At 41.1% G+C, this 72,089-nt stretch overlaps 2 protein-coding genes across 3 annotated transcripts; both read left to right on the top strand.

Annotated features, from left to right (window-relative positions):
- Positions 1 to 14,288: 14,288 nt before the first annotated feature.
- On the top strand, positions 14,289 to 26,826 carry LOC105038189 (DDT domain-containing protein PTM). Its single transcript, XM_010913907.4, is given in 10 exon segments — positions 14,289 to 15,622; positions 15,736 to 16,428; positions 16,917 to 18,285; positions 23,371 to 23,665; positions 23,759 to 23,883; positions 23,979 to 24,448; positions 24,579 to 24,607; positions 24,715 to 25,203; positions 25,289 to 26,140; positions 26,143 to 26,826. Coding segments are annotated over 10 exon segments (5,361 nt in total). The 5' UTR covers positions 14,289 to 14,828; the 3' UTR covers positions 26,388 to 26,826.
- Positions 26,827 to 31,648: 4,822 nt separating this feature from the next.
- Positions 31,649 to 54,333, top strand: LOC105038188 (phosphatidylinositol-3-phosphatase myotubularin-1). 2 transcript variants are annotated; one of them, XM_010913904.4, is made up of 20 exons: positions 31,649 to 31,813; positions 31,906 to 32,079; positions 32,185 to 32,253; positions 33,260 to 33,334; positions 35,309 to 35,380; positions 36,725 to 36,794; positions 38,255 to 38,304; positions 39,794 to 40,083; positions 40,254 to 40,327; positions 40,527 to 40,590; positions 40,708 to 40,773; positions 41,059 to 41,158; positions 41,284 to 41,397; positions 44,462 to 44,631; positions 46,287 to 46,371; positions 49,611 to 49,829; positions 51,719 to 51,778; positions 51,902 to 51,966; positions 52,920 to 53,199; positions 53,380 to 54,333. In XM_010913904.4, exons 2-20 carry the CDS (start codon positions 32,032 to 32,034, stop codon positions 53,893 to 53,895), a joined length of 2,487 nt encoding a protein of 828 aa, XP_010912206.1. In that variant the 5' UTR covers positions 31,649 to 31,813; positions 31,906 to 32,031; the 3' UTR covers positions 53,896 to 54,333. The 2 variants fall into 2 exon arrangements, with proteins under 2 accessions (XP_010912206.1, XP_010912207.1); XM_010913905.4 differs by having other exon boundaries at positions 31,676 to 31,813; positions 31,986 to 32,079; positions 53,380 to 54,057.
- The last annotated feature ends 17,756 nt before the right edge of the window (positions 54,334 to 72,089 follow it).

Here is a 72,089-nt window from a genome sequence, read left to right as displayed (position 1 = left end):
TCATCATTTTTATGTCATATTGCAGAAATGATATGAATACATAGTATACCTGTCAAATTTCATTCATTGCAAGCATAACTCCTACCCAATAAACTAACTTCATAAGACTGTCCCCTCTATGTCACCTCATACTTTCTATCTCCATTATCAATAGCCTTACACCACTTACTTTCAATTTTATTTTTCTCTATCTTTTCTAGAATCTAAGAGCATAGTTTTCTGTGCTACTTATCAATTTCCTCCATCTTTTTTGCTATCCTTACCATTATTGTCCTCCTTATATTTTTAAGCATGTCAATAACTGGCTTCTCCGTTGCCCTAATTATATATGAGTTGAATGTCTCCGCTATATTATTGTCAACCACATCATACTATAGGAATGAACTGACAAAAGTCTTCACAAATCTTCTTGAGTTACTCTCTGTGAAGTCTCTCCATGCCTCCTCAGATACTCCCTTTATTTTATCCAGCACATCAAGAAAATCTCCTTCTACGATGTACTTTGATGTCCTAAAGAAAGTAGATTTCAGAACCCCACCCTTATATTTTTTTCTCTAATTTTTATAAATATACCTTGCACAATGTTTATACTCGGCATGTGGCAGTAAATCAGCAACTGCTTGAACTAAATCTTGCTTAGAAGCATATAATAAAAGTTAGACATCAAAATAAGAAAAGCAAAAGTTATAAAAGAATGTAAACTTTTAGCTTTTGTTGATCACTGATAAATGTCCAATCCAATCCATCTCCAAGTTGTAAATCCTCAGCTAAAAGATTAATGAACCAAGATCAAGAATCTCTGCATTCTACCTCAACCAAAGCCCATGCAATTGGAAATATTTGATTGTTGGCATCTCTTCTAATGGCAGCTAATAATTCACCTTTACAAAATCATTTTAGGAAACATCCATCAACCCCAATAATAGGCCTGCAAGTTGACAAGAAACCCTTTCAAGAGCTTCAAATCTTATGTACAACCTCTAGAAGTGGACCCCATCATCAATCCTATTAACTTTCAAAATGATTGTGGTCCCCTTGTTGCTCTTTTTAAGCTCCTTACAGTAATCATATAACCTTACATAGTGCTTGTGATGGGATCCTCTAATCTTCTCCAATGTCATTTGTCTTACCCTTCAGCATTTGGTGACTATCATATTAACTTCATATTTTGTCCTGATATCATGCTTCATATCTCTTAGCTTATATAAAGGACATAACCTCAGCTTCTCAAAAAATTTTATTGCAATCCATCTAGTAGTTATTTGTCTGTTCTTATGGGTCCTCACACATCTGTGCTCTTCTACATAAGTTTTAATTTATTTTTTCTATAGTATTTTCAAATGAACACCATACTCTAAAAGGATAATTATTGAAAGTATATTTAATCTCAGCTCTATTGGCCTCATTTTTGCTAAACCTTAGATCATATCTTTGAGCAACGCTGTACTTGACCACAATATCTTTGAATTCTTTAATTGCACTGAATGTCATTCTTTTACAAAACTTCATATCTCGCATGTTAGCTTCTGGGTTGAAATATGCCCATTTCTTCTTTCTTATAATCTCATCAGTCTCATTTTTAGAGCATGACACAGGAGTCTCAAATTCTGAAGAATCAAGATACCCGCTAGAGTACCCAGTGTCTTTTTCTACTTCACTACACCAGCACTCTGATTGGTTGGTCCTGTAGTGACATCCATAAGTAGTGGCTGCTCTTTTTAAAACCCATGAACAATATCATTTTTCTTACTTCTTGCTTCCTTAGCTACTCTCCTTGCATTCCTCAGCTCTTCATCATCAGTTAGTAGATCAATAGTTAAACTATCTTCACTGCTTGTTGATTCACTATCATTATCTGGGCTATAGTCAACATCTAAAGAAGCTTCAACCCTTCGAGGCTTAAATGTCTTTGTTACGTTCTTGTTCCTTTTTCTTTGAGCCCCAGTCATAGGTCTCTCTGCTACTATATTTTTTTCTTTGCTTTGAGCTCTAGCCCTGGGTCTCTCAACTACCTACTTTTTTCCTTTGCTTTGAGATCTAGTTGTAGGTCTTCTAGCTACTTGCTTGATTCCTTTACTCTGAACCCCTTTTTCAGTTCCTTTTTCTACTATGCCTTTTTATCCTCCATCTTTGAGTACTTCACTAACTGGTACATTGGCTTCAATAACTGTAGCAATGGCTACTTAACTAATTAGAATATTAGGGACTTCAATGACTGGAATATTGATAGCTTCATCAGCATGGATATCTTTATCAACTAACTTTTCATATTTTACATAAACATTTAGATACTTCATTGTATCCAATGCCAATTCTATCATCTGTTTAAGCTGATTATCTTCAAACAACATCCTCATTCCTTGGATATCATCGGAATGGACATCCTACAGAACAATCTTAAGACTTTATCTAGACATAATTCCCCTATCATATCAGTTGACTGCTTACAAGACATATTTTCTATATCCTGGATGTTATAAAATGTCATATTCTCTCCAAAATAGTAAATGTGTTCACCTTTGTTCACAAATTTTCCACCATGATGTATAGCTACAACAAGACTGCCTATTCTACATGACATAAGAGACAATAATCTCAAAACATATAAAAAATTAGGTTTTAATTAAACAAAAAAATTAATTTAACTTCACTTGTATAGTTAGGTTTAGAAAAGGGGAAACACTTTGGGACCATTTTTTCTAAAATAACAATATCTTCAACGTCCCACAAGATGATAATAGAGTCCTGGGATCATTTTCTGCTAAAAGCTAAAAACCTACTTGATGATACAATTTTAGGATCACTTTCTCAAGTCAAATAAGTGATGCGATCTCATTAAACTAACAGGTCATAGAAAAAAAAAACCTAAGAGATATGTGGGGCACGTAAGAGGAATGTTGGGTATAAAATACCCACAGCCGAAACCCCCGACGGAATCGGGACAGCTCCGCCCGGACTCCTACGGGAGCCGGGCTCCGCCTCCGACACCAACCGCAGCTCCGCCCGGACACCTACGGGAGCCGGGCTCCGCCTCCGACACCAACCGCAGCTCCGCCCGGACTCCTACGGGAGCCGGGCTCCACCTCCGACACCAACCGCAGCTCCGCCCGGACTCCTACGGGAGCCGGGCTTCGCCTCCGACACCAACCGCAGCTCCGCCCAGACTCCTACGGGAGCCGGGCTCTGCCTTCGACATTAACTACAAAGCAGCTCCGCCCGGACTCCTACTGGAGTCGGGCTCCGCCTCCGACACCAACCGCAGCTCCGCCCGGACTCCTACGGGAGCCGGGCTCCGCCTCCGACATCGACTACAGCGCAGCTCCGCCCGGACTCCTACGGGAGCCAGGCTCCGCTCTCAGTATCACCTGCTGGTAAGCTCCGTCCGGACTCTTACGGGAGCCGGACTTCACCTCTAACTTTGATTGCAGAGGACTCCGCCCGGACTCCTACGGGAGCCGGGCTCCGCCTCCGACATCGACTACAGCACAGCTCCGCCCGGACTCCAACGGGAGCCAGGCTCCGCTCTCAGTATCACCTGCTGGTAAGCTCCGTCCGGACTCCTACGGGAGCCGGACTTCACCTCTAACTTTGATTGCAGAGGACTCCGCCCGGACTCCTACGGGAGCCGAGCTCCGCCTCCGACATCGACTACAGCGCAGCTCCGCCCGGACTCCTACGGGAGCCAGGCTCCGCTCTCAGTATCACCTGCTGGTAAGCTCCGTCCGGACTCCTACAGGAGCCGGACTTCACCTCTAACTTTGATTGCAGAGGACTCCGCCCGGACTCCTACGGGAGCCGGGCTCCGCCTCCGACATCGACTACAGCACAGCTCCGCCCGGACTCCAACGGGAGCCAGGCCCCGCTCTCAGTATCACCTGCTGGTAAGCTCTGTCCGGACTCCTACGGGAGCCGGACTTCACCTCTAACTTTGATTGCAGAGGACTCCGCCTGGACTCCTACGGGAGCCGGGCTCCGCCTTCGACATCAACTACAGAGCAGCTCCGCCCGGACTCCTACGGGAGCTGGGCTCCGCCTTCGACATCAACTACAGAGCAGCTCCGCCCGGACTCCTATGGGAGCCGGGCTCCGCCTCCGATATCGACTACAGCGCAGCTCCGCCCGGACTCCTACGGGAGCCAGGCTCCGACCGTCGCCGAACCTCAATCAACAGATCTGCGCCCCCTGGCAGGCCACCAAAACGGCTACGACCCTGCTCCACTTCCTGTGACGGATTCCGCGCAGCTCCATCATTCCCTGACAAGCCGCAGTAACCGTCGCCGCCCTGCCCCCACTTCCTGTGGCGGATTTCGCACAGCTCCACTACCCCCTGGCAGGCCACGATAACAGCCACGAACCTGCTCCACCTCCTGCGACGGATACCGGGCGATTCTCCCATCCGCTGGCAAGTCACGACAACGGGCACTGCTCCACTCCCTGCATCTGATTCCACGTGGCGAGCTGCGGTAACAGCCACGATTCCGCTCCACTACCTCTCGCAATAAATTCCCCTGACCACGGGCGGCCCACTACCAGACGATTACAGGTGTCACCATCAATCCGTTGCCCCCTCCGCCTATAAAAGGGGGACTCAGATACGTTATTCTCTAAGCTCATTTCTTATCTCAAAACTCTGCTAAATTCTCCGTTCGAGCACTCCATTCTTGTTGAGGCAGAGAACTGACTTGAGCGTCGGAGGGTCTTGCCGGAGTAACCCCACCTCCGATTTAGACTTCCCTTGCAGGTCCCGACGGCGACCGCGGCTTCCCCGACTCCAGCTTCTCCAGCGCAAGCAGACTTTTGCACCAACAGGATTGACGCTAGAGGAAGGGGCTGTGTCTTCGCAGCACCCTTGTTCTTGAAGGAGTGTTCAACGGAGCCGCCTCCGACCGTCTCTCCGTCACCCACTCCTAATCTTCCCCCGCGAGATCAGCACTCGATGCCTCCACGCAAGGCGTCCACCCGACGGTCTACGGCCTCTGCGGCCAGATCTCAGGCTCCGGCCTCCCCTCCAGTTTCTCAGCCTCCTCCTCCTCCCCCTCCGGCGGCGGCGGTCGGCGTGGAGCAATTTGACTTGCTGGCGCAGCAGGTCAAGGGCCTCGTCGAAGCCGTACAAGCGATGTAGCAGCAGCAACCGCAGGCGTCGGCGCATCCGGAGGGGGCATCTCCGGAATGCCAGAACCCGATGGCGGGGCGGGCCACCTGGGCCAGCCGCCCCGTCCTTCCCGGGAAGGCGAATTCGAGGGTAGAGAGCCCTCAGTCGGATCACGACTCCACCCCTGGAAGATTCCTACCCCCGTTCTGCCAAAGGACCCTCGAGACTCGAAGTCGAGAGGATTTTCTGGATCGGAGGCTCCAGGAGATGAACCGGCGGATCGAAGAACTCCGCCACGCGCCTCCTGCTTATGGTGAGGATATTTGCACTGACCCTCCCTTCTCCCAAATGATTATGCAGGAACCGATCCCGCCGAACTTCAAGCTTTCCCAGTTTGAAAGCTACGATGGGACGTCGGATCCGGTTGATCATCTGGAGGCCTTCCAAACGATGATGCTGCTTCACGGCGCTCCTGACGCCATCTTGTGCCGGGCTTTCCCGTCTACTTTGAAGGGAGCAGCAAGGAACTGGTACTCGGCTTTGAAGCCGGGTACCATATTTTTCTTCGATCAAATGAGCCACCAATTTGTGGCCCATTTTGTCAGCAGCCGGCGTCCCCGGAAGGGTTCGGAGTCCCTCATCAACATCAAGCAGAGGGAGGGGGAGTCCATACGGGCCTACGTCAACCGCTTCAACATCGCGGCGTTGGAGGTCCGGAACTTGGACCAGTCAGTTGCCATGGCCGTCCTGAAAGGTGGCCTTCAGAAGAATGATCTTTTGTACTCCCTGGAAAAGAAGTACCCCAGGGATTTTGCCGATTTACTGGCTCGGGCTGAAGGATACGCCCGAGCGGAAGAGGCCTTCAAAATGAAGGACGAAGAGACAGCAAGGGAGCGTCAGGCGGGAGATTCGAGTAAGCCCGCAGTTGAGAAGAGGCCAAAGGAAATCCGGCCTCGCTCCCGATCCCCTCCTGGACATAAGCGCGCCCATACTCTGCCCCGGGCACGCAGGCAGAGAAGCCCGGACAACAGGTTTCGACAGGGTTCCCCACCAGGAAAATTCCGCAACTACGCCCCCCTCAACGCCTCGAAGGCCAAGGTACTGATGGAGGTCAGAGAGCAGCTCCCTAGGCCGGAGAGGATGCGCACACACCCCGGGAAGCGCAACCCCAACAAGTTCTGCCTCTACCACCGCGACCACGGCCACGACATGGAGGAATGCATCCAGCTCCAGGACGAGATCGAGGAGCTCATTCGGCGAGGTCGACTCGACAGATTCATCCGCCGTAGGCCTGAGGGTAGAGGAGACCGGCCAAGAGCCCTCCCACCGCCTGAACCGCAGAAAAGGAAGGAGCAACCCGGGGACCGACCTCCCATTGGAACCATCGACTCCATCACCGGAGGGCCTCAAGGAGGAGCGAGAAAACTGTAAATCCCTGCCAGGAACAGGAGGAGAACCTCGTCCTGGCATGAGCAAAGTCAAAGGCCCGGTTCTTTTAGACCGGATGGGGGGAGAGGCCTTACAACGTCCTAATGTGCCCCCACAGCCCTGTTAGGGACAGGAGGAAAACCTCGTCCTAACTTGAGCAAAGTCAAAGGCCCGGTTCTTTTAGACCGGATGGGGGGAGAGGCCTTACAACGCCCTAATGTGCCCCCACAGCCCTGTTAGGGACCGGAGAAAAACCTCGCCCTAACTTGAGCAAAGTCAAAGGCCCGATTCTTTTAGACCGGATGGGGGGAGAGGCCTTACAACGCCCTAATGTGCCCCCACAGCCCTGTTAGGGACAGGAGGAAAACCTCGCCCTAACTTGAGCAAAGTCAAAGGCCCGGTTCTTTTAGACCGGATGGGGGGAGAGGCCTTACAACACCCTAATGTGCCCCCACAGCCCTGTTAGGGACAGGAGGAAAACCTCGCCCTAACTTGAGCAAAGTCAAAGGTCCGGTTCTTTTAGATCGGATGGGGGGAGAGGCCTTACAACGCCCTAATGTGCCCCCATAGCCCGTTAGGGACAGGAGAAAAACTTCGCCCTAACTTGAGCAAAGTCAAAGGCCCGGTTCTTTTAGACCGGATGGGGGGAGAGGCCTTGCAACGCCCTAATGTGCCCCCACGGCCATGTCAGGAACAGGAGGAGAACCTCGTCCTGACATGAGCAAGGTCGAAGGCCCGGTTCTTTTAGACCGGAGGGGAGAGGCCTTACAGCGCCCTAACGAGCCCCCACAAGCAAGGCTGGTAAGGGGAGGAGAACCTCGCGCCGGCTCGAGCAAAATGGAAGGTCCGGACTCCTACGGGAGCCGGGTTCTGCCGCCAAGGAAGACTTCATCCGGACTCCTACGGGAGCCGGGTTCCGCCGCCAAGGAAGTCTTCACCCGGACTCCTACGGGAGCCGGGTTCCGCCGCCAAGGGAGACTTCACCCGGACTCCTACGGAATTCAGGTTCCGCCGCCAAGGGAGACTTCACCCGGACTCCTACGGGAGCCGGGTTCCGCCGCCAAGGAAGACTTCGCCCGGACTCCTACGGAAGCCGGGCTCCATCCGCCACTTCTGCAGCAAGGGTCAATAATGGTGGCGAAACTCGGCCGCGTAACAAGATCGGATGAGAGGAAAGAGCCCCCCCCACGGCGACATCTACGTCAAACAAGCCAAACGACAAGAAAGGTTCAACAGACGACAATATCAGTGCTACGCGTGGACAAGGTAACACAAAGCACTTTCTTTTTTTTCCATTTCCGATATACGTACTACAGGGCCAGGACGGCCAGGGAAAGAAGGACAAAATGACAAAAAGAAAGTAACTACATAAATACAAAAGAGCTCTAAGGAAGCCCTGCTCCCTCCGACCTAGGGTTGTCACCTCCATCCCTAAACCAGGACTGCCTCAGGTTCTCCATTGCTTCTTCTAGTTCTTCCTTCTTCCGCAGCGTATCCTGGAGTGCCTGACGAAGTCGCCGGCTCTCAGCCTCCGCTTCTCGATGCCACTTCCGCAAAACTTCATACTCTGCCTCTGCGTCCGCGACGGCCTTCCGCTCGAGCGCCAGTTGGATTTTCACTTGTTGCAGCTCGGCTGTCTTCTCCCCAAGGGAGACAGAAATCTCTTCGATGGTGCCTCTCAGGGCTTGGAGCTCTTCGGTATCTTGGGCGGAAGTAAGCTGCACCCCAGTAACTAGCTGCCTCTGGAGACGAACGACCTCGTCCGCCGCCTTTCGGAACCTCTCTTTGTACTCTTCCACTTGCCGGCGCCAGCTGGCCCGCTGCACATCATGGCTCATCTCAGCGTCTTGAAGCTGCTTCTGGAGGTCGGAGACCCTCTGCGACCACTTCTGTTCATCATCAACCCGTGCCAGGAGCCGGGATGAGTTCCCTTCCAGCTGGTCGATCTTCCTCTTCGCAGCTGATAGCTCCACCTTGAGGGCGCTGATCCTGGCTTCTTGAGCCCAAGTTCGGTCGCTGGCGCTTTTCTTACATTCCTCGAGCTCCTTTGTGAAGTTTGCCTTCCTCCGGCTGTAATCCATGATGGCCTTCACTTGGAGACTCCTAAAGTGGGCGGCCTCGGCGGCGGCCTCGGAATGACCTTCTCTCGACTTGCGGAGCTCGCCCTCCAACTTCTTCAACTTCTTCGTCAGGTGGAGGACCTCCTTTTTCAGCCGCTGGATAGTTGACTTCAGCGGAACCCCCAGGGGCAAGGGAAGTGCTTCAGCGGGGCACTGCCATCAGAAGGTGCAAGCATCAAAGACCGACTCATTACAAGAAGAAAGGCAGAAAGGAGGAGGAGGGGGAAGGAGAGACCATCCACAATAAGAAATTCGATTTTATTGATTAATTTTGAAGACAAACAGGAAGGAAATATGGCGACAAAATAAAGGTACAAGATCGGAGGTCTCAGACCTCAGGGGCAGGAGGTGGAGGACTCGGCGCGGGGGGTGCGACTGCGGTGGCAGCGGACGAAGGGCCGGCCTCGTCTTCAGATTCCTCAAGAAAGCCAAGATCGAGGTCCGGGTATCTGCCGGCCATCTTCTCTTGGCAGAGCTCGAACCCCTTGGTGAACGCCTCCTGGCCGAACTGAACGTTCAGTTCCCTCATCTCCGCGGAAGCCTTGAACTCCTCCACCGCAAGGGCCCTGGCCTCCGAGACCAGAACTGGAGTCTGCTCGACCAAATGGACGACCTCGGCCTCCGCCTTCCTCGCCGACTCCTCCAAGATCCGTCTCTCCTCCTCCCGGGCCTGTCTCTCCTCTTCCCGGGCCTGTCTCTCTCTCTCCAGGGCCTCCTGGAGGGCGGCTACTTCGGCCGTCTTCGCTTGGAGGCGGGCAACCTCGGCCTGGCAGCGTTCCTCCGCCTGAAGGAGGTCCCTTCTCATGCGGCTCGTCGCCTCGACATAGGCGAAGAGCTGGTGCCCAATCTGCAAAGACGGATAAAGAATTACAACAAAGGCCGAGTGACCATGCAAATAAACATCTGCTTACCTCAAGGAAGGACCCCAAAGAATCTCAAGCCCGCTGCTCGGGATCGGCGCGGTCGATCCTCTCCACGACGTCGGACAGAATGCAGCCATCAAGCAGCCGCCTGATCAGGTCCTTGTCGCTGAAGGGGTTCTCCGATCCCCCCTCGGAGCAGACGGACTCGTCTGCAGCAGCTCGGTGGCTGCTCGCCCTGCGAGCCACCGATTTCCTCCTCCTCCCCGCGGCGGGCGCCTCCGTGGGGCGAGCCCCCGGAACGGGGGCCCCAGTCGGCGGGCTCCTTGAGGAAGCCCGGGGGGCCACTGGCTCGGCATCCGAGGGAATATCGATGGTCGGGGTCGCCTGGACGGGCGCAGCCAAGCTCGTCTCCTCCGCCCTGGCCCTCTTCGCCGATCCGGAGGCCGTCGCGCCCTTCCTCTTCTGAGCTCTCATGCCCTTGGCGAGCATCCGCGTGGCTTCGGCGTCCATTGCTAAAAAAAAAAAAAAAAAAAAAGAGAAGAAGAGAAAGAAAAAGAAAAAAGAAAGAAGAAGTGACACCGATCAGTCCAGAGTCAAAAAAAAAAAAAGAAGAGAAAAGAAGAGAGAAAGAAAGGGAAAGAAAAGAGCGGGAAGGAAAAAATAGAGAGAAGAAGAAGGAGGCAAGAAAAGAAAAGATAAGTACTTGCTGGATCCTGAGGGCTCAGGCCGATGTTGAAAAGAAGCTGCTCCTTCAGAAGATTAGGAAGGGAAGGAGCGGGATAACTTAGAAGCTTCTGGGCGGTCTGGAGGTCGTCCTCTCCCAGGTTGGGAGCCCGGCGGGCGGAATCCCTCAGAGACCCCCAAGGGGGCAGACCCAGTTCCAGGGTCGGGCAGTAGACAAAGAGAAATTTCTCCTTCCAATTGTGAATCGAAGAAGGGGCGCCCTTCAGCAACCCCTTCTTACCAAACTGGGGGGAGAAGTACCACCAGTCCTTCGCCGAAGGATGGCGTTTGAAGGTGTAAAAATGCCTGAACAAGGAGAGGGATGGCTGGACCTCGGCTATGTGGCAGAGAGAGAGAAACCCTATCAAAAACCTAAAAGAATTCGGGGCCACGGAGGCGAGAGAAATGTCCAAGAAGCGGAAGAAGGCGGCAACGAAGACAGGAAGCGGAAGCCGGAGTCCGGCACGGAACGCCTCCTGATACAAACAGAAACGACCAGGAGGAGGAGCGCTGGCTCGGTCAGAGGGGCCAGGTAGCTCCAGGTCGTACTCCGAAGGAACCCCATACCGAACCCTTATCAGAAGGAGTTCATCCGGAGTCGACGAACATGGAATGGCGCCCGGTGCAAAAATCGGGTGAGGCCCTGCCCCGGACGTGGGTTCGTCCGCAGAGACAGGGACCTGGGGGTTCGAAGCAGAAGAACTCTCAGAACTGACGGGGGCAGAAGAGTCGGAAGACATTTTGAGCAGTTTTGGAGGGAGAACCTAAAGGATCCTAAAAAGGCAGACCGAAAGGGGAACGAAACGCCGAAGGCTAACTCGGAAGGAGACACAAAAGTAATGAAGAGAGGAGAAGCCCCTAGGCGGTGAGAAGAAGATGGGCACTAACCTATATTGCTCTGAGGACCTGGGGAATGAGAAACGGGAGGCGCCTACGGCTCGAGAAGACGTTCACTAGAGCAGGCTCTCGAAGAGAAGACGGACACCAGCGAAAACTCAGGAATGGAGTAGGACGCCTGAAGGGGGGAGGACGGGTTTAAATAGACCCTGGGATCCGACGCCATAATGATCGCGAATCCCCCTGGCCAGACCGCATCCGGCACGTGTCCCACTCCCCCTGGCAGACGGCTAAAAGCGGCTGACGGTTGGCAGGGTCATAATTGCGCCGTACCTAGGCCAGTGTACCTACGAGATTTTCGAAGCGTCCTCTCGTACCGCTCCAATTCGAAAAGACTCCGGCACGCGCTCATTTAATGCCAAAATTTTTGGAGGCGGCAGTGCGCGGGATTCGAAGGGACGGTTCCGGCTGTGCCCATCTCTCTCTCTGTGTACTTCCTTCGCTTGAAATTCAAACTCGGAAGTAGGGGGACTGGTGTTGGGTATAAAATACCCACAGCCGAAACCCCCGACGGAATCGGGACAGCTCCGCCCGGACTCCTACGGGAGCCGGGCTCCGCCTCCGACACCAACCGCAGCTCCGCCCGGACTCCTACGGGAGCCGGGCTCCGCCTCCGACACCAACCGCAGCTCCGCCCGGACTCCTACGGGAGCCGGGCTCCGCCTTCGACATCAACTACAAAGCAGCTCCGCCCGGACTCCTACGGGAGCCGGGCTCCGCCTCCGACACCAACCGCAGCTCCGCCCGGACTCCTACGGGAGCCGGGCTCCGCCTCCGACATCGACTACAGCGTAGCTCCACCCGGACTCCTACGGGAGCCAGGCTCCGCTCTCAGTATCACCTGCTGGTAAGCTCCGTCCGGACTCCTACGGGAGCCGGACTTCATCTCTAACTTTGATTGCAGAGGACTCCGCCCGGACTCCTACGGGAGCCGGGCTCCGCCTCCGATATCGACTACAGCACAGCTCCGCCCGGACTCCAACGGGAGCCAGGCTCCGCTCTCAGTATCACCTGCTGGTAAGCTCCGTCCGGACTCCTACGGGAGCCGGACTTCACCTTTAACTTTGATTGCAGAGGACTCCGCCCGGACTCCTACGGGAGCCGGGCTCCGCCTCCGACATCGACTACAGCGCAGCTCCGCCCGGACTCCTACGGGAGCCAGGCTCCGCTCTCAGTATCACCTGCTGGTAAGCTCCGTCCGGACTCCTACAGGAGCCGGACTTCACCTCTAACTTTGATTGCAGAGGACTCCGCCCAGACTCCTACGGGAGCCGGGCTCCGCCTCCGACATCGACTATAGCACAGCTCCGCCCGGACTCCAATGGGAGCCAGGCTCCGCTCTCAGTATCACCTGCTGGTAAGCTTCGTCTGGACTCCTACGGGAGCCGGACTTCCCCTCTAACTTTGATTGCAGAGGACTCCGCCCGGACTCCTACGGGAGCCGGGCTCCGCCTTCGACATCAACTACAGAGCAGCTCCGCCCGGACTCCAACGGGAGCCGGGCTCCGCCTTCGACATCAACTACAGAGCAGCTCCGTCCGGACTCCTACGGGAGCCGGGCTCCGCCTCCGATATCGACTACAGCGCAGCTCCGCCCGGACTCCTACGGGAGCCAGGCTCCGACCGTCGTCGAACCTCAATCAACAGATCCGCGCCCCCTGGCAGGCCACCAAAATGGCCACGACCCTGCTCCACTTCCTGTGACGGATTCCGCGCAGCTCCATCATTCCCTGACAAGCCGCAGTAACCGTCGCCGCCCTGCCCCCACTTCCTGTGGCGGATTTCGCACAGCTCCACTACCCCCTGGCAGGCCACGATAACGGCCACGAACCTGCTCCACCTCCTGCGACGGATACCGGGCGATTCTCCCATCCGCTGGCAAGTCACGACAACGGGCACTGCTCCACTCTCTGCATCTGATTCCACGTGGCGAGCTGCGGTAACAACCACGATTCCGCTCCACTACCTCTCGCAATAAATTTCTCTGACCACGGGCGGCCCACTACCAGATGATTACAGGTGTCACCATCAATCCGTTGCCCCCTCCGCCTATAAAAGGGGGACTCAGATACGTTATTCTCTAAGCTCATTTCTTATCTCAAAACTCTGCTAAATTCTCCGTTCGAGCACTCCATTCTTGTTGAGGCAGAGAACTGACTTGAGCGTCGGAGGGTCTTGCCGGAGCAACCCCACCTCCGGTTTAGACTTTCCTTGCAGGTCCCGGCGGCGACCGCGGCTTCCCCGACTCCAGCTTCTCCGGCGCAAGCAGACTTTTGCACCAACAAGGAATATTTTATCTTAGTGGTCAAAATAGAGAAGGGATCGAATCAATCACTACTGCTCCTCAAAATGTATATCAAACATAAAAGCTCGCTGGTCGAAATAGAGAAGGGATCGAATCAATTACCACTGCTTCTCAAAATGTATATCAAATATAAAAGCTCGTCAATTTCAATCGTCAGACGGAAAAAAAGTAACTGAAAGAAAAAAAACTAAAAGCTCAGCTGGAGAAAAGCTGTAAAAAAAAACTCACTTGTCATGTAAGCAGTCTCCACACATCATCTTTCATTAATCATCATGTGATGGCACGTCACCACATCCAATCATTTCCATTACGATTATTAGATGAAAGTAATAATCAAAAAAAAAAATTGAAACGTCTTGAAAATTGTAAGATCTAGTTGCAACAAATAGAAATCTAGAATAAATATAAAAATCTCAAAAAAATAAAATTTTTTTAAAATAATTAAGTCTACTATTTTTAATTTTAAAGAGTATTAGATTGGAAAAAATAGAGATCTGGAATCATAATTGGAATGGGTGACTCCCATTCCAACTGTTTGGTTGGGAGGAGTCCCATTTTGATTCTGATTCTAAGATGGAAAGAGAATGGATCAATCTATATAGAGCTCAATCCCTATTCCCTTCTATGAATTTAATTTTTTATTTTAATTTTAATTCTGATTACAATTCTGAATATAAATTAAATATTTTAAAAAATTTAATCATTTTAATTTTAATTTTAAATTATTTTTATTTTAATCTTAATTACGAACCAAACACCCCTTGGAGGATGGCGGGGGCATGAGTAAGTCACCGGGTCGGGCGATGGGTTTCGAACCGACGCTGCTGCTGTTATGGCGGTAACGTTCCCACCCCCTACACTCCGACTCGGCTCATATGGAGGAGTGCACCCTCCACCCCAGACGCCCTTTCGCATCTCTCTATCGTCCTGCGCGGACGCCACCACTCCCACCAAGTGCTAGGGCAAAACCATCCAGACGCTCTCCCCTCTCGATCCATCATGATCCATTGCTCCTCTCTCCTTTTCCTCTCTCCCATCGCTCCCGAATCGCCGCCTGCTCTTGCTGGCCATTTTGTCACACAGGATTAGGGGCCAGCGTAGATTGTCGGCGCCCAATTGGATACGGATCCCCCCCCCCTCTCTTCCCTCTTTCTTTCTTCCGTTCGTTCGTTTCTAGGAGGAAATCTTAGTGCAAAATCGGAACGTTTAAAGTTTCTTTTCTTTCTTCCTTCTTTTTCGGATCTCCGTCTCCATTCTCATCCATCCCGTCCCAGGTTCTCTTTCTTTCTTTGACGGATTCGAAGCCCCTCCCCCTCTCCTCTTGCATGGAATCCTAGAAGGATGCTTTCGGTTCTGAAGGCAAAGGGAGCACTTTGTAGGGTCTCTTTTGCTCACGCTGTATGGAATCGGAGGGGAACATGTCTGGTAACCGAGGGAGCATGAAGGAGAGTAGCATTGGGGAAGAGAGGGCGGATCGGGGATCTGAAGAGGCCTCGACAAGAGATGGCGATGCGCTGGTCGGTAGTTATGTGGGCAGTAATGTATCTCGAGCCACGAGGTTCCTCCTGGGGAAGGTCTCATCCTACGACGGCGGCAGAAGAAAGTATGGCGTCGTGTACGAGGATGGGCATCGCGAAGATTTGGAGCACCAGCAGGTGTACAAGATCCTCATGGTCGATGATGGGGGATCGAGTGTGAAGCTGAGCTGTAGGAAGAGGAAGCTGGACCAGTTGGCCTCCTCAGGGTCTGGAGACTTGAAGACGCCGCCAAGCGCAAGGTCGAGGAACAATGCTTCAGATGTCTCGGATGGAGCTGAAACCTCTTCGGTTAGCAGGTTGGGTTCCAACCTTTCCGATGATGCCGACTCTTCCAGTGATTCCTGTGACTGTGCCCGTCCTCCGGTTTCTGTGCCATCCATGGAGATCCAGATGTTGCCGCTGCCTTCGTCATCCGGTGACATTGCTGTTCCAGAGGAAGCGATCAGTTATCTATTTTCCGTGTACAATTTCTTAAGATCGTTCAGCGTCCGGTTGTTTCTGAGCCCCTTTGGACTTGATGATTTTGTGGGGTCTCTCAACTTCAATGCCCAGAATTCCTTATTGGATGCCATCCACGTCTCCCTCATGCGGGCTCTGAGGCGGCAACTTCAAATGCTTTCCTCAGAGGGCTCGGAACTAGCCTCAAAATGCTTAAGGTGAGTATGCACTTCCTTCATCTCCTTATTTTTGAATACCTGTTAATCAATTTTCGAGTGCTTTGGACGTTAAAAGGTTTATCTTTTCCTTCTCTTTTACACATTATTCATAGACATCAAGATTGGACTTTGCTCGATGCATTAACTTGGCCAGCTTTCTTAGTGGAGTACCTCTACATAATGGGATACATGAAAGGCCTTGGTGGGAATGGATTCGGTAATACCCTTTCGGACAGTGAATATTACAGGCTTCCCGTGGCCGTGAAACTCAAAGTTCTGCAAATATTGTGCGATGATGCCATAGATTCTGCAGAGCTAAAAACTGAACTAGAAACGCGGGAAAATGTGGAAGAAGAGAGAGAATATGGTGTAGGTGTCAGCCTTCCTCCAGAGAGCGGGACAAGGAGGGTGCATCCCAGATATTCCAAGACTTCGACTTGCAAGAGTGTGGAAGCTTTGCAGAAGTCTGTTGAACCAAATAAACCAATTCCAGGTTCTAAAGTTAAAGTGGAACCAGATTCGGATGCATCAGATGCCTCTCCTGATGGGAATAGCGATGAATGCAGGCTTTGTGGAATGGATGGGACTTTGATTTGTTGTGATGGGTGCCCCTCAGCATATCATTCGAGATGCATTGGTCTGAACAGAGCATTTCTTCCTGAAGGCATGTGGTATTGTCCAGAATGCACGGTGGACAATCTTGGCCCAACATCTTCCAGAATAGGAAGGGGTGTAAGAGGGGCTGAGATCTTTGGTGTTGATGTATATGGGCGGATGTTTCTGGGAACTTGCAATTATTTACTTGTGTAAGGCTTCTTTTGTCAGATAGAGTTACTTAGCCTGATAATTTCATTAATTTTCATATCCTAATAAAATTTCGTTAGAGCTGCCATCGCTAGCTTAGCCTTTTTATGTTGCTCATCAGAAAAAGGGTTGTGAGTTCATAATAATTGGACCTGTTGCTGTGGTTTCCTCCGCTATTATTGCCGATCCTTTCATCTTCCTGGTTGAATTGCGCCTTTATATGTTTTAGGTCCATGGACTTAAGTATTATTCGTACTCGATTTGTAATACCACATCTGGATACCTACATGATGCAGGTGTTTTTCTTCCACCTAATATACTATCTGTTAGCATGTTTATATACATTTATACATGACATTTGGATTCTTTTTATCTGTATTTGCTTTATAGTTCCTTTTTCTTTTTTGCTAATTTCTTTCTTGAAGTTTTATTTCATCAATCTAATAGTTCATTTCTTTCATTTTGTGATCTCATAAAATCAATACCACAGGACTGGGACGTCATTGGATTCGGAGCCATTTTCTAGATACTACAATCATTGCGACATCATCAAGGTCCTAAGTTTGATTTGCTCAACAAGAGAAATCGCATCACTGTATTCTGATATCTGCAGGGGCATATTAAAATATTGGGAGTTTCCACTGTCCAGCATGCAGATTGGAAAAACTGAACCCATCAGTAATCAACTGATTGACAAGGAACCTGCCACATGCCACATTCCACTCTCCAACAGCTCAGTTAACAAAACTGTTAATTTCATTAATAACGCAGAAGGGGAGAACTCTGCTATTAACATAAAGGATAGCAATGCAGACAATAAGACAAACTTAAGTCAAAAGAATGACTGCAATGAAGCTGAGGTCAATGGCTCTGCATTGGACTTTGTGGAGCAGCCCAACTTTCCAGAGATGCAAAAATATGATTTGGCAAACACTGAAGTATCTGCCGAGAAGACACCAGATGTTTCTGATAAATTATTGGTACCTCCAAAAGATGAAGAATTTACTTCCAGAAAAGCTTCTTTGCCAAACCAAAAGGGTCTCCCAGTTATCCAGACAAAGACCACCGAGCAATTTTGTGATGCATTTATTCTAACTGATGTGTCTTACTCAAACCAACCAATTTCTGCTGAAAGATCAGCTGTGCAAGACACTGCAACTTGTGTGTCAGGAAATGAGAATGGAATATGCAAGGAAGATGCAGGTAGCTCTATTTTTTCAACAAAGAATGATTCTCTAAGTATATCTTATAAAGGCAAACATCAGACCCAAAGTTATGGTGAGAAATGCAGAATTCTAAGTGACAAGAGCTCAAGTAATTTAGCTCCCTTCAAGCCCCAGGCTTATGTGAACCAGTATACTCAGGGTGATATTGCTGCATCAGCAGCTGCTAATCTGGCTGTTCTGACATCTGAAGAGAGTAGGGTTCTGGAAGCTCATTTTTTTTCTAACCCTAGGAAAACGGTGAGTGCAAACATTACATTGCAAATGAAAGCATTTTCTGTAGCAACCATGCAGTTTCTCTGGCCAAATCCAGAGAAAAAGCTCGTGGAGGTCCCAAGAGAAAGATGTGGTTGGTGCATTGCATGCAAAGGTGCAAGCACAAATAAAAAGGGGTGCTTGCTAAATTTAGCTGCCACCAATGCCATTAAAGGATCAACAAGAAATGTTAGTGGCTTTCGTCCAGTTAAGCATGATGACAGCCACTTTTCTATAATTGCTTCACGTGTTGCAAACATGGAGGAGAGTTTGCATGGTTTATTAGTTGGTCGGTTGTCAGATGCACAGTATAACCAACATTGGCATAAACAGCTAAGAGAAGCTTCCAGCTGCAGGATCCTAAAACTCTTGCTACTTGAGGTCAGCTTTTTTTTTTTTTTTTTTCTTTTTAATCTTTTTTTTTTCCCTGTATTGATTCCATTACTTCTCATGGTTGACCTGTTTGAGCTAAACCTGCATAGCTGGTTTTGTTTGTTGGAAGATACTGCTAATTTCTTCTTTTGTTTCAACATCATGATCTACATGTTAGTGCTGTAGACTTGGAAGGGAATTAGCTAAAATACACAAAGTATGCACTTTGCAGGCTAGTTAATATGCTGTTGCTGTTTATTTCATCTGCCTATTCCTGACTTTGTCTAAATTTGGATGATATTTGATTTTTTTTGTTTTCATCTTCAACTGCAGATATAGATGCTCAAGCCATAATTTTCATGAGATGCATTTGCATATCATGTAGCTATTCTGTCTGGACACACTTCCCATCTGAGCAGTGCTTGATGATAGACACATTTGGATATCCTGCTCAATGAGGTTTTCGTTAAATTGATAAATGATGAAAATGTATGGATGAAAAAAATGAAAATTTCTGGAAAATGATTGGAAACAATACTCCTTTTGTACTGAATGAGGGATAAGGAAAGCCTCTTTAAATTGGACTTCTGTGCCTTTTGCAGTAGTTTCTCTTGCACTAGAAATGCATAACAATGTTTCTCATTCCCTACCATGGTACATTATGTTCATCTTGTTCCAGCTTGCTGTGTACCATTTCTCATGCACAATCCTTTATGATAGCTATAATTCAAATTATCACTTCAGGTATGCCTTATAAATTATAATGCGTAACCTTTGCTTGGTGAGCTGTTTCCTTTTCTTTCTTTTCTTCTTTCCAATATAGTGATCATATTGCATCTTGATTTTAAATGTATGATTAATGAATATTTATATCTTAAATAAAATGATTGGAAGATTTACTTGCGAACTGACTATTTATTTGTGATGTTTTCTTCCTTAAAAAGTAACGAATTCGATTATGATAAAGAAGTTGATGGAGTTTAAATCACGTAGTGATGAATTATAATTTTGTTGGGTCTCTTTGGTTGCTTGCTTGATTGTATCCTGCAATGCAGGCTATGAAGGCATTATCTTTCCTTGCAAGAACTACTATTGTTGTAGTTTCCTTTGGTTTGATACAATTGCTATAATTGTTGATATGGCGTTTGATATGAGGAAGGCACAACTATTTGAAGGAAAGCAAACTAAAAGGGCTTCAGATCATGGTTTGAATTTATCTGAATACGGAAAATTAATGTCTATGGCAATAAAATGATACTATATTAAAATGGAAACTTAAATTTTAGACATAAAATTGCCAATTTTTGTTTCTAAAATACCCGAGAATGTGTCAAACAATAAATCTTCTGTAATATTATCCTTTTTTTTTTTCTGTGTACACTATTTCTCTCCCTTAAAACTCATAACGCCTTATCTATCTCAGGAGTTCAAATTAAATTCACCTTAGGACATCTTTCCAACAAATATTTTCTTTCTCAAGAGAACAGACTTTAAATGAAATTCAAAATCTGTCTCTGTCGTGCACATCTCTCTCTTTCTCATATCTAACAAATTGGACAACTAATTTACTTCTTTCCTATAAAATCTGTTCTGTAAGTGTTATCCATTTAGAATGTATTTCATGCATATATCCTCATGCATCATAAAAAAACAGTGCCTCATCAATTAGATTGATTGTGTAAATACAACAATTTTAATATCTCTGTTTCCTAATAAAAACAAGACCTTTTTTTTAACTCCTATTTTGATCTGACTTTCTTTCCTTTTTTCTTTAATTGTCATGTCACCATCCATTTGGCTAGAAAAAAATGTTATCCACTCACAAGTTTCTCAATCACAAGCTGCTGCATCCAACATCTTTTTTCATGTTTACTTACATTTATCATACCTTGATTATTTGTTTCCCTTCTTTTCATACTCCTTTAACTCATCTTGCGACTATTCCTCTGTAGATATTTTAGTCTGGCTACCACACTGTCCATGTATAAATTGCCTGTCCATGGTGTTTGAGTGCTCCCTTTATCACTCACATGGTAAGGGAAAATGCAACCTAAGTAGAATGACTAAATGCTGCTACCTCCTCACAAATACAGCAAGCTAAGTATGTGTTGCCTTCGACTGCTGATTTGTTTGTGTTAAAATTAAGAAACTATCAATAATTAGTAGCCTACCAGTCAACTAAATGGAGGCATTTCATTTCAAAATGAGTGAAATATGGGGGGAGGGGGGGGGGAAAGCATCATGATAGTGTTAGTTGGATAGTATCCAAAGGTCACCCATGTGCCACTGAGTGATTAGAAGCGATTTATGTGCACCCTCCTGAACATTGACTGTCAAGTTAGTGAAGGAGCATAGACTTCTGTGCAAAATCTTCAAATAGTATTTTATTTAATCCTTGACCCTTGCATTCCCATTTTAAAATTATTTTATAGTGTATAAATCTATTTTTTTTAAAAATTCATGTTATTGGAGCAAGGTTCGCTAGATAGGTATTGGAGGCTGTACTGACTGATGACCAATTCGGCATGAGATAGGTTCATACCATGCAATTTTAGGGTGTACCGAAAACAAGGAGGGGGAGGGGGAGAAAGGAGGAGAGAGGGAGGACGGGGAAGGGGCCCTCTAAACCCTTACCCAACCTAGAGAGAGAGAGAGGGGGGGTGGCTTTAAACCCTAACCATAACTCTAAGTGATATAGAGGGAGGGAGAGGGAGGGACGAAGGGGGCCTCTTATCAGAGATGCTTGAGGCTCCATTGAAACCCTGGAGGTTGTGAGTTTTGGGGGGGGCGTGGAGGACAGGGGGTGGCGTGCTTCTTAAATGCCATCGCAACCATCGGAGATACTCGTTTGAGATCGTGAGGGGAGGAGGCTCGAACCATTGCTGGGGGTGGGAGGAGGGGGTTTAAAACTGAATTCAGGGGTTGGGTACCTTTTGAGTGAATTGGCACAAGAGGGGGAGAGGGGGGGGGGGGGGTTGCAGAGAAATCGAATTGGAGAGGTTTTATTGTACTGAAACAGGTGGGAGAGGTTTTATAACCGAACCAACTCGACTCAGCTGAACCGTTCCAACTAGGTGTTGGTTCGGTTTGGTTCTGCAAACCATGGATCTGATAGTCTCATATATTTAGATGGGGGGGCATCAAATGAGCATACATAAAGCTGACCTCTAGTTGGTTGGATAAGGCTTGATGATTTTTGGACCTGTGCATATAACTCCTATTTTACAAAAGGTAAGTTTGTTGCTGTATGGTGGAGGGTCAGCTATTGGGAATGCTGGGATGGGATTCACAAGCCTTTGATCATGGAAGACTAGCTCTAATTAAAAAGATTTTTACACCAACAATAATTCTAGTTAAAGAAGCAAAATAGCACAAAGAGAAGACATGAGTCAGTTGAGACTTATTTTCCCCTTACCAGATTCAGAGAGAGGGAGAGAGAGAGGGAGGGAGCCATCATGTACATGGAACTATAGCTTCGGAAAGTGCAGAGGATCTAGCAGTGAACACAACCAACGTGCCAAATGGTGGCTATCATGTTTCCTGATTATAATACCTAGAGATAGCAACTTAGAGCAAGGATGTCAGCATGTCACATTGAGGCCTCACAAGGCTTCACCAGTAAAAGGCTCAATGAAGTTAGCATTATACCAGTAGAGATAAGCTATCAAGACCCATCATGGCTTATGCTTTATATTAGTCAAGTTTGTAGCATCTGTTCGTATTTTGGACTTCTCTAATCGAGCGGCTATTTTTTTCCCTTGTCTGTAACTCATTTATGTGCCCTGTGAATCAAACAAAGGAGTGAATTTAGGTGAGAGAGCAGGATATACCTAAAAAAGAAAACAAAGCTCGAGCACCTTGGAAGCATTGCATAATTTTATTTGAAACAATCTAAGTCCACTTATTATTTGATTCTTGTTTTATTTGGTTTTAACTTTTTGTTCTGAATAATTTGACAGGTGTACTTCCAGTAGCGACACTATATAGGGGCTTTGAAGAAATGGTGAAGTAGCAACCAGATAACTTTGTTAGGATTATGTTGATTTTCTTAAAGATGTGGGACAAAGGAGTGATATAGAGTTGGTATATGAGAGCAAGAATAGGATTCTGGAGTTGGTGTGATGCTAGAAAAAGATCCTGGCCTATGTTACACAAACTTAGGTTTGTGTGTCAGATGCAGGTTGTTTCTAAGTGTTGGATCCTTTTGATATCTAGGATTTCGTCTGGTGGAGCTATGTTTGAGTGTCATACCAATGTCCTAAGTGTTGCATGTGGATACTTTAGGCTAAATCGAAGGGTCTGGGTAAACCGGGCTATCAAGTTCATGTGTGGGAAATTTGGTCTAGAGTGTTCACAAGTTCATGTGCATTTTTGGAACTTAATTTGCACTATATGGACATAGACTCTCAACATGGGTGGATAACCAAATTTGGGTTAAGACCATGCTTATGTTCATGTATGTATGAAAGTACAAAAATAATCCAGAGAACAGGCCACATACTTAAATTATTGGAAAGTTTCATGAGTATTCATCATAAATAAGTTCTAGACAAAAATGGGTATGAGTTTATATTGGAAGTTGCAAATTCAACCAAACCTCGTAAGCTGTTGTATTTTCTGTTGTTATGCCATTGTAATTTTCATCACTTGAATAGTCTGAGTGTGATTTATGATCTGTGTTGCTTATCAAAGATGAATGGATGAAAAATAGTAATGCTATGAATGTAATATGTACCGGTCATGCTTCCCTTAAAAAAAATGGGGGTTCATGTACAAAACACAGAAAATCCTGAAACTTGGGAATGCACTTACATTTTTTCCCTTCTAAAAAAAATCATTGATAGTGCTTTTTTGGCTAGTGTACAGAGATTAAAAAACCATATTTTTGAATTATCTCCTGCCATGTTCCATTGATTACATTAGTTGCTATTATGGCATATAGTTGCTTGTGACTGTAAATGGTGATGTTGTGTATAAAATATGTGAAGTTTATTATTTTGTGCGAACTAATTTACTAGTGGAAGTGTGAAAGAAGAATTGTCATTCAACCTTATAGTCTTCACTATTGAAAACTGACCCTGACTTTTTTGGCAGCTTGAAAAGAGTATTCGTGGGATTGCTTTTCATGGAAGCTGGTTTAAACTGGTGGATGATTGGTCGATTGAATTATGCACAGAATCTGCTGGTATATTCCGCATGGGATTAAATCAAAAACGTGGGCCCAGTGGGAAGCGAAATAAGCGACAATCTGTCGCATCTGATTCTGCACTATTCTCTTCTGATGATAACTGGAAGGATGTGCAGTGGTGGCGGGGAGGAAAGCTTTCAAAGATTGTTTTCCAGAAGGGGGCTCTTCTGAGTGCCCTAGTCAGGAAAGCAGCCCGTCAAGGTAAATGTTGCCCTGTCGAGTTTTTTATGTTTCATTGTCCTTCTAGTTTCAGACATAAAGCTGATGATTGCTCATATGCATCTTTTATGCCAGGTGGTATAAGAAGGATATCCTGTATTTCTTATCCTGAAAGTTCTGAGCTTCCTAGAAGAAACAGGCAATCTGCTTGGAGAGCTTGTGTAGAAATGAGTAAGAATGCATCTCGGCTCGCTCTTCAGGTTTGTTCTCTATGCTATTATCCTGTCAGATTTTGTCATTTCTTTGGGATCATTTCAGTAACCCTTTCCTTTAACAAAATTTGATTTCCAATCAGGTGAGGTATCTTGATGCTCATATAAGGTGGAAGGACCTTGTACGTCCGGAGCAAATCCCTTTGGGTGGGAAAAGTTCAGATGTTGATAGTGCTGTTTTTAGAAATGCAGTCATATGCAATAAAAAGATTGTTGAAAATAGGATGATATATGCAGTTAAATTTCCCAATCAGAAGCATCTTCCCTTGCATGTAACAAAGAATATTCTAGAAGCAGGGAATATCCAGGGTGAAAATGGCAACTGGTGGTTCTCTGAAAATCATATTCCATTATACTTGATAAAGGACTTCGAAGAGAGAGTTGGTGTGAAATCCTCACCTTGTTCAACAATCTTAAACTCGCATTATTTGCTGAAGTTTCAGAAAAAACAATCGGAAACACGTCGTAGAGATATTTTCTTATATCTTTTGCACAAGGGAGAGAAGCCCAGCAAGTGTTCATGTGCATCATGTAAACGTGATGTTCTTCTAAGGTAATTCGTTGTTTTATAGTGTTTATAATTCTTGTCAATCGTCTAAAAAGGAATTTACAGTATTGTTCTCCCCCTTGCTAACTGTTATTTTGCTGTTGCATGTTTCTTGTATATTTTTAATGTGATTTAGGGATGCTGTCAGATGTAGTTCTTGTCAAGGTATGGTCATGCTTGCCATTCCATTTCTTCTGTTTACATTTTAGGAACAAAGTGGTGGGTAATTTAAAACTGGGATCAGATTAAAACATTTTTTCCCTGAATTCCAGGTAATTGCCACACATATTGCTCAATATCTTCGGTTGCTGACAAGATTACTGATCCAGGCTCCAATATCACATGCAAATTATGTTATCATACTAAATCTGCTGCACTCAATGCAAGTCGAAGAGAGATTCTAAACAGTCAGTTGCCTTCTCAAAGGCAAGATCGGTTGGTGGCAGGTCCCACATTCATGCTAAAGATTGGGTATCCTCACACTGCACGATCAGTTGGTAAGGCAGAAGCTCATCTAGAAATGAGGCCTTTAGCTTCTGGTCCTAACTCAGGACGCAAAGCTAAACGTAGTGGAGCATGTCAGTCATTTGGTCTTATTTGGAAGCGGAACAAAGGTGATGAGTCTGGCCAGGATTTTAGGGTTGAAAATATCATTCTCAAAAGCAATGAGGGTATTAGTTCTCCGAGAAGACCAATTTGTTGCCTCTGCAATAGTTCTTACCGTTCAGATCTGATGTATATCTGCTGTGAGAAATGCCGAAGTAAGCCTACAACCAATACATAAATTTACCACTTTTTGAAAATACCTTCCCCCCATGAGTTATCTGAGTTCTTTGTTATTGGCAGATTGGTACCATGCAGATGCTTTGCAACTCGAGGAAGCTCAAATTTTCAATTTGTTAGGATTCAAGTGCAACAAGTGCCGGAGGAAAGGCTCACCGAAGTGTCCTTATGTGGATCCAGATTGTAAGAAGCCAGAACCGGAACTATTGAATAATGGACACTCTAACAAAGGGACTACATCTGATGTCCTTAGATTGGCACATTCGACTTCTCTGGGTCCTCTCTCAGGAGAGGAAGATTTGGTTACAGTGGATGATGATTCCCTGCTTTATTCTTTTCAAAGAGTTGAGCCAATTGTGGAGCAAACACTGGAAACCAAAATCCAACTGAATGGATCTGGATCATCGTCCCGAAGCCAGCAAAAATTGTCTATCAGAAGGCCCCAAGTAAAGCATGGAACTAATGGGCTTTATGCACCTCAGAATGCCAACTCTAATTGCACAACATCTTCTGAGAGCCAGTGTATAGGGAGAAAACATGCCCCATGTAGAGCAGCTAGAAATGAATTGTCTCCAACCAATGAAGCAAACTTCGTAAGTGCTTCTGAGAAAGCATCATCCCCTTTATTGCAATGGAATTGTATGAAAGATTGTGATTGTGGAGATGTGGGTTTTGACAATGACAACATTAGTTACCCATGGCATGATGCAGAAGGTGGGAACTCCGAGGATATGGAATATGAACCACAGACATACTTCTCATTTACGGAGCTGTTGGCTTCTGAGGATGGGGAGTTGGATGATCAAAATGATATGCCTGTGGATGCGTCAGAGAATGGTTGCAACCCCAGCAGTTGTGATGAATTTGGAACTGCTTATCGGGAAGTGCCTCCTTCCAATTTATCAGCAGTGGATGTGGGGGGTCTGCACATACCTACTTGGCTGCCAATGACACTGCACTTGGTGGTGTGGAGTGTCAGAAGTGCAAGCTCTACCAGCCCTCTCCTGATCTCACATGTGAAGTTTGTGGGCTGCAGATACATTCACATTGTTCGCCTTGGGTTGAGAGCGAAGAGCCTTCTGGGGATACCAAGTGGAGATGTGGTGATTGCCGGGAATGGCGGAAGTCTAACAATATTGGTAGTGTGGTTCAGGCTTCATGAATGAAGGTTCTGTTGATTTGACCAGTACATGGTTCCGGGAGAACTTGAGGGCGCCATGTTGGACGCTTGCAGAGCCTCGGTGAAAGAAAGGCCGCGAGAGTGCGTGTCGGGAAGGTAAGCAGCTGGGCTACAGCTGCTCGTTGTCGATATTCTATCGGTGGTTCCCTGCTGTAAATTTGCTGATGGAATGACGCAGCTTTTGCTCATTTTGAATCTCCATGTTTCTGACGTCTAGCTTATGATCACCGGCTAGTTGGTTTTAACCATGGAATTAGTTCGGTGATGCCGGCCAAACAAGCAATGTCGGACACGAGAATTTGTTGAACTGCATATAAGAGAGGGTTAAGCGTTAAGAGAGGTATTCAAACTTTGATAAAATCAATTGACAGAATTTTGAATGTAATTGGTTAGGAGAATGGATTGGGTTTTGATTTTATCAGTGGGACCATTTTCTCTGCCAAGAATTTCTGCCAGCAGCTAAAGGTAGTTAATTCGTAGGGATGTCAATGGGTAGGGTAGGATATGGGCTTTTGCTAAATCCGTATCCTATCTACCTCCCTATCCTCCAACCCACCATCCGATCCTATTCATCATGGCGGATAAGGATTTTAAATTCTTATCTTATCCATGTAGGTGGTGGGTGATATCTTATTTTATTTATAATTTATTAAAGTAAATGTACAATACAAATATCAAATCAAACTTGTTTCAAATTTATTAAATTTTACATCTATTTTAAATCAAATTTGTTAAATTTTACATCTATTTTAAATCAAATAAGTTTGAAAATCTGTTTCAACTATCAATCTGTATAATACAAACAGGTACATATTATAGCAAAAAAAATTTTAAATCTTTAACAGATTTGGTATATATACGTAGATATATTTATAAATATGCTATTATAGAGGGGATATTTTAGTAAATATATATACATTACGGGTCGGATAGGATAGAGTTTAAGGGTAAATTCATAATCCGATCTTATTTGTTGTGGGTTTTCAAAATCAAAATCCTAATCCGACCCATGATGGGTTTTTTAAAAAAAAAATCCGACCTTACCCAATGGATAGGGTTAAAAAATCCATTCTTACCCGGCGGATAGGGACGTATACCCATTGACATCTCTATTAACATAAAAAGGGAGCGGGGAGGGGGGGGGGGGCATGTGTTATCTATATGCAAACTTGAAAAACAACTTCTAAAATGAGTCTCCTCCTATTTTTCATATAAATTATTTTTATGAACAATGATATTTGTAGCAATATTCTTTAAAAAATGTCAACGAACAAAATAACATCTAAATATTTTTTAGCTGCCTCCTTGATCGTCACTTAGACACGATGCAGCTGCCAACTACGACTGAATGGTGAGGGCACAATGTACTGGTCTTATTTCTAAATTTTTTTGCTTGATCCAGTTTTATCACGCACTAGTTTATAGAGTAACTTTAGCACCATCTGGCTCACGTCATGTGCACATCATATTTGTTTTGTTGGTGTTGTTGCCAAAACCTGGTGGGCTAGGATCATCAGGAGGACGTTATTTGATCCACAATGGTAAAATACAATCTGTCTTGGAGTTATGGATCTACACACAAAAAGATAAAAAAGCTCACTGGATTGATTCCGATCGGATCCTTCGATGCTTAAGTCAGATCTATATTTGGAAGAACAGGAATAATGAGATTATAATAAAAAATTATAATATAAAAAATTATCTTATTCTGATTGGTCTGATTTGGATGATCTTATTTTTTTTTATTTTGACTTTCTGATGAGCTTGACCTTCTTGAATTTCTAATGAGGTTGACTTATTCGATCTTCTAATGAGGTCAGACTTTCTTGACCTTCTGATGAGGTCGACTTATTCGACCTTCTGATGAAGTCGACATATTCGATTTTCTGATGAGGTCGACTTATTCGTTCTTTTGATGAGGTCGGACTTCCTTGACCTTTTTATCTTCCTCAGCTTTCTCAGTCTTCTCAGCTTCCTCGATCTTTTCAGTCTTTTTAGCTTCTCGACCTTTTCAACCTCTTCGGTCTTCTCAGTATTCTCATCTTTCTCGATCTTCTCAACTTTTTCAATCTTCTCAGCATTATCAGTTTTCTCGATCTTTTCAGTCTCCTTAACCTTCTCAGCCTCTCAGCTTCCTCAATGTTCTTAGCTTCTTCGGTCTTCTCGACTTTCTCGACCTCCTCAGCTTTTTTAGCCTCCTCGGCCTTCTTAGTCTCCTCGGCCTTCTCAAACTTTTTGACTTCTTCGACCTTTTTAGCTTCCTCAACTTTTTCCACCTCCTCGGATTTTTGATAACCTGTGGCCCTGCACTAAGGAAAAAAAATAATATAATGGATGAGGGCTTATGAGCCTCTCACCAAGAGAGCTTTGAGTTATGAGAGTCTTTTCCTTTCAAAGTCTGTCTTTTTTGGGATCTTTTAGCCCTGTTTATATAGGTGTAAAGCAAGAATCGGTTATGATTGGAGGTAAAAATCAAGAGATGAGAAATAACTCCCTCATTATGAGCCATTATCTACTTTCTTTATTTGAATTAAATTTGTCATAATCATTCTTCCATTTTTGGATTCCTCTTAATAACAAATATATATAACTGCTCAGAATCAAACCTTTATAAAATTGCTTGCTAGCTACATGTCCATTCATAATAGGGAGACTGATTTATATGCCATATCGTATGCCCTTTACTTTCAAGTTTGAGCCATTTTCTTTGGTTTAGGTGAAGGAAATAGTCATATTACAATTGTCCCTGTTCATGATTAAAAAATTAAGTGTTATTAGAAATAATTTTGGTGATGCCTGTACCTTTTATGAGACTGGTGCTTAGCCGACCAAATTGAATCATCCCAAGCCAAAGCTTGAATCTTTTATTAGATCAGTGCTCAGTTGACCAAGTCAAATCATCCCGAGCTGTAGCTCGTACTTGTCTTTAGGTTGGTTCTCTTTCGACCAAGTGGAATCATCTCAAGTCAGAGCTCATACTTATCGTTAGGATGGTGTTCAGCCAACTAAGTCGAATTATTTCGAGATGGAGCTCATAGTAATGGTCAGTATTTAATCGATCAAGTCGAATCATGTCAAGCCAGAGATCATACTTATCATTAGGTCGGTATTTAGCTGCAGCTCGTACTTGTCGTTAGATCAGTTCTCGTCTGACCAAGTGGAATCATCTTGATCGGAGCTAGTTGATTATCTGTGTAGTCAAGATTTGGAGGTCTCAATTGAAGCCGGGGTGACCTCAGTTGATCTTCCTTAGTTACTTGGATGGATCAGATCTTTAGTTGATTTTTCATTCTCTTTGCTTCCGATGTTTGGCTCACTAGGTCTTCAACTCAACCCATTTTTAATACGAGGAGCGATTTGTATAAATCTTTCTTGGTTGAATGAGGTCGGTGTCAATTGGATTTCTCCGAGTTTGTAGTAGCTTGATATGATCTGATATGGATCTTTTGTTGCTTCACATTGAGTGTCATTCTTGTAATAAGAAGACACAAAGAAAGTGAAATAAAGGGCTGAAGAGTCAGCCTTCTATTTGGCACGTCAAATTATTGCTACCAAAATTCAATCGGACTAGGACCATTAGGAGGATGTTGTTTGATCTACGATGGTGAAATACAATCTGCCTTGAAATCACGGATCTGCATACCAAAAAATAAAAAAGCTTATCGGGTTGGCTCTGACCAGATCCTTTGATGCTTAAGTCAGATCATACTTTGAAAGAATAGGAATAATAAGATTATAATATAGAATTATAGTATAAAATATTATCCTATTCTAGTTGGCCTGGTTTGGATGGCCTTATTCTTTTCATTTTGGTCTTCTTGGTCTTCTAATGAGCTTGATCTTCTCAGACTTCTGATGATGTCGACTTACTTGACCTTTTGATGAGGTCGAACTTATTGATAAGGTCGACTTACTCGATCTTCTGATGAGATCAACTTACTTGGCCTTCTGATGAGGTTGACTTATTCAGTCTTCTGACGAGGTTGGATTTCTTCGACCTTTTGATGAGATCGACTTATTCGATCTTCTGATGAGGTCGGATTTTTTCGACCTTTTGATGAGGTCGGACTTTCTCGATCTTCTGATGAGATCGATTTACTCGACCTTCTCAGTCTTCTCAGCTTCCTCGACCTTTTCAGTTTTTTCAGCTTCCTTGGCCTTCTCAGCTTTTTCAGCTTCCTCGATCTTCTCAGCCTTTTCAGCTTCCTCGATCTTCTCAGCCTTCTCAATTTTCTCGGCCTTCTAGGTCTTGGATTTTTGATGACCTATAGACCTACATTAAAGAAAGAAAAGAATATGATGGATGATGGTTTATGAGCTTCTCACCATGAGAGCCTTGAGTTGTGGGAGTCTTTTCCTTTCAAAGTCTGTCCTTTTTGGGGTCCTTTGGCCTTGTTTATATAGGTGTAGAGCAAGAATCGATTATGGTTAGAGATGAAAGTCAAGGGATAAGAAATAACTCTCTCTTTATGAGCCATTGCCTCCTTTCTTTATTTAAATTAAATTTACCATAATCATTCTTTCATGTTTGAATTCCTCTTAATAGCAAATATACATAACCGTGCAGAGTTCAAACTTTTATAAAATTGCTTGACACGTGCCTGTTCATGATGGAGAGACTGATTTATATGTCATATCAGTTAGCATTTTTTTATCCAAAAATTAAATTTTTATTTTTCACCCACTTCTTGGGATTTGTTTGGGTGTGCCAAACAATCATGATGTTTTATATTTAACATCATCTGTCATAATCTGCTAACATGGAGTTTCTTGATTATGGGATGAGCCTCAAAAAGTCCCAAGGATATAAATTTAGAAATCAGTACGTTGGGTAAAACTTTTTCAATTTTTATTTTTCTCTCTTTTTATCATGTGCAGAATTTTTCATTCTTGAACTTTCTTTTCGTAGCAAGCGAGCACCTCCGTAAAAATCTCAAGTACTAAAACTCAAAAATTTTGGATTCATAAAGAGAAAATCAGGATTTTTATTTTTTTTAAAAAAATCTAGAATCAAGCTATCAGGCTGACTTTTTAAACCCACAAATCTCCCCAAGAACGGCCCGAATTTACTTTGGCCCAGCCTGCAGCCCAACAATGCTAAGAATCCAGAGCCCAGAACTAGACTCGTATATGTATGCGCATGTACATAGAAGACGGTGGTACTGGTACAAGTACGCGTATTGGCGGCGGCGTTAGGCGTCACGCGAGGAGGAGAAAGCGGCGATCACGTGGGCATCAAGGCCGCGACGGAAGGGGAACCGGGGGAAGGGCAGAGAGAAGGGAAGGAGATAACGCTTCCGCTTCCGCTTCCGCTTCTTTCGTCGGTGGTGCGTGTCCCCTCCTCTCCTCCATCGCAGGCACGCACGCATCTCAGTCTCCCTCCCTGCCTCCCTCCCATCCCTCCGTTGGTAAGAGCCCCCTCTTTTGTGTATATCTTATCTCCTCTTTGATTTTGTTCTATTCGTCTGTGTTATAAATGATATCATATGATACGATTTAGCATTATCAATAATCTCAACGAGGGGAAGAAGAAAGGATAGAGAATAAAGCGCATCATACCTTCCTTCCTCCTTCCGGTAGGTCGATCGATCGCGTTGCATCAGAGAAGAGAGAAGAGAAGTTAGCGATGGAGGGCGTCGGGAGCTGGGACGCCCTCGAATGGACCAAGATCGAGGTTTCTCACCTTCTCCTTCTTTAGAATTTCCTTCCTAGGGTTCCTTTCGTCCTCGCTTTTCGCACGCGTCTTTTCAGCTCTCCTCATGCCTCTTTGCTATTGCAGCCGGTTTCTGGGTCGGCTTCGCATGGCATGGCCGAGTTCCTGTTGGAAGCCGAGGAGGTTATCGTCCAGGTACTCCCCCCCTCCCTCCTCCATCTCCACCTGGATGTTACTTCTAATTTATCATCGACAGACTTGGCGGTTTTCTTGCGATTTCGAAACGTTTCAGTGCGTTTTTGCCTCCTCTAACCCTATCGGGCGTGGGCATGAACCCCGTGTTATTCAGAGCTTCACGCATGGTTGAGATTTTGCGTCGGCTTTCGCCTTTGTGTATGTATGGTGGGGGCAGGCCCCCGACACAGGACAGCTTCTGCTGTGGTCCGGAGCAGTGCTTTGGAAATTCAACGTGACCTTTCTCATATGCATACGATTCAAGGTGCTGAAAAATCATCATACAGGATGCCACCAGGGGATTTCGTAACCCACGGCTTTGCTGCTGGTTGTAGAATATCAAATGTGGAAACATCTGCACAGGAAGGTGTTATCGCATCACTTCAGCAAAGCCTATTGATTGTCAATAAGACTCTTCTCGTACCTTGGACCTGTTGGCTTCTTTCCATGATCTTGGAAACTTATGTTGCTTCTGGCTGCTAGTTATAGAGCAGCAAATGTTCAAAAATCGACCTGGAAGACGTTATCATGTTTCTTTGGGAAAGTTTATTGATAATCGATATAACCCTTGTCATACCTTGGACCAGCTAACTTCTGTATTAAGTTTCTTAGGAATCCTGACCTGCTTTGCCATCCTATTATGCTTGAATAATAATCAAGTGCAAGCTATCTAGGAGATTCTGTAGCTTGCCCCATGATGGGTGGGCCAGTTGAAAGGATGATAAAATTATCTAAGTAAACCCTGTTTTCCTCCATCTATGTAGGTTGTTAGCCATTTTTGCATTTTCTTGTGATAATATTTGATGAATCCTTTGAATTCAAATTAGAGCTATCTTTTTAAATCAAAGGCATGTATTATAATTACTGTAAAATGATTAGCAGAGTTGATTCCATTAATGAATTTTGGTACAGAGCGCTTTGATTATTTTGGTTTCTGCTGATAACTTGTTCTTCTAATTACTGCTAGGGTCAAGGTGTAGTTCTAGTAAATACGAATGAGGCAGGTACATTATCAGTGACAAATTTCCGCCTTCTTTTTGTGGTAAGGAATGCCAATTCTATACTGCCATTTTTTACTTTGGAAGATGCCTTGGTTTAATGCACACACAGCAAACCTGTAGAGACTAGAAACACTGAAATATTTACACTTTTTTGGTATATTGCCTGCTGAATGGTCATTGGGTTTGAAATTAAATAAAGATAAAGTATGTATATTTTTTTAAAATGTATTATTGGTCATAATTAAGGTGTGGTATCATACTCTTTTGCTGTAATTTTGTGCTGGATGCATAAATCATTATCCTTTTAATAACTCTCATTCTCCATTTCATAACATTGTGGCATAGGCATTCCAATCACATTGCTTTCAAGTTTAAAGAATTTTGGGCCCCAAATAAAACTTTTGACATATAAAACAAAAATGGATGTGGTTAAGATATTGGAACTAGGCAAGTCTTATTGCTCTACCATGGGGAAAGAACCTTCCAGTGTTCTCAAGAAAAAAAAAAATTCTAGCAATCTCTGTTCTTGGTTTTTCTTAAAAGTAGGAAAATCAAACCCATTTTTTCATAACTGGATATCAATGCACTCTTTATTAATAACATAAAAATGCATTAACCTTTCGTCTCTAATGTGGAGAAGATAACATCGTTATCCTCATCATTTTATGTTTCTTCCCACCATCCACCCATTAACCTTGTCTTCTCAAATGTGTAGCTGATATCATCATCTTTAGCATTTTACAATGCTTCCCACCATCCACCCACCACTTCATTGGAAGACTTATTCTTTGGATCTCTGATTTGATTTCACAATCGGCTGCCAGCAACTGCTAGTTCACTGATGTTAAAAGCATATTACATACAATTTATTTCTCGTAACCTCCTTATTGTTATTTTTTGTTTTTTACATATCTTTTTCCGTCAAAGAAGTTTTAATTATGTACTTCTTACTATCTCTTTGTGTTCTTAACTTGGCTCTATACTTGTTTGTATGCTCTGATCCACCATAGAAATCTAGATCCTGACTGAGTCCAGGTCTGGAGAAATGGATTTAAATATATGAAGAATTCTGTGATTTGTTGTGTCCAGAATCCTAATTGTGTGATTTCTAACTTTTATAGAAGAAAGGATTAAGAAAAAGAGAGAAAAAAAATATAGAGGAGATGATTCTTTCTTTTTGCTTATGAGTTTCTACAATTACAGCTATGTTGACTGCTCATTTTCTTGGAATTTCCTTATTGCCATATTCTGCAATTTATCAGTACTAAATTTGGCCAATCAATTTGACAGACTCCCTTTATTTTTTTTTCCTGGAATATATTGGGCTGCATACAGTATCCAGTTTTTCTTAACCCCCACCCTTTGCATGTGAGAAAATGAGACAAGAAAGTCTGTAGGTCCTTTATCTTAAATTTAAGTAAAATCAGCTTTTGAGAAAATGAGATAAGAAAAGCTGTATGATCTCTGTCTTAAATTTAATCAAAATCAGCTATGAGATCTGCACTGGCACACAAATTAAGGGCCATTAACTCTAAAGATTCACCCTGATCATTGTACCCTCGCCTTACATTGTGATGACATTTAAAACTGACATTAAAACCTGCAATTCATATATTGTTTAAATTAATCCTCATACACAGCTATGACAAGGAATCTGTTGTTTCCTTAAAAACCAATTCCTCCTGCCTTTTTCATCCATTGCTCAGCTCTCTTTGTTTCAATCAACTACCCTTGGTTAAATGGAGCTTGTTGCTGAATTGCTTTTGCTTGAGTGCCAAGCAACCTTTACTGCTGTTTTCAATTCTCTCTTATCATCTTCTTGTTTCTTTGATAATGCTGAATTGTGCTTGCTTTGGACTTGATTTCCATTTAGCAATCTGAATTTCAAAAAGGGCTGCACTATGCATTAGAAATTGAAGTTTGTTTTCAGTTGCCTTTATGTTATGCATGTATGACCGCCTAATTTGGGCCATATATTATTTTCTTATATTTCTCTTTCTGAAATTCTTTTTTAGAGTGAGGTTTCCAGGGACATAATTGAACTTGGCACCATACCATTGGCAACGATTGAGAAGTTTGGTAAACATGTAAGATTGCTCAACAACTTGATACTATTTGCTTTTCTATGTTTTCTACTTAAAAATTGCATCATGACCTGTGAGCAAGCATTCTATAATCTGCATATGATGTTTATCTTCTTTAAATCGCTGCGGTAATTGTACTGAGCTTGTTTTACACTAGGGATGCAAATGCGTTGAATTGCCTTTAACTTGAGCTACAACTAACATGTATGATCTGGTTTGTACCCTAATCTGAGACATGGTCTTGGTTCCAAGGGATAACTGCTTTACTGTGTGCGCTGGGACTAAGTCAAAAAAAAAAAGAGGAATCGGGATGAAAGTTATGAATGACATGGACTAGACCTCGATGAATGATACTGCCTTCAATATCCCTTCTGAGAAGAAATTATGTTTCACTTAATCTGCTCCCTTTCTCTTCTGGTTGGGCCAGTGTTCAAACTTCAAAGATGTGGACCCATTTTTAAGTGATCTCTATTCCCTTGCTATCCCAACTTGAGATGGAGAAAACATGAAGCAGAAAGTTAGCTGTTTGTTCCAAAATGACCAGTGATCAAAGATATGGTCCCATTTTTAATATTTGAATTATTAGTGAGGGAACATTTAAAATTCAGTTACTTTTTAGCATCTTATTTTATGCTTTACTTGATTTAAAATGGCAAGCTGTATCAGAACTTGTGGCGTTACTTCTTTTGGTTATCCAATGCTTATGTGCTATATCCATTATATATTTGGTTTACTATTTTTAGGATTTTAAGATGCTTTATACTTGTTCATATTGTGATCTGATAGCATAAAATTACAATCTTGAAATTTACTGTCAGAAATTTTCATGGGAAACTAGGTCAAGCTAGATTTTGGTCATTTCAAGAAGTTCATTTTGGCATCGTACTGCTAAGATCTCTGATATTGTTGTGCAGGCATGCATGGCCTTAATTCTCAAATAGGGTATGGGCTGTTTGTTTCATACTTTCTTGCTATTATTAAAAAGTATATTACCTGGTTATGGTCCTGGCAATCTGCGATCCTAGGAAGTGTAAATTGGGGTTGGGGATAACCTTTAGCTTGTCTTTTTGCCCAAAGAAGTTGCCTCAGGACTCTAACCTGCATCACTGCACTTCTCAGCTTAATTTTTTTACCGTTGCACCAAGCAATGACCTCTTATACTTTCGTTCTATTAAGGCTAAAAATTGGGATATACATTACAATGTTGTGCCCTTGTGATGCCTTTGTGCATGCCAAACTTGAGTTAAAAGTGGATAGGCATGCTAAGCATTTAATGTTATGTAATTTGAATATATTTAAAGTTTTCACCATTTAGTGAGTTACTAATCTGTCAGTTGAAATGTTTAGATTGTGAAGGTTCCTTCAGCTCCACGCCAGCCTGATAAGACACCATCACGGCGCCTTCTTCAAGTTATTGGTATGCTCATGGACTGCTTGTTTCAGCTAAACTATATATATATATATTAACAATTATAGCCAAGACAATTATATAATTGATATACATTATGTGCTTGTTATTACATTATATTGATGTTGATATTTGTCCATGCCCTCTCTTTTAAGTCTCAATTATAAGTTCATTTGTGCTGTGCAAATCATGCATATATTATGATTTTGATCCAAGGAACTAATCTTTATTGAATTTCACCATTTTTTTTTTACTTTCATTCATGTGCTAAATTACAATGGGTTAATTTTGTAGTTCTATAAATGCTCTAAATGCATCCACATAGTCAGATTGAGTATCTTAGTGTTGCTCAAGGTCAGTGGAACTAGTACTAGGTTCGTATCGGCTAGCAACCTGTTCAGTATGGTACCAACATGTATCATACCGAGCCGGGGCATGCTGAACTCGGATGCGCGGGGGGAGAGAGAAGGAGAGGGATGAAGAGAGAGAGGAGGGAGGAAGAGGGGCATCGGCTAGCAACCTGTTCAGTATGGTACCAGTATGTGTCATACCGAGCTGGGGCATACTGAACTCGGAGGGGGGGGGGGGGGGAGAAGGAGAGGGATGAAGAGAGAGAGGAGGGAGGAAGAGGGGCTTAAGGAAAGGGGGGAGAGGGAGAAGGAGAGGAAGAGAGAGTGGGAGGGAGGAGGAAGAGCAGGAGAGGGGGGAGAGATTTATAGATAGGTAGAGAGAGAGAGGGGGGCCTCATGGAGAGGGGGAAGAGGAAGCATGAGAGGGAGAGGGGAGGATGGGGGCTTGCCTTGGCATTGGTCAGCGTCGAAGAGGGGAGAGAGAGGAAAGCAAGCAAGCAGAGAGTGCGAGTGCTCTCTAGAATCTTCAGCTGGACGGGGTTACAAACTGAACCAACCCACTGAAGTAGCCTGATTTGGTGTCAGGTTGGTTTGGTGAATGCTGGTGCTGTTGGCTTATGGCTAGTTGCTGGCACGACACATTCTTTTTCATGCGATACTTAATATCCATGTTGTGCAGTGGGTCGGTACCGAGCTGCTAACCTAGCACCATCTTGGTATCAACTGAGCACAGGCTGGCACTAGAAAACATATCAATAAAAGACAGAGATTAACAGTGACATATTAGGTTCATTGTTTGAACTCTTAAGATATCCCTATTGCATTAAATAAATATTATAAGTCAAAATTCCTATACACTAAGAGAGTTTGACTTATCTGTTCCTTATAATTATCTTTTATTGCAACGATCAAAGGATAGTATTTCTTTGTGCTTAACTTGTAGTTTATCATCATTTACACGAAAAGCTATCTTAGTTATGTGAAAATATTGCTCATGCTTTTGTTATGCTTGTAATTCTATGAAATGCTGTTTACAGTTTGAAAACAAATTGGAGGCAAGATACATTATCGTTAACCAGCATAGTTGTTTGAGAACTTATTTTTCCTTTCTTTTTGCAGGTAAAGATTTGAGAATTATCGTATTCAGTTTTCGACCTAGAACCAAGCAGGTCATTTCCAAAGAATTTATTTTATTTTATTTTTTGTGGGGGTGCATTAGGGCTGTCTAATGAATAAGCTGTTTGTGAGCAGCTCATGTTTGGCTCGATACCCAGCTCGGTTTTGACTCACTCATACTACTATTGAGTCGAACAGGGGCCCCATTTTTTTAGCTTGATTTGTTTGTGAGCTGAATGCGAGCTAGACCAAGCTTGCTAATTTCCAGCTCGATGTGGCTCAAATATAAATTTAAAAAAAAACATATTACTCAAATAGTAAAAATAATTTTTTTTTTAATCTCAGTAAAAATAGTATCTTTATCTTATTCAGGAATTACTGACATAATCTAAGTAAGCAGGCATTTGTGTTATCCATTAGATCTTAATCTAATAGCTCTTCATGCTTAATAGAAATCATTTTCAGTCTTCAGATCTCAATGCTTACTTATTAGTTATCATTTTAGCCCCCAACTATGGATCCAATGGTTTGAATAAGTTAGGGTTGATTATATCCACCCATGTCTATTCCCAAACCCTTATCCCCCTCAATGAATGATGGCCCCAGTCTCCCTCCCAATTGTCCTATCTTTGTTTTTTCTCCTTGTCCACTAATCTCCAAAATCCAAACTTCATCGCAAACCCTTCCATGGACATTATGCCTATTGAGTTTAAGACTTCCTTTCTTCCCCTTTCTTCCTGCTTCCCCCATGATGCAAGTGGTGATGGAATGGAGATTGACGAGACAACAAGGCTCTCTGGTTCATTCTAGCAAAGGGCTCTCCTCAACATCTCTTATCTATAGCAACATCTTCCTCTCTTTCTTTGTTGACTGACAACCTCTCCTCTTTTGGGTTTTCACGCATCAAAAGAGGATAAAATTTTGTGCTAAGCTAGCCGAACTCGAGCAGGCTCGGAATATAACAAACCAAGCTCAAGCTGGCTGTTCCCAAATTGACTTGAGATCAAGTCTGTTCGATAGCAAGATCTTGCTTACACATCTAACGATTTGTTATTTGAATAGCAAGTTCCGAACACCACCCTCCTCTCTCTCTCTCTCTCTCTTTCTCTCTCTCTCTCTCTCACATTTATGTCTTGCATTAGGATTTCTTTAATGGCAACAACCTGCTACAGATCTGTATTTCATATTTGTATGAAAACATGAAAGCATAATGCTATGACTTGCCCTAACTTATGATCCCTTATTGTTTTACCCCAATTGGAGAGGATGAAAAGAACCACCAGGTGTTTGGTTGCACATCTGACAGGTGTTTGGCTTTTCTGTCTAAATGGGAAAAGGAGAGAGGGTACAAGTCATGGTGTTGGCTGTCATAGTACTGCTAGAATGTGAAATTTTATAAGACCTTGAACTTTTAGCAAAATAATTTCTTTTGGTTCTTGTTACAGTCATAATTGTTCCATTAGATGCTGCCTAATGAATTAAATATCATGCTTTCTTATTCTTTTATGTGGCAAAGTCTCATGTCTGGCATACCTCTTGCAGAGACGTCAAGTGTTTGATGCTTTGTGGAGATACACGAAGCCTGCACGGTTGTGGGATCTTTATACATTTATCTGTGGTCCTTCAAAGTTTGGCAATGACAATCCAAAACTGCGGTTAATGAACGAGTATTATCGGCTTCTTGGGGTGGGGTCTTTCCATGGATCAAGTAGCACATTTGAAGATGTTTTGTTTTCCATGTCTAACGATTGGTGGAGAATTACTACATTAAATTCTAGCTATACTCTCTGTGCAACTTATCCTTTTGCATTGATTGTACCAAAGAGCATCAGGTATTTTGTGGAGTTTCATGCTAATTCATGTTGATGGTTTTGGCTTGCTGATATGTAGTTTATTGATGATATTCTCGAAGTTTTCTTGAGATAAAAAATAATGTAATTTTAGTATTTTCTGATGCTAATATTGCCCTTGGTTATGTGGTTTTTTGTTTATCTGATACTAGTGATGAAGAAGTACTGCAAGCTTCTACTTTTCGTGCGAGGTGTCGGTTGCCTGTAATTTCATGGTGTCACCCTGGTACAAGTGCTGAGGATGCATTTTTTATAATTATTATTTCTTGTGCATCCTTTATTGCAACTCTCTCTCTCTTTTTCCCTCCCTCCCTCTCTCTCTTCCTTTCCACGTGTGTATGCGTACAAGGCAAAGCAAAACTTTCATAGTCAATTGCATTTTTGAAAATTGTGCAGTGGAACTAAATCTATTTAATGTGTTGTAGGGACTGGAGCTGTTCTTGCTCGGTCATCTCAGCCATTAGTTGGTCTTATGATGAATCTGAGGAGGTAATTTTTCCCAGTGCTTGGTTGCTGCATTCTTGTGGTTTCTATGATGAAAATTCTGGATCATCATGTCCCGGTATTGGAAATACAAGTGACTGACTTTTGTTAATTGTTATGCAGCAATGCAGATGAGAAGCTCGTTGCTGCACTTTGCACACAAACTGCTGGTGGGAAGGGGCCTCGAAGGTAATATTTAGTCTGTGCTGTAGCTCCTCCCCCTCATGTGACTTTATCTTACAGTAATTTTTTTGCTTTCATTCTTAGTTAAGTATATTTTAGGGCAACTAATTATTTAATTGAACTTGTGATATTGCCTGTTTCTTTCTTTGCGTCATAGCCTATATCTGATCTTATCTTTTGATATGACCTTCTTAATACGCATGCCCAAATATTTTTTGCTGTATGTTACTTTGTTTATTTTTCTCCTCTTGGTTTCTTCTTTCACTATGCAATGCCTTAACATAAATACAGGAAGCTCTATATTGCTGATGCGAGGCCTAGAAAGAATGCATTAGCTAATGGGGCAATGGGAGGTGGTTCAGAATCATCTTCTAACTACTTCCAATCTGAGGTCTGTCTAAGGTTTGGAATATGTAAATATGTCATACTTTGTTTTGTGCTACTGTCAATTGCACTGTTTATGCTGTTCTCTTATTTGCATTTTTTCCCTTTTTGGTTTTACAATTTCCCAACAAGGTTGTCTTTTTTGGGATTGATAACATCCATGCCATGAGAGAGAGCCTTGCTCGCCTTAGAGACTATGTGGACACTCATGGTGCAACTTCATCAGATGGAATGTCGTCCTTTCTGGTAAGTTGCAGTCCATCATGTAAGCCTTTTTAATTGGCAGATCCTCTCTCACTTTGTCTTTCTTGATTTATCATATGGCAATACTTTTCTTTGTACCCTGAAAATTGGTGTATCATTATTAATATGTACATATTAATGTTTATTCTACATTGTAGTGACATTGGTGTCATGTATCAACACCCATACTTGCCTTGTATTGTTTTCCTGGATATATCTAAGCAAAGAAGTTTATGTTTTATAGGAAAAATTTCTAGAATAATTTATTAAATCTTAAATTAATGTATATTTTCATACAATTTTTTGCAATGTTTGACCATTGTATTATATTATCTTAGAAATAACAAAAATACATAAGAAACACTAGAAACACTATTTATGAGGCTATCTTATATTCAGATGCATATAAAATTTGTTGTAATAAATGTGTCTTAATAGTTGTTTCTTTTGTAGGTTAATGATTCTATGTTTTGTCTTTAATCCATGGCAAAAATGTCCTTTGCTTATTTGAGATTTGTCTTTCATTTTTTGGACTTACTTTCTTTGTTTTTTCCTTTTCTTTTTTTTTTTTTTATTGTTGTAATATAGAATATGTGCATATAAAGGCATTTGTAACAATCTTTATACGTTGCTTCTTTTCTTTTTGAAAAGTGTTTTTGGAGTGAAAGTCCAACTGTTTGATTGATTAACTAGTACCAGTGCCCAAACTTCATAACCTTTATCCTATAAATATGGGTTTGGCTTTCTTAATCCTGTTTTGCTGATGGTTCTTGTTTAAGCCCAAGACCTTTAAAATAGCAAGTAATTATCCCTCCTCACTAGTTCCATTTAAGCATCCATTGCCATCCCTCTCTCTTTTCTCTCTCTCTCCCCCCCCAGCTTGTATCCTTCCTTCCTGTTAAGCACATTAATGGCCTCTTAGCTGCATTATCATAATCTTGCCTCTGTGATTGCATGAAATTGCCTACTTTGTAGATCATTATGCGCCTATGCCAATGGTTAGGACTTAGGACCGCTAATCTGATGATATTTAATGAATAAAAAGCCATTTTTTGACTATATGAGTGGAAGTTTGTCTGAACATGACTACTAGTTCTTTTCGCTCTGTCCCAGCAGTATGAGCATAGCCTGTGGGATTCACCAAAAGTCTAGGCCATTGACTAAATGTGCTGTCTTTTGATGGATTGCATGTTATTCACATTGCAGTTCCTTAGTCCATCTTCCCAAAGTATCATAGTTGGCATAATCAACCATTGTATATGATATTGGGGCCTAATCTGATGGTTACGATGCATTTGTATGGAGTGGGTTGGCTACTGGAAACTTTCAAGTCATTGAACAATTGTTTGATCATGCATTTTTTTCATTTCAGTCTGTTTGGAAATTTTTGAACTTGTTTGTTCTTTTTAGTGGCTTTTGAATATGAATAGTCTATTCCAAATGCTGACTTTGGATGTTTTATAGGTGTCTGTCTTTTTTTACAAAAAAAAAAAAAAAAAAAAAAACTATGGAGATGGTGATCAAGGACTTGATTGTGTCTTTATTTTTGATTTGCTCTTTCCTCATTTCTTCTCTAGGTTTTCCTTCCTAGCTTGTTTATAATGGGCAATTTTTTATTAGCCTCTTCTTCCTCCACTTAATCTCTTCTTTCTCCAGTCACCGGTCAGGCTTTGGATGATACGACAAGGTTCGTGGTTGGTGTGGCAATGGAGATATCTGATTTTGGAGTCTTTCATGCATGCCCTTGATTTTTTTTTTTTTTTTTAAGAACTCTTTGTGTTAGGTTCCTTGTTCCCTAATTATAATAGTGAAATTAAAAGTGGTTATTTTAAGAATTTTAGAAAGCGAAACAGTTAATAGCTAAGTTGGTTTGGTGGCTTGAATGTCAGTATCCTTGGATGAGTTTATATAATATCTGTTGCATCTGTGGTATAGTCTGTTTTATGCTCATTACTGTGTTTTATGCTGGTCCTTGGGAGTTTCTTTTGTTGTCTCGGTATAGTTGTTGTTTGGCAACAGATTGGTTGTTAGATATGACAGATATCTAGGATAAAGTGAACTGTGTGATTGTGTTATGTTTACTTGCAGAGACGGACATGGTAAAATAAACTTCAGAACTCTAAATCCAGTAATTTAAACACATATGGTAAAATAAACTTTAGAATTCTAAATCCAGTAATTTAAATTGTGCTAGAATTCTGTGAGTAGTGGACTTGAGTATCATCTAGTTGTGTCTTGCCCCACTGAGCATGAGGGTCCCAGGCTTGAGCATTATACCATTGAGATAGAAATTTCTACTTTGACAAATTTGAGGAATGTATATATGTACCATTTGCTACATGTTTCATTAATAGAATGATAGTTCTAGTCATCTCCCTTCATAGTCCACTATAGATCCTCATATGTGCAGAGACAAGGATCAATAGACAGGACATCTGTCACCAGACAAATGGACATGCAAACTACGGACTGTGTACCAGTATATGTCGAACTGCTATGCGGTAGCTTTGTGATAAGGATTCATTGCATTGATCTGGGTGATAGTTTGAGAAATTATTCAGAACTGCCTAAGATTTGAGTTTTGTCTACCATGCGGGCGTGTCTATTTCTTGCCATTTATTGTGTAATTTTAGGTAGTTGTCTAATTGATAAGTGCAAGTACGTGGATTTGGCTAGGCTGCAAGTTCTTCATGTTATATATGTCTATGATTTACTTTTCATGTAGTTAACTAATTTGTCTTTTGAGTCCTGTTGAAGATGATTTGCCCAATCAAATCTATCTGTAAGGTGAAGCAATTTCTAGGTATATTTGAGTCAACCGTTCTATGTTGTGTCGAGAATTTTTTCCAGGTCTTATGCTGCATATATTGACTGTGTGTATTATCGTCTTGTCTTCACTTTTACCATGGGAAAGAACATTTGTGCTTGCTTGGTACCATTTTAGCTGCTATAACATGCTTGAAACTTGTTTTGAGCCACATATTGAAGTTAGCTATTTCATATGTCATATGAATCCCTATTACACAGAGACCAGAATTTAGTGTGACTTTCATCATTTTTTTGGCAGAGAAATGGTGGATGGACTTGGGGTGGAGGTAACTTAAGCAGTATGTCAGCTTCTGTTTCAACTCTTGGAGACAGTGGCTGGTTAATCCATGTCCAGAGCGTCCTGGCTGGTTCTGCTTGGATTGCTGCACGTGTTGCCCTAGAATCAGCTTCAGTTCTCGTACATTGCAGGTTTCATTCTCTTTTGATTTTTGTGCTTTTATAGTTGATGAGGCACATGCATCAATATGCTGTGCAAACATTAACACATACATATACATATATACATACACATATGTATGTATGTATGTGTATATATGTATGGATTATAATGTTAGTAATGTTACTATATTCTTGAGAGGATAGCTGGTATAGTCCTTTCAACTTCAAAATGAATGATAGAATATCCAAATACAAGATCTGAAGCGTTGAATATGATTTACATTATATAAAATGTCTATAAACCAAAATTCATGTGTTTTGGTGGTCTCTAATCTAATTATTAAGTAGGTGGCTAAAACAGTTTTAATAACATGATATGCTCCATTTTACTATAATCTAATCATCAAAACTTAGTGAACTTAAATCTATCCGTGTTTTAAGATGTATTTATATCATGATCCATAAAGTGGATTTTCAATTTTTCTCCCTTAATCATCTATTTTTCCACACTGGTGTATTCATATTGTTTACTTTGGTACTGATTTGACGTATAGGTTAGAGACCACCAAAATATATGAATTTCAGAGAAAAGGACCTCTCTGTTATTATTTCAAGAGCACCTTAACTCTATGACACACACACACACACACACACACACACACACACACACCAGTATTTTCTTAATTTAATTGGCAGTTATGGTCAAGTATGCACTGTATTATTCATTCTCTAACAAGCTAAATCTTGTCTCTAAATGAATTAGAAACTTGAATAGGCTCGAGGATGACTTAGAATCTATTGAATCATTGACATGTAAAATTGCCAAAAATGTTGTTACATGGGATTTTAATTAAATGACCCTGAAGGCTGATAGGTGATGCTATGCTTGCATCCTTTGACATGGGAACAAAGAAAGACGAGAATTAGGAGGCCACCATGTTATTCATAGGTAAATGTAATGAAGTTTTGTAATGACAGAAATTCTTAGAATTACACATTAAGGACGTTATACTTGGAATGTACAACAGGTTTATGGCCTTTTTAGATGGCCACCCAGGTTATCCGTGTGAACAAGCAAGTGGGATTCAGGAGATGAGGTGGAAAGATGAAGAAACTTGAAGGGATCATTGTGGATGCCATGATCATGAGATTTTAAAGATACCAAAATTCACCTTTTGAGGTGGATTAAGGCATCCAAACAAGCCTTTAATGTTGCTTCCCACTGTATTTTTTTTACCCTATAGTTTAGTCTGTCCTCTAACCTTTAGAACATTTACCGTGTTGTGAATGAAGATGCACAATGATATGACTTCTATTTTATTTTTAAAATAAGTTTCTAGGAGATGAGACAATATATCTTTTGTTGTTATGTTAGTGATACTCTTTGCCTATAATTTGTACTATATGCGTGGATTTTTTTAGTTAAATAAATGATTAGGATTACTATCTATTTACAAGTAGTACATATTTTGAAAACAAAAAAAGTAGATAGATCTATATTTGCTCCTACCAAGCATGATATCAATTAAACAGTTTACCTTCAACAATTTGTACGTTTAACAGTAAAGATTTTGTTATTCTCAATTTAATTATTAAAATTGTTAATTTAGTTGTTGGATCTTGATTATGATGAATTCTATGATGCTTCTGTAAACACTGTTTTTATCCTTCACTTTTTTTTGTAGTGATGGGTGGGATAGAACAACACAGTTGGTCTCACTTGCTAGTTTGTTGCTTGATCCATACTATCGAACATTCAAGGGATTTCAGGTATTCACGGGAAATTACTTTCCATTTGATTGTTTTGCTGAAGGTTTTGCATATTTTAATTTTAATTTCGTATTTGAACTCTGGTTAGTTTCATTTTTAACAAATTCTTCTACTTAAAGTACACCTTTGTATTCTTTACCTTTAAAGGAACTTTAGAGAATATATTGAAGCCTCTGTTTCTCCAGTGAACAATGAAATTTCAATTTATCAGTTACCTAATAGGTTTTTATTGTCTATTTTTGAAGATATCCATCATAAAATTCTCTTGTACACCATTTTATGCAATGATTTGAAACCTGGTTGACCCAAGCATTAAGGTACGATCAATTCAATACAGTACTGCTGGTGCCATACTATTTAGACAGGATAATACCGGATGTGGTATTCCAAAACTAGCCTAGGCTAGAATGCTTTGTGCAGCCTAGCCTAGGCTGCTCTGTCTTTCTCTCTCTCTGCCACAGGGTGTTCGGGCCCAAGGTGTTTTGGACTGAGAAAGAGAAGGAGAGAAGGGAAAGAGGCCAAATCTGGACCTTCTACCCATTATTCAGTCTTCTCGAAGTTAGATGATCATGCAGATTGAGAAAATTTGCAGCTTTCCCCTTTTTTTAGCTACTAATGATTAAAAATGAGAATAATAGGGAACTTCATGCCATTTTTTCCTTTGGCATGAAATTTGAATATGTTGTAGGTTGAGCATCGCCGCAACATTTTTGGTTTTTTAATTAAATTATATATATATATATATATTTGGTTTAGTTAAATTATATTTTTCTTGATTAAGTTAATTATTAAAAATAGCAATAAAATAAATTTGGAGAGTTCCATCACCTTTATAATACACCATTAAAATCCACTTAAACATGGAAAAAATCACTTAATATTTGTTTAAGATAACAAAAGTTAAAAAATTAGCAAAAATATAAAACATAAAATAAAAGGCATCTTGGCAGGGTAAGGGATGCAGCACCATCAGGAGAGTTAGTATGATGTCCTAGTACATTGTCTTTTCCTTTGTTAGTATTGGTATATAATTCCTTTGGTCAACTTGTTTTAGTCAATCTGTTCAACTTGTGACCTGCCAGCCTTTGCAAGTCCAGTTGGAGCAAAACCTGATAATCATTCAAACCCGCTTGACCCAGTGATTCAAATTATTGAACTTTGACCCAGTCAGGTCAACTGATTATTGGAGGAGGAGGAGGAGGTGGGGGAGGGTGGGGGTTGGTGTGGAAGGAGGCCATGGGACAACAATTCTTTTATCCCCGGTGGTTGTAGGAGATTTGGGTCGATGTCACAGAGGTGGCCACAACCAGATGTCATAGGAATGAAAGTGGGGAAGCCAGATCTAATGGGAAGGAGGTGGTGCAGCTAGATTTCATGGAAATAGAGGTGGAACCACTTGATGTTGATGGATTTATGGATGGGCCACCAACTCTTGGAAGGAGCCGATGGCCAGATCCAAGGGAAGCAACCTTACTTGGGAGGGGAGGGTGGGAAGGTGAGATCAAGGTTAGAAAACAAGTGACTCAAGGTTGATGTGTCCTGTAATTTTTTTTGACTTGGGCATGTTAACTCAGTAACTTGAGTGAGTCTCTCTCTCTCTCTCTCTCTCTCTCTCTCTATATATATATATATATATATATATATATATATATATATATTTATTTATAATGTTGTATGCACATGTTTCTATAAATCAGTAAAAAACAAGTGATTGATCCAGGCACCTATGATTTTAATTTGAATTCAGTGTGCTCTAACCTATACCATATTGAAAAGAGCGACTCTTTGTGTCTCATGAATGGAATATTATTAGATTTACAAATAAAACTTTGTTATGTAACAATCATCAATGTGGTTACTATTGGAAGTAAAAACATGCACATAACTGATTTCAATCCCCTATTCGGCATCCAAATCCAAATGTAATCGGATCTTTCTAATGCCCCAAATTTATTCAATCTTTTTCACCCCCAATCTATTATGTCCGATTTTAATTTATTATTATTTATTTTATTTTTATGTGTTTTGTAATACTTTTTTATCAAATATATTTTTTTGCTTCCAAATGAACAAGTCATGTGCCTATATGCTAGTCTTCTATGAGTAATGAAGAGTATGTAGATATCATAAACTCAATAATAGCAGCTATGTGCAAAAATCCAATGAGAGAATAGCATTACCAAAATGGTCATCCAACATACCAAGTTACCAAAATCAATCATGTCCAATCCATTTAGTCTAGAAAATATGCAAACTCCAAATCAACACAAAAGAGAAACAATGGATTGCTGAGGCAAGTATTTCAGGTTTCCAGCCCTTTGAAATGCTAAGTTTTGAAACATTGGATTAGTAAGGCAGCCCAAAGGCCACCTGGTCATTAAGTTCGTTGCATTGTAAATTGATGTCAAGTAATATAGTATTTAATGTCACTAGCATTTTAACTTAAAGCAAAAAGAAGCTAGCAAATGATGGTTGGTCCTCATCATATATCGGCTTGGTCAAGTTATAATTCATCATGACTCATTTAACTGAGTGACAACCCGTTCCAACTTTGCTGAGCTAAGATTCTGAACAAACAAAAATTAAGAATGTGACTCGGCCATTTTTGTTGACTCACTGATTCAACCAATTCATGAAAGACTTCTCAAGAGTAATTTTTCTTATACTAGCATCATCGTGACTTTGACTGGGTACCCTTAGTTTGTGACTCGATTTGGCCTAGTCAAAAGTTTACTCATTGAGTTTCCCATTCTTGGTGAGATGGGAAGGGGCTCAAAGAAGTTGGGTGGATTGGGGTTTGTGGAGGTGAAAGAGAAAAGTGATGGTTGAGACTGAAGCATATAGACTAGAGAACCTTGGGTCTTGACATTATGGGAGTGACAAACTGGGACTTGACGACTGGGCCCCAATAACAGTTCGGTCTTTGTCAACCTTGCAGAACACTGTTTTTGGAATAGGGATGCTACATTGAGCCAGAATACGATTGTGCCGTCTCAGTATGCTTTCAAGTTATATTAAATTTGGTGTAATAATTTGGTTGGAAAGATGGCATTCGAGTTCTTAAATATTGTTTTGTGAACTCTGCAAAGTGACAGCTGAAATTACAAATTTGCTAATTTGTAAACATTCATTTCACATATTTTGAATATTTAAAGACCTTTTAAGTGCAATCAGGGTATATGGTAACTTTGTTGATACCAACATTTTTTCTACTTAGAATTTCTTTTATTATTTTATAGGCTCTCGTGGAAAAGGATTGGCTTGCATTCGGGCATCCCTTTTCAGACCGCATGGGAATTCCAACTATGTCTGGAAACAGTACCACACCTTTAGAACTATCCAGGCAAGCTTCTGGTGGGAATATATCAGCATCACCAATGCGGATCCCCTCAGGATCAGGATCCTTAGCCAGTAGTTCGTCACATGCACAAAACAATTGCTCACCAATATTCTTACAGGTATTTCATCAGCAAATTTTTAGCTAAATTGTTAGTGAGTATAATTTATGTTGTTTGTATCATTACTTTACCAAATGTTTGGCTGTTTCTTTCGTCATCTGCACCTTAGTAAAATTTGCTTTCAGGCCATTGTCATGTATTCTGGCTCTTGTTTTGTTAGTATGGAGGGCGAGCCTTGCGCAACAGTAAGGTTGCTCCATTGTGACTTGGAGGTCGTGTGCTAGAAACATGGAAATAACCTCTTTGCATGCAGGGATAAGGTTGTGCACATGACCCTCCCTAGATCCTGCAATGGTGGGAGCCTTGTGCACTAGGCTGCCCTTTTTGTTTTGTTAGTATAACTTGTTCGACTCTCAAATTGATGAGATTGCAAACAATTTCAAATTATTTTGTTTCTTATATTTGTTGGGCCTCTATGTGTGTTGGACTGCAGATTCATCCAAAGGGTACTAGAAATAAACAGTCATATGCTTTGGAGGGTTTCAAACAAACATCATATGTTTTGGAGGCTCTGACTTATGTATGATAAGTGCAATTATGCAAGGAAATTAGCATTGGGAAGCTCTGGGCAATGTTGCCTTACCTCCATAAGTGAACAAACTGGGCAAAAAAAATAAAAGGGTTCCCAAAAGTATCCATGGTTTCAGATCTGAGTCATTCAATTTTGATGTGCACACTGCAAGCAATATTAAACTGCTTTTTAAAAGGTGGATTAAATCTTTTGGTTGCCGATATTTTGGTCTATTACCAGACACTAGCTAATGATCAACAGCAAAAATGACTTGGGATTGGCTGAAGATGTTTTGGAGGTAGCAGTGAGCAAAAATTGCTGTTGACAAAGGACAGTGCTCTCAAAAGGCAAGCCTTGGAAGTTCATTTAGAAGGCTTGCAGGACAAGAATAAGTAGGGATGTTGCCATGAATGATTAAGCAAGTAATGATTGTAAGCAAAGAACGTATTGCTCTCCTGGGTACATCTTGATAAAATTACAATCTTATAAAATACAGTAACATACCAACTGGAGGAAGCATGGTATTTATACATACTGCACACAGCACGGAGCTTAATAGAATGGAACATGTACATACATAGTTAAATGCAAAATTGTGAATTTATGACCGATTAGCCCTATGTTCAAATCTTAACAAATTGTTCTTTTCCTCATGTTCAACTGGTATAGGAAGCTATTGTGCCGAGGGCTTGGCTTTGAGTTGTGATTCAAATTTCAATGTTGTGTTGTGCTTCTGTTCTTCAATATAAAATAGTATTTCCTGTCAGGTGGTGGAGAGAGAGAGATGGACAAAATGATTTCATAAATCAATGTCATAACAAAGCTATTAATAAAATCCTACAAGTTTGCCGCATGTGCTATCACTTCATGCCTTAGGCTTCCCTTATGGTTAATATTGTACAACACTATGCTGTCTGACCATGAAACATATTCCACAAAGTAATGAAGTGGTAATGGATCTAGTGATGTTGTTTTTTAAATTAGTCTTTGCTGTGCTGGTTATTTTTTACCTTAGGTTTCTTTATGGTTGAGTCTCATGAACTTCCAATGCCATTCATTTATGTGAAATGTTTCCACACCCACTCTCTTTCTCCTCAACATGCTAATGTGAAACAAGAATTTAAAAAAATACAGTTTTTGTCATTTTCCATGTAAAATGACTTGTTATTTTTGTTATTGCATTGGGCTACTCATGCCGAAACTTGTAGTGCATTTCTTGTGACTGCATATATTTCCTGAACATGTGCTTTGGTAATCCCTCTAACAGACTTACTGTTTTGACTTTTTGTGTTTCATAAAGCACCTGATATTTTCCTTCTTTTTTTTTTTTAATTGTCTGAACTTAGTTTCTTTTCTCTTATGTGGGCTTGGTTTGCAGTGGGTTGATTGTGTGGCGCAGTTGCTACGGATGTATCCTTGTGCGTTTGAGTTTTCTTCGGTAGGTGTTTTTGTCTGCTTCATATTTGTCAGCATCTGTGCATATGATTATGGGTGTTGAGCATTCATTTAGCTGTCCAATTGGACAACCTCTAGATCACTAATTTCAATTATGCATCTACAGGCTTTCCTAGTTGATTTTCTGGATTGTGTGCTGTCTTGCCGCTTTGGAAACTTCTTATGTAACAGGTATTTTCTTCATCGAGTTTTATCTAATTTTGAAAACTATTATCAATTTAGAACTATTGCTGCAGTTGCCAAGAACAGCATATTTTTGTCAGTCAACTAATTCGCATTTTGACATTGATCAAGGATTTTATATATTTTATTGTAAGAAGAGATGATTGAGCCTGCATGATGCTGGCAATATTTTTAATCAACGGAAATTGTGGAGTGTTTTGGTTTTAGTTGTCTCACATATTCTGTAAAATGGTACTGTAATAGTTAGTGTCTATATTGCTTGCTGGTGCATGTGATGATTGTCGAAGGATTTAAGTTTGGCAGGCATGCGTGTGCTGTGCCTTGGGCACAGTATGTGCCATGCTGTTCCTATGCTCGGCATGCTTGGATGTGTGCTCTCACACAGCCATGCCGCATGCAGGTCCACTCCTTGGCATGGTTTGTGCTGGTCTATTCTGGCTGTGCCAACCAGTACAATCTTTGCATTTACTTTGTTCTGTGCTAAAATGCTGTCCTAGTTTTTCGCATCAGTTGAGGTTTCTTTTGTTTTCTGAGATCCATCATTTCTCTGGCTATTTCCATCTGCTATTGCAAACTTGCCAACAAAAACACTGTTTCATAAAATATATTTTCTAATGGTGCTACGAACTATTTGTGCTAGATTGGTCTTGTGCTGTTGATTGACATTTTCAATTGGTGATGATATTTCATGTCTACTTGATGTGCTTTCTATAGTTTATGCTACATTTTTGGCAAAGAAAAAGGCAGCATCCTTTTCTCAGCCAACGGTACTGAATTTTCATGAGAAAGCACTTATGCTTCTTATTTTTCTTTTGGGAGATCCAAGTTGGTGTAATTACATAATGCTAACTTATGAGATTGGATTTATGCTGGTAATTAGGGTTTCCCTTTTTCACTTTCATTGCTGAAGTTGTGGATACTGGTGGTTGTTTATATTGTAGTGAGAAGGAGAGGCAGCAGTCTGGTGCAACCGATGCTTGTGGGTGTCTGTGGATGTACTTTTCCAATCTGCATTCTTCTGAGGGCAGCTCTCATGTCCACTATAACCTTTTCTATGATCCGGTGAAACATGATGGTCCACTATTACCTCCGGCTGCAGCATTAGCTCCAACAATTTGGCCCCAATTTCATTTGCGATGGGCTTGCCCTAAAGAAGTGAGAGCTGGGGAGCTTGAATCTCAATGGCGTATTTTGACTAAAAAATATGCTGATATGACAAAGGTACTCTTGCTTAATCTTTTGAAGGGTCGGCCAGCATATATGCAATTTGCACTTGTGTGTTTAATAACCACATAATCTTTACCATTAGGATGAATTGTTAGATGTAAGTGATTCTAGGGTCCAGATCTCAAGTATCTTTTCTGATATGCACGTACCACTCTTCTTTCTGAGAAATCACAGGCAAGGGAGACAGCAGAAATGAAGGCTAAGGATCTCAAAATGAGCGTGGAGTCTCTAGCTGCAGAATTGCAGAAGGAAAAACAGGCCAGCAGTTCAGCTTTAACAATGGCTAGAAGAGCTAGCAGGGAGAGTCTAGCCATAAAACGGGCCATACAGTCACTTGGGTGTAAGGTGCACTTCTCAAGTAATGGAAACCATGCAGCTGATTCTGGAAGTACACCGCTAGAAACAAGGGAGGTATTGACCGGTTATTTCAGAGGAGACTCTGATGCTGGGGGACAACTTGATGAAAAAGCAGATTTCTCGGTGACCATTTCAGCTATTGAGGATAGCATGGTTCCTGACCACCCAATCAATGAGGTATGCGAGTCCTTGTGTCCTTTTCGCACAAGGGAGGGTTGCAAGTGGCCGGATGCTGGATGTGCACAACTTGGTAGCCAGTTTGTTGGACTGAAGGCAAACTTTGATGCATTCGATCGGCTTTCAATTTATGATCGCTATTTTGGATCGGAGTAGGATGTCCAGAATGCTATGTTCTCCATTCCACCTAGGAATTTATGGTATGCAGAGGACACTAGGAGCATCATTGGTACATCGTCATTCACATAATATTTGATCAAAGAAGTTACCAGTGACATTGCAGCACTTCAAGCGGCGTTCAATTTGTGGGTCGGATTTTTTAGGCGGAGCCACAGATTATGGTTTGCAGATAAGCAAGCTTGAAGAAGTACCTATAGAAGGTTCTGATTACGTGCATAAAGGGCCATCTGGGGAGCATGACAAGACGTCCTCATGCTCTGGAAGCTGGAAGAAGCATCAGTTAATTTTTTTTTGACAGATGGAGGGGCGTTGGTCAGTTTTGACTGTACATACCATCTAATTTTTTTGAAGCCGATGTATAAAACTGCATAGCTAATAAATCAATGTTGAATGAAGATCGACTTAGGATGAGAAGTGACCTTTTTATCGGGCACGCCGCAGTTTGTGGAACGATCACTCACCAAATCTGTACGTTGAAACCTATTGGGTCAGGACCATTGCTTTACAATATGCCGTACATGCCTCATTTGTAAATAAGCTCTTTACAGCATAAACATTGTTTATCCAGTTTTATGCTTTTGAGTGATCGAATGGGTCCATGACGACCAAATTAAGATCAGCAGATGAAATTCAGAGTAACCCTGAGGTTGGAAATAAAAAGGCAATTACAAGTGAAGTACAATGAATATCTGCTGCCTAATATGAGAATGTTCTCTCTTGTTGTACCCAAATTCATGCCATGTAAAATTGGGCTATATGCCATAAATCAGCATGAGTAATCAGTTCTAAAGATGGTGCACCCTGTTTTTTATTTATTTCTTTTTCCCTTACTTTATTTTATTATATTAACTAATTACAAATTATTTTTGATACATTAAGAAACTATAATAAGTGGTAAACCATAGCAAATTATTGATGAGGATAATTCTAGAAAGAAAACATCCAACATTAAAACTTGATTAAGAGTTGACTCCGGGCGGGGGCGGGGGCGGGGGCGGGGCGGGGGGTGGGGGGGAGAGTTGTGGCGGTGGGGACGGCGGGTGGGGGCATACAACTGCAATCTGAACCCAACCCTCATCCAAATGGGGGTGGAACAGTTACTTTACTTTCTTTTTAATTTCTTTTGCATATTTGCCGCTAGCATTTTTTATTTATATATTAGTCCTTGTAAATTTCTTATTTCTATAATAATCTCTACAATCCTCTTCACTGTGGATGTTGGTGTTTCTGCCTGTGTTCCTTAACTAAACCAGGGTTAATTGTGGTTTAGGGTTACTAGAGTTGGGAAATGACAAAGAACCCTAGAAAGAGTTGAAGTGGAGGGCGACCAAAGATATGTTCATTAACTTCTCTTCTCTCGTATTAAGTGGTTTTCTTTAGGAATTAAAAGTTTATATAATTCTCTTCTAAGGATAAAATAGTTATTAAATGTAAACATCTTAGTAAAGTAATACTGTTAGGGGGAATAAACGAGCAATATTAGGTTCAAGTCTAGTTCGGTTACTTTGAGAGGCTTATATATAAAAAAAAAATTACAGGACTGCAAAAATGAATACAAATATGAAAATTATAAGATTAATATATATTTATCAAAGATTATGGAAACTAATATGCAGAAAAATATCTATGCTTCTTCCTTTTACCCTGTTCTAAAGGGCAAATGTTACTTGTACCCAAATATGCAACAAGTCGGTTGGACAGCTGGTATGGAAGTTAAGATGGCTACCTGTTGGACATGGAAAGTTAAACTGGCTGCCTTGTTGGATAATTTAGAAGGATAATACTGAATTGACAAAATGAGCTGACTCTTCCTCTTCCTCCATCTCTGCCTGCATTCCTCCTCTCCAACGTTAGGAAAAAGAGACTTTCAGCATCAGCTCTTCCTTACAACATCTCCCTTGCTCATGGACACCTTTCTCCTCCTTCACTTCCTAGTCTTGCTTCCCATTGGAAAAGAAACAAATTTCTCCCAGCTGAATGGGAAAATGAACTCTTGACTCATTGATAGTACAGTGTTGATATTTGATTTGGTCAAATAATCACCAAATTGGTAATATCAGATAACAGTGGGAATAGGGGGGAAAGGACTACTGAACTCCGTATCAACCATCACCCTTGATACGTTGATTGTCCTGAAGTTTGCCCATTTCACCAACCAATTGAGATCTAGAATTTGCCGGTGGCCAAAATAAAAGACAGATTATAATTATTATAGCAATGAGAATATAAAAATTGACCTACAGATGAAAATTAGATAGATGAACCACCAGACTTTGATTTGAATGGTGCTATTGCTTGTTTTTGTTGAGATCAGAAGATAGACGACTGGGCTTTGCGCAGTGGTGCTGGAGTGATTTGCAAAATAAATCCAAATCAGAGATTCTCGCTCCGACGAGGACCCTCTGATGCTTAAGATAGATTTCAGAGAACAAAGGGAGCAGTAATGGATTCTTTGAGAGGGACTACTTATTTGGGTCCTCAGGGCTTTTGTCATTTATAAAAGATGTGGTTGGATAACCGTGGAAATGTATAGTTTCGGAGTTATCGAATTGTTGGACGTGCTGTTAATGAGTGAGATATTCTAGCTTTATCTGCTCCTGGGAACTTATCTACTCTCATGAGATCATGGAGAGTTAGTTACGTCCGAGCTTATCCACAGGGTGGATAGCTGCTGCACGCGCTAGGAAATCGACTGACCGAGGCAATGGAGGGAGCTCACGTGCTAGATAAGCCACACAACTGACTAAATAAAAATGGATCTGTTCCACATACCTCAGTTCGGTATTTGGATCGACAATCGTGAAGATAGCTCAGTGATATGAGGCATCAATAGTAGCACAACAGATCTGAGATATCCATGATACCATCGTAACACTACCTTCTTACTCCTGAGTCTGAGAATCAGATGAAATGAGTACTCTGAAAGTTGTACCTCGGGTCTGGAGATGCATGCTCTCATGCCTTCACGCATCCCAGCATTTAAGGTTGATGATGTCAGCTTGCCGTGATTATCAACTTGGTGTGATTATCGCGAATGATTGTGATTGATGGGACTACACAATTGGCAGTTTTCTCTAATATTTAATTTCTCTGACGACGGCTTTTTGTCTTCATCTTTGCCCTCTTTTACTGATTTTCGATGTACGAAGAAGATGATCGCAAAGCCTTTCCACTCCAGACTTTCGCTGTGACTTTTGAGGGCAAGATGAATCCAAAGCTCGTGAAGAAGCTCGAATTGGTGTCAGCTCGAAAAAGATAGACCAAAGTTTCGTCTACTGGTCCTCCGGCTCTAGTGAGTAGCAATATCAAAGTTTTAGCCACTGAACCAACTCTTGCGATCGTGGAGGATGAAAATCCTCCTTTAATCATCGAATCCATAGCTCCACCATCGGAGGCCACGGTGGGAGCTCAAGCAGAGGAGGCCTTGACGAAGGAGACTCCGATGGAGGGCACGCAGGCGATGGAGATGGTCGATCATTTGGAAGAGGTTCTGGTGATGGCGACAGAAGCTGGAAACCCTTTGGAGTAGGCGGTGCTTATCCTGTGTCTTCTCACGGTCATTTCCCAAGTAGGTCCCTCACGATCGGCGCCTTCCGCTCCATCTGTGGTGGAGAATCTTGAATCTACGATAAAGTTTCTAAGAAACTCTCTCTCCTACTGAGAAATAGTTTCTAGGCGAGTAGGGTGCTCAACAGCGGATGATGGGTGCCCTTAGATCTCTTGCCCAGGTAAGGAGTTTTCGGATCTTTCCTCTTGACCTCTTGCAATTTGTAGTATCTGATGGTTTGATATAAACTTTGTGTAGGTTGGGAATTACCTAACCAGCTTTATCAGCTCTACCTCTGAGGGTTCAGCACTAGAGCTTACAGCAGCGAAGGAGAAAATTGACTAGCTGAAATATCTTTTGGAGCAGGCAGAGAAGACATGCCGAGCTGACCAAAGAGCTCAACTCTTCTGAAGAGGCTCTTCGAGAAGCCCAAGAAATGATCGATCATCATGATGATGAGATTAGAAGGGCTGAAGAGAGGATTGAAGACCTTGAGAGGCAAAGATCTAAGACTAAAAGAGACAGGTGTCGAGCCCGTGATGATGTAGAGTGCTTGAGGGAGACACTCAGAAAAAGGGGCCAAAAATTTACTTCCTTCGAAACTCATTCTCAAAGGAGTTCCAGCAGGGGTGGGGTTCATCCAAGAGGATCAAAACCTCAGACAAAGTGAGCCGCAGAGAGAGGACACCTCAGAGGGGTGAAGGTTCCGCCTCCAAGGAGATCCAAGTGATCCTTGAGCCGCCTGCACCTCAGGCCGAACTTTAGGAGGCTCTATTGAAAGTGGAGTACCTGAAGAAGAAGGTGAAGGATAAAAAAGAGAGCGTGGATCTCCTCTATCACCGACTTGTGGATCAGGAGCTTTTGATCGAAAAGGCTTAGATAAGAATAGATCGGCTAGCGAAGAAAGGAGCCGATATTATAAACAAGGCCTGCAAGTCACTATTCTTTGCTGGCTTCGAAAGGTGCAAAACAATGGCTCGAACACACCTTCTTACTACCAGCACTGAGCTTCTGCAACCCAGTCTCCCAGACGAAAGTCTGAAGGTTGTGATCTCAGACAGTGTAGGAAAATTTGCAAGAGCATCCTAGTGCCTTGTCGAACCAAGCAAAATTGATGCAGCCACTCAGACAGAAGAGACTGTCAGTATGAAAAAAAGTCACTCCAAATCTAGGCATCTTGATGATGCTCTGAGGCAATGATGCATTTATTATTATTTTTTTTATAATCTGAACTATGTAATCATTTTGGCACAAATGAATAAAGTTTATTTTTGGTTCATTTTTTGTCATTACCATTCACAGTGCTTGAATGAATGAGTGTAAATCATATTCTGAGCTATATCGATTGAATTTCGATCTATACTAAAAATTTAATCATGATTCAAACCAGAAAGCATAATCTGAACCACAATCCAAGCTATAGTCTGAGCTATATTGACTTGTACCTATTGCACAGGTTCTGGAAGGAATTGAAATTCAAACCGCATCCACATGGCAAGTACCGCCACACATGCACGCACGTCTCTTCGAAAGTGGCGCAGAGCATGATTTGTCTGTCGCTCGCATTAACTGCCATATCAGCTGTAAGCACTGTACTCGACTGGTGACCGTCATGTGTGAAGCACGCGTTAAGACCTCGTCGGCCATGCCTCCTATCATTAATGCTCTGAGAAAGAGGATCGTTAGGAGATCTTTTAAAGTAGGGATTATTTAAACCCTAGATGAGATAGGCTTCTAGGGTTTTCGATTGTCTTCTTCTTCCTTTGCTTCTGCTTTCTTTCACCATAGGTTTTGCTTTCTCTTTTGCATCTATAGTTTCTTTCTTTTCCTACTAAAGGGGAATGGCTTCTAAGGACTCTGATTTTTGTTGGATGTATGCCCTAGAAGCTATTCTTGACTGATATATTTCATATCTTTAGGACATGATTTTATACTTATTGGGCAGTTATATTACCATTCATATCTATGTGTCCATGAATCATCCAAGAGATTAACAAGATGATGACACATATTCTCAAAGAGTTGAGCATTTGAGGCATATGCCATTAATGGTTGATTCCTAAATTGCTCCTGATCCTAGGATCATCATGGGGATGGTGATTGATCCGGATAGATTAGTACAGAGATCGCTTCCTTCGGACAGATAAATTTTGAGTCTGTAGTGTAGAGAAACTAGAGCGAGAGTGCAGGTAGTTGTTAGAGAACAACTAGCATTAAGCGTGACTAACACAAGAAGTCACATGGATGTCTGTTCACTCGTTAGTGACTTTCTTGATGCTGCAGTTGTATGACTGGTCTTTTGACCTGAGATGATACTATTGCTCGTAGTGAGGCTGCTGGAGTTTGACTGATACATCAACATGGATCTCAAAGAGCTCTTGTAGTGGATGTTGGCAACAGATGATCCACTGTAGGAGTGAAATGTGCATCAAGATGGGATCTATCGACCCTAACAGAAGAAAGTAGTCCTATAAAATTTAAGAAACTAAGTCTTTAAATCTATGGTCATAGCAGTGTGATTGATGAAAAAGAGTTTTCATAAAATCACATATGAACTTAAGCTGATTGAATATATCATATGACCGATGTTGAGGTTTGATAATTTATCTATGACCTGCCATCTAGTCGGAACTCACGATAGAGGGATTGAATCATACGTTAACTACACCTAGAGGTTCATTTCAATTTTACTTGATTGCCACTATATATTGTTAAGTGTCACTAGTGGATTGTGAGAGCTCACTAGAGTTATTCTGGATTGACAATCCTTGTTGAGTAAGAATAAAATTATTCTGATCCATTGAAAAGAATTTCGATGATATGATAATAGAGATCATTGTATGTCTCACTACCAGATAGAATTAAACCTATGAGGTCACACAATAAATGGATTAGGCCTGAAATAAGTAATTGAGCTTATGAAATATCAATTGGGTTTAGAGAAACTCATTGGGTTTATGGTAACCTTGCTAGCATATGGTTGGATCCAATTCTTCTTTCTGTTGGGATTACTTATTTGATAAGTTAATTTTAACTTAATTATCTGCTAATAACCTACATGAATAAGATTTATGAGACTTCAATTATTGGATGTTTAAAGTTATGGATCACATAAATTAAGGATGCAAATCCTTTATGAATCTTCTTGATAGTTATTATGGGGTGCCACTTTGATTTTATCAATTTGAACATGTCCATTAATTAGAGGACTTTTGGTTCTCATATGGGGTGTCTCTTGGGTGCAAAATTGGGGTGTCTGATTATGAATGTAAGGGCTCCAATTGTTGGCGCCTAATGGGTTTCCTAATGTAAGTTGGATAACTTAAGTTAATAGGAATCCTAATGCAAGTAGGACTTGTATTATGAGATTGAATAGGATTCAATTCTTATGCCTATTTAAAGGGACATCCCCTAAGGTCCCTAAAATATCAAAACTAGCAGCCCCTCACACCCAAAGGCTCTCCCCACGCCCTCTCTTCCTCTCGCTTTCTCTCCTCTTGGGTGTTCTATACACTCCTTCCCTCGGACGCACGTCCCAAGGAGTTCCATGCCTAAAAAAATTTGGGTACCTCTTTCTTGCTGGTTTCTAACATCGGGTAGCAGCACATAGTAAGAAAAAATTTTAGAGAAGAGGAGAAGAAGAAGATCAAAGAGAAAGATCAAGTGTTGATTGCGATCCAAGCTTCATTCAGATTCAGCAGGCTGAATTTTGGAGAACTAAAATTTAGATTAAAGAGGATTGTTCCAGGCTGATCCTGAGTAGATACTCATAGAGGCTGAACATTTGTATAGCTAACAGAGAGCCTCATCTCTTCCAGATCCAGATTTGAAGAAAGAAATTATGAAACAGATATGTAATTTGATCACAATCTAAATTTCAGTATATATCAATTTCAGCATATAAAATAGATCATGTGGCTTTATATTTTTATGCATGCAAAATTAAGATTAAAATTATTTTAATTTTATTCTTCACTATGATATTTAAAAAATAAAATTTTTGAAACACACATGCATGCATCAAACCTCAGAATTCCAACAGTGGTATCAGAGTGACGGATTTTTATATGCTAAAGTTTAATATATATATTTTTGAAAAAATTTTAAAATCAATTTTTTTTGATACATGAAATATATGAATAGATCTTCAAATCTAAAATTTAATTTTAGATTTAATTCTAAAATATATAGTTGATATATTGATGCATGCATAGATCTGAAAATTGATTTAGAAAGAGTTTTAGTTAATGTGAAATAGATGCATGCATGAAACTTAAATTTTTTTGTGATCTGAACTTTGATTCATATGTATGATATATGATTATATATTTAGATTATAAATTTAGCTTTAATCTGATCTATGATTAGTATATGAGATATATGATATCATATTTAGATCTAAAATTTTGTTTAAGATCTGATTTTACATACATATATGTGATATATGTTTGTATATTAGAACTTAAAAATTATTTTTATATTTTATTACTTACTTTCATATAAAATATTTAGATCTGAAATATGATTTTAGAATTTAAAATTTATATTTCTGTATGAGGATTTTGATCATGAAAAAATCAAAAATTAGGTCATGTAATAGGATTACATCTAAAGCTTTTGATTTGGGACATATGGATCTAATTCGATTAAGTAATTGGTTAAATTGAGTTAAGTGTTGAATTAAGTTAGATCAATTAAGTTAATGATCATACAATTATTGTTGATCAAATCGATTGAGTCTCATATATAGAATCGATTAACCTAAGGATCTAATTTGGCTTGTTGATTTGAGCCCGATTCATTTGAGCTAACCAATTCTGATCAATTATCCAATTGGTGCCTAAGGCAAGTAATTGAAACATAATTATTTAATTAGTTTCGTTAGTTTATCTGACCAATTTATTGGTGTCTAAAGAAAACAACGGGGAAACCCACTAATCTTTACTTACCTGGTCAATTTGAAAGATTGAATCACAAATATGGTTGCTTGATGGTTTGATTTAGCCCATGCCAATTAATCAGTCATGTGATAACTGATTAGATGAGATGTAAACCAAAATCTCTCCATAAAATATTAAGTGCAAGATCTTCCATCGTTGTAGATGTGCGGACGTGCTACTGACGTTGATTGTTCTTGACTGATCACAGTGGTTCAGTTGCATCGGGAATATGCAACTACTTTATTAGCAAAGAGTTGCTACGGGGTAAAGATGGGGTTGGGCCCAATAACTATTAGGTGAGGGATCTAATGACAGCTTTACACCTGCTTGTGAACGGTGGGTCTGACTTAACTAAGAAGTACAGGCAATAACTGTTAGATGAGCCCACATGACTTAGAGACCAAGTGGTTGTAATATGCTTAAAAAAGTATCTGACAAAGAGTTATCCACGCATCGATATTTATTCGTATTACCAATAACTGTTAGGTGAAGTGCACGGCATCGGTGGGACCGCAGCACCCACTAGAAATCCAATTGTCGTGTTAGAATTTTTGTTTCTCCACCCGAAGAGTGTGGGAGTTTTGATAAAATAGTGGGAGTCTCTTTTTGCATCTAAAAATCTTCAGAGTAAAATTATAAAATAAATACAAACATCCAATTAGAATCTTGCTCTCTGCTGTTTATTGTGTTAGCTTCCAACCCTCTAACTTGAATCCTAGATATCAACTGATTAATCAAAATCGAGTACATAGATTGGCTTACAAACTTAAAAATTATTTTTAATTTTAAAAAATTAAGCAATATTCTCTACCAGGTTATTCTAATATTAACAATCCGTCCAACCCATAGTCAACGAGCTATACTTGATGAGTGGATGGACAATGACAATAAAGATAGGTGCTATGCATGAGTACATGTACACTGCTAACAGTATGTTAATTCATCCATAAATATTGTGAAGTGATCAAAGTCGCACAGCACATGTGATGCATGATAGGCAGTTAGTCTATGATCGTTATTTGATAATGATCGAGGGCATTAAAGAGCTTAAAAGGCTCGACATGATCATGCATAAAGAATTGCTTATGGATTTGATTCTGCGATTTCTGATTAGTTTATATGGATAATTTATGGTAAACTACCATATGAAAGATCATTATGGTACTTTATCTGAATTGATCAAAGTATTAATAACAAAAGAACCTGAAAAGAGTTCAGAGGTAAATACCTTGAGAGCTTAAAGAAATAAAGACACACCTAGAGTAGGTATATCGAAGTTGCTTAATACTTTTCTTACGATTTTCTCTTCTCCTTGTTGAGCTACAGACTCTAGTGTATAGTCGATGAGAAGGTAAAGGGCTGAGAAAGTAATCCTTGAATTGACTATAGGGCAACAGTTGCTGCTACAACTATGGATATCTATCCTTTACGATCATCGTTTGGATTTAGTTCTTAGAGACAGTCTCTATCATTTGTATGTTGATGCATATGTAAACTTAATTGAGCAATCAGTGAATGCCATTAGATCTGAGAGATCCAAAATTGAGATAAAATTTAAAGCATATATGAAACTTATAGCTAAGTCATATTGGAGAAGAAATGATTAACAAACTGAAAAAAATATGGGCTTGGGCTCATTAACTGTTGAGTCAAATCTAGTTTGTGCATCATCTCTTTGTGAAAATATAACCAAGCTACTCTTGTGGGATAAGAGAAAAAGGACCACTAAGATACTTATCATTGTATACATTTAATGTGTGTAGCTCATGTGATGTGCTAATCAAGAAGTTGTCTCTACTTTGTATATGAGATACAAATCTGAAATTTTTAAAAGGTTTCAAGAATTCAGATGTAAGTAGAGAAATAAATCAAAAAATTTCTGAAGATACTTCGATTGGATCGAGGATACAATACCATTGAAATAAATTTTTTGATTATCTTATAAAATGGTATTGTTTCATATTAGACTCCTCTTAGTAAATCTCAGCTCAATGAGATAAGAAGAGTCATGGAACTATATGAGATATGATCTGGTCCATAATGAAATTCATTGATTTATTTATATTTCTTTAGGAATATATTTTATTTCTATGAAATTGGGTTCTCTCTAAACCTGTTCCTACCACACCAAATAAGATATGACATGGTGAGAACTGAATCTTGATTATTTTGAGATTCAAGGATATCCAGCCTGTGTCTAGGATAGCAGGTGGATATGTTAGAAGATAGGTCTATAAAGCTCTTTCTAAAAGAGTTTGGGATATTACTTTTCGATGAGATTACAATGTGATTGTGACTCAATGCTATCTTCTTGAAAAACTATTTAACTAAGATGAAGCAGTGGGAGGAAAGCTAAGCTCTAAGAGAGCGTCTCTGAAGAGCAGGGAGCCTTGGGATCTTAAGAATATATTAATCATCAGCCAGTAGACGTGTATTCTTCCTCCACCTCATACATATAGTAGGATCTTCAATCCTCTCGAAAGGTACTTGAGTAAGCTTAACAGAGAATGTAGAGAAAATCATTTCTCATAGGAGATAGGGAATATAGAGATGATCTCAAAATCTACAACGAGGCGATGTGAGACATCGACTCCAAGAAAGGATGTGAAATAATTTTTTTGAGTAGAGATCTTTTGAAGATTTTTATATGGAATAGCTTATGGATTTCACTTCTTGTGATAGGTGATCACAAAGACCACAATACCGTTGGAGTTGGAACATTCATTTCAATGATATGATCAAATTATTTGATCAGATATGAGGAATTATGGGTTTTAAAAGGATCAGTGAGAGTGTCCAATACTGACATCGGTTAAAATATGGTTGAATATATATTTCTCCATGAAAGATATAAAGTGAGCATCCTAAAGATCTATAGAGATAGATGCAATTGGATGCTTGTGTTTTCACAGATAAAGTACAAAAATTGGATGCTAAAAGTGTTCAGTATAAAAATCTCGGAGAGGGGTCTACTATCCTCTCGGGTATAATCGTATGCCATAAAGTATTTGAACTGATTATACCGTGATTATCACCAGTAGATATCAGTTGTATTCAGACTGTGAGCGCTGGATTGTTGTGAAAACATCCTTAAGCTCTTAAGAAGAACTGAGAATATGTTCAGAGAAGGATCAAAACTAGGAGTGGGAGGATACACCAATTCAGACTTTATGTCTAATATTGATGGTAGAATATCTATATCATGGATGTGTTTCTATGTTGATATCTTGAAAGAATTTTAAATAATCGATTAATGAAAGCTGAGTACACCGTAGATATGTAGGATGCATTCTAGTTGTAATGTTAGTTGCAGAATTAGTTGTCATACCATCAGATGCTGTGATACTATACTGCAAAGATAATGGCACCATAGTTCTTGCTAAGGAGCCTAGGTCTCATCAGATATCCAAGCACATAGAACAGCAGAACATGCGACTATCTCAAGTAAAAATATATAGAGGTGCAGAGCGCAAACTCCATATGTGATATGGATGACCCACTAGTAAGTCACTTGGCTAGCCTAAGACTATAGCCTGTCTTGTGAAGATAGGGCTTGATATATGGTAGATTGGCTTTAGTGCAAGTGAGAGATTGTTGGATGTATGCCCTAGAAGCCAATCTTGATTGATATATTTCATATCTCTAGGATATGATTTTATACTTATTGGATAATTATATTATCATTCATATCTATATGTCTATGAATCATTCAAGGGATTAACAAGATGATGACATATATTCTCAAAGAGTTGAAAATTTGAGGTATATGTCATTGATAGTTGATTTTCTAAATTGCTCTTGGTCATAGGATCATCATGGGGATGGTGATTGATTCGGATATATCAGTACACGGATCACTTCTTTTAGATAGATGGATCTCGAGTCTGTAGTGTAGAGACACTGAAGAGTGTAGGTAGTTGTTAGAGAACAACTAGCACTGAGCGTGACCAACACGAGAAGTCATATGGATGTCTGCTCACTCGTTAGTAACTTTCTCGATGCTACAGTTGTATGATTGATCTTTTGATCTGAGATGATATTACTGCTTGCAGTGAGGCTATTGGAGTTTGATTGACACATCAACATGGATCTCAAGGAGCCCTTGTAGTGGATGTTTGTGACAGATGATCCACTGTAGGAGTGGACTATGCATCAAGATGAGATCTATCGATTCTAGCAGAAGGAAGTAATTCTATGAGATTTAAGAGGTTGAGTCCTTAAATCTATGGTCATAGTAGTGTGATTGATGAAAAAGAGTCTCCATAGAATCACATATGGACTTAAGCTGATTGAATTTATCATATGAACGATGTTGAGGTTTGACGATTTATCCATGACTTGCCATCTAGTTGGGACTCACAATAGAAAGACTGAATCACACGTTAACTACACCTAGAGGTTTATTTCAATTCTACTGTATTGCCACTACATACTGCTAGGTGTTACTAGTGGATTGTGAGAGCTCACTAGGATTGTTCTAGATCGACAATCTTTGTTGAGTTAGAGTGAAATTATTCCGATCAATTGAAAAGAGTTTCACTGATATGATGATAGAGATCATTGTATGTCTCACTATCAGATAGAATGGAACCTATGAGGTCACACAATAAAGAGATTAGGTCTGGAATAAGTAATTGAGCTTATGAAGTGTCAATTGAGTTTAGAGAAACTCATTGGATTCATGGTAACCTTGCTAGCACATGGTTGGACTCAATTCTTCTTTTCATTAGAATTATTTATTTTATAAATTAATTTTAACTTAATTACTTGCTAATAACCTACATGAATAAGATTCATGAGACTTCAATTATTGAGTGTCTAAAATTATGGATCACATAAATTAAGGGTGCAAATCCTTTATGAATCTTCTTAATAGTTATTATGGGGTGCCACTTTGATTTGATCAATTTGGACGTGTCCATTAATTAGAGGGCCTTCGATTTTTATATGGGGTGTCTCTTGGGTGCAAAATTGGAGTGTCTAATTATGGGTGCAAGGGCTCCAATTGTTGGCGCCTAATAGGCTTCCTAATGTAAGTTGGATAACTTAAGTTAATAGGAATCCTAATGTAAATAGAACTTATATTATGAGATTGAATATGATTCAATCCTTATGCCTATTCAAAGGGATATCCCTTAAGGTCCATAGAGCATCAAAACCAACAGTCCCTCACACTCAAAGGCTCTCCCCACGCCCTCTCTTCCTCACCCTTTCTCTCCTCTTGGGTGTTCTATACACCCCTTCCTTGGGACATGCATCCCAAGGAGTTCCATGCCCAAAGAAGTTTGGATGTCTTTTTCTTGCTGATTTCTAACATTGGGTAGCGGCACATAGCAAGGAGAAACTCTAGAGAAGAGGAGAAGAAGAAGATCAAGGAGAAAGATCAAGTATTGATCGTGATCCAGACTTCGTTCAGATTTAGCAGGCTAAATTTTAAAGAACCAAAATTCATATTAAAGAAGACTATTCTAGATTGATCCTGAGTGGATACTCACAGAGGTCGGATACTTGTGCAGCTAATAGAGAGCCTCGTCTCTTCCAGATTCAGATTTGAAGAAAGAGATTGAGAAACAGATATGTGATTTGATCACAATCTAAATTTCAACATATATCAATTTCAGCATATGAAATAGATCATATGATTTTATATTTTTATACATACAAAATTAAAATTAAAATTATTTTAATCTTATTCTTCACTGCGGTATTTAGAAAATAAAGTTTTTGAAACACATGCATGCATCAAACCCCGAATTCCAACAATTTCATCCCGCTGAAATTCCAATCTGAGATGATGGAAAGGGATGCGGTACTACTTCATGAGTAGTTTCAGATCACTCTGACGTTTCAACTGAAGATTCTAAAGCCAAACGATCAGATTTACCAACCTCCCCCAGCTCGGATGAGCCTCTATAAGGACTGCTTCAGGGCTGAGCTGAGGCTTCCTCTCTATTCTTTTTTTGTTGTTCATTTCCAATACCTTGAGATGTCACCATGTTCGGTAGTCCCAAATTTATGGTGGCATATTTATGGTTTTATCATAGTATATGTATTGGCTGGGATCGATCCCAGCATCATAATTTTTTGTTCTTTTTTCAGCCTAAAGAGGTATTTTGGAGCATGAGGGTGGTGGTATGTGTTGCCTCAAAAAAGAAAAGACATTCGTCCATTGATCTGGGATGCTCCTTCCACTGTCCATAGCTGGAAGGAGCACTTCGTGTTCGTCTTCAAGACATCCAATGAAGATTGGGGATTCATTGCCTTGGGCGAACCTCAAGAAGCTATGCTAAAGTAGCTTGCATTGAATTAGCGCTTGGGGCTGGAGCTGGAGACCTTGCACAACTTTAAGGTCCCAGAGCTGAAAGAGCTTTTATCAAATATGACCTTATTCAACATTAGCATTAATCAAGCCGCTCCTCAAGGTGCATATAGGTCTCCTGTCTCAGAGCCTTACGTTCCACAATTCATGCTTTACATTAATCTGATTATCTTGGTTGCAGAGATGGAGCCTATTCCGCCAAAGAAGTTGGAAAAGAAAATCTATCGAAAGAGGGTAGCTGAGCATACGAGTGGCCGAAGCATATACCTTAAGAGTCTTCTTGCACCGCTAGCTCCTGGATCGAAGGGACCTGAACCTCCTCACTCTGGCAACTTTAGAATCGTGAGGGTTCAATCTAGCTCATCTGCTGCCTCGACGAGGATCGAAGAAGCCAAATAGACCAAGTCCCTGAAGAGGTAATTCCGAGCCTACTGGAAGAAGTAATTCTGAACCTATTGGCCCCTCAAGTCGTTGACTCTTCCTCGAAAGGGGTGTCAGCCAAGGCAGTTGGGGCTTTTGGGACCACACTAGCTAGTCTGAAGCTCAAGGCATGCAGCTATTCACTGGTGCATGAGCTATTCACTGGGATGCTCCTCCTAGCTAACGCAAGCAAGCTGCTGGCCAATCCATGTAGGGAGATTAGGAAAGTAGTTATGGAGTCCCTCATCTGGATAAGCTGATGCTCCTATAGTCCTATTTACTTCAAATATATGTTTGTCATGCTTGCTGATAAGAGATTTTTCTTGACAACTCATCCATTATCTAAATGGATACATGGAGAGCTCCCTTGAGCTTTCGACAGAGGTAAGGAAGCATAAGGCCGATGTCGAGATGCTCAAGGTGACTAAAGACAAGATTGAAAGGAAGGTTGGAGAGGCCTCCATGAGGGCCGATGCTGCCACTAGAAGAACTGAAGATGCTGAAGCGGCCCTGAGAGGAGCTGTCGAAAAAAATTTTTGACTGCTAGGCATCTAAAAAGTGCAAGCAATGAGAATAAAAAAGCTCAAAAAGCTCTCAGAGGAGAATAAAGCTGCAATCGAGGCAGAAGGAAAGAAGGCAGTGGAAGCCGCTTCAACGATTGTTACAAATTTTCGGGCATCGGTGGAGTATCAGAACGAGAAGGTCGAATCTTTTGCTGACGCCTATGACACCGAAAAGCAGTCGGTTCGAGATAGGATCGCTACCAAGTACCTAGAATTAAATCTAGATTTTTTGGGTGAAATTTAGGACCCCACTGCAACTGACACACCTGCAACAGGTGCCTCTAGTCCAAGTGTTACCTTTTAGGATTTTTACTTTTTTTTTTGTACTCAGAGCTTTCGAGGTCATTGTAAAAAATTTCAAAGGGATGAATGAAATTTATTTTGCTTCATATTTTTTGCCTTTTTATCTATTGATTGCACACTTTTTTTCAATAAAAATAGTTTCGATTGAAGAAACCTTAGTTCTGAGTAAACAAGCCTCAGTAAGGCTGGTTCCGACTAAAGGAACCATGGTCAATATAGTTCTGATAAAAAAAATGGATTTCGAACAAAGGAACCTCGACGATAGTTAGGCCGATCAAAGGCCGTTGAGCTAGGGCCGATCGTAGTCCTTCATTCGAGCAGCATCTTTGCTTTGCTCTTTATTTGAGCGGCATCTTTATGCTGCTCTTCATTCGAGTGACATCTTTACTCTACTCTTCATTCAAGCGGCATCTTTGCTCTAATCATTTTCAGTTATAGGCTGGTCAAAGATCGATTACTGTAGGCTGAGGGTTCTTTTGGTTAGCACTTCGAAGATCCTTTTAGGTTAACCTTCATTCGTTAAGTATGATTTCGATCGAAGGAATCCTTAAAAAGTTGGTTTCGATTAGAGGAACTCTTGTAAAGCTTGTCGAACAGGAGTTTTAGCTTTCATGTGACTTCTATATAGAAACAAGAGTTGATGAATATAAAAATCCATATATATATATATAACAACATGATGTTATAATATCACTGATAATACATACGTAGGTTGACCGAATTTTATGGCCTAGAGAATGGAGTCCCATCGAGTTGCTTTAGTCGATAGGTCCTAGGGCATACCACCTCATCCACTTGATAAGGGCCTTCCCAGTTAGGTAATAGTTTTCTCTGTTCAGTGGGTTGTGAAATTTCAGCTCATCACAATACTAGTTTGCCAGTTCAAAACTCTTTGGCTTTGACCCGGACGTTGTAGTATCTTGCCACCCTCTGGCGATAAGCAGTCATTTTCATGGCGGCACGCTCTCTGCTTTCTTCGATTAGGTTGAGGTTGACTCGGAGCCACATTGAATTAGTGTCTTTATTGTACTTCTCAACTCTGAGGGAAAAGAGTTCAAAGTCCACATGAATGATTGCTTCAGTTTTAAATGCAAGATTGAAAGAAGTCTCACCAGTTGGGATCTTCTGAGTGATTCGAAAAGTCCATAGTACATGATGAAGATCATCTACCTAGAACTTCCTTGTCCGATCTAATCTTGCCTTTAAACTCTGTAGGAGAGTCCTATTGGTCACCTCCACCTCTTATTTGCTTGTAGGTCGCCTACCGAGGTGAAGTGATGCTCTATTTCATATTCTCTATAGAATTTATGGAGTCAAGCACCACTGAATTATCTGTCATTATCTGTAATCAGTATTTTGGAGAGACCATAGTGATAAATGATGGATTTTCAGATGAAATCTTTCACTCTTGCTTCGGTTATATGGACTAGAGGCTCAGCTTTGATCTATTTGGTAAAATAGTCGATCGCCATTAAGAGAAATTTACGCTGACCTGATGCAAGAAGAAAAAGGCTAAAGATGTCTATTCTCCACTGAGCAAATGGCCATGGGACGATGATGTGAGTCAAAAGTGCCACCAACTGATGTTGAATATTGAAATTTCTTTGGCTCCTGTCGCAGTTTCTGACAAAGATGTCTGCATCTCATTGTATTGTGGGCCAGTAGTAGCTCTGTCGAAGAATCTTGTAAGATAGAGATATACTATCCAAGTGGTTTCCACAAATTTTTTTGTGGACCTCCTGCAGCACATAATCAGCCTCAGATGGGTGTAAGCACCTCAATAGAGGTAGGAAGAATGATCGCTTATACAGCTTATTGTCATATAGGATATAGTGAGCGATCTGCTTTCTTATCTTCGAAGGTTCTTTGCAATCAGGTGGCAACTCATCCGATCTTAAATACTTCCATAGGGGATCACTCCAACAGGATTCTTCATCAACTTGTTGGACAACGAGAGGCTCCTTGAGGCTCAAGGTCTTTAATACCTCAAAATAGATCTTTTTTTTCAAGTCAACGGGCAGCAAGGCTGCTAACTTTGATAATGCATTTGCCCTAGTATTTTCTGCTCTAGGGACCTA

The sequence above is a fragment of the Elaeis guineensis genome, chromosome 1 (genome assembly GCF_000442705.2).
Source record: "Elaeis guineensis isolate ETL-2024a chromosome 1, EG11, whole genome shotgun sequence".
NCBI lineage: Eukaryota > Viridiplantae > Streptophyta > Magnoliopsida > Arecales > Arecaceae > Elaeis > Elaeis guineensis.
This window is presented reverse-complemented; position numbering and strand designations above follow the sequence as displayed.

Bases quoted from the DNA above. Each gene is read 5' to 3' on its own strand.
- LOC105038188 (XM_010913904.4), top strand. From the start codon at position 32,032: ATGGAGGGCGTCGGGAGCTGGGACGCCCTCGAATGGACCAAGATCGAG. The intron at 40,591-40,707 runs GTAATTTTTCCC...ATTGTTATGCAG, and splicing joins CTTATGATGAATCTGAGGAG to CAATGCAGATGAGAAGCTCG. The intron at 51,779-51,901 runs GTAGGTGTTTTT...ATGCATCTACAG, and splicing joins GTGCGTTTGAGTTTTCTTCG to GCTTTCCTAGTTGATTTTCT.